General features: G+C 46.6%; 3 protein-coding genes across 8 annotated transcripts in view; 1 reads left to right on the top strand and 2 right to left on the bottom strand.

Moving 5' to 3' along the window:
- Positions 1–1,415: 1,415 nt before the first annotated feature.
- JPH4 (junctophilin 4) lies at positions 1,416–33,024 on the bottom strand. The gene is made up of 6 exons (XM_039338091.1): positions 32,575–33,024; positions 28,417–30,058; positions 25,278–26,067; positions 13,727–13,845; positions 11,627–12,228; positions 1,416–1,627 (listed from the first exon to the last, which is right to left on the bottom strand). Exons 2-6 carry the CDS (start codon positions 28,793–28,795, stop codon positions 1,547–1,549), a joined length of 1,971 nt encoding a protein of 656 aa, XP_039194025.1. The 5' UTR covers positions 28,796–30,058; positions 32,575–33,024; the 3' UTR covers positions 1,416–1,546.
- A 737-nt stretch (positions 33,025–33,761) lies between these two features.
- Positions 33,762–48,067, bottom strand: LOC120305788 (dehydrogenase/reductase SDR family member 4-like). The gene is made up of 8 exons (XM_039338089.1): positions 47,807–48,067; positions 42,814–42,991; positions 41,734–41,835; positions 40,085–40,155; positions 38,913–38,964; positions 37,533–37,667; positions 36,756–36,811; positions 33,762–34,497 (listed from the first exon to the last, which is right to left on the bottom strand). Exons 1-8 carry the CDS (start codon positions 47,938–47,940, stop codon positions 34,383–34,385), a joined length of 843 nt encoding a protein of 280 aa, XP_039194023.1. The 5' UTR covers positions 47,941–48,067; the 3' UTR covers positions 33,762–34,382.
- Positions 48,068–56,588: 8,521 nt separating this feature from the next.
- CARMIL3 (capping protein regulator and myosin 1 linker 3) overlaps positions 56,589–60,948 on the top strand; it is a 71,758-nt gene continuing 67,398 nt past the window's right edge. For 5 of the 6 annotated variants that reach the window (XR_005556093.1, XM_039338086.1, XM_039338084.1 and 2 more), the window contains exon 1: positions 56,589–56,686. Coding sequence is in view for 4 of the 6 variants with exons in the window: in XM_039338086.1 (XP_039194020.1) it covers positions 56,647–56,686 (40 nt within the window). In the remaining 2 variants the exon portion in view is untranslated. The remainder of the gene's footprint in view (positions 56,687–60,948) is intronic. The other variant, XM_039338087.1, reaches the window with a different exon arrangement.

Below are 60,948 nucleotides of genomic sequence, written 5' to 3'. Positions count from 1 at the left end.
GGAAAAGGGTGCTTTAAAAATAAATAAATCCATAAATAAAGGCGGAGAATTAAAGATGATGGAAGGAAACTAAGAGAGCGGAACCAAATTGTTGTCGGCACCAATACATTTTCTCCAATTTTCTCTAAAGACCGAAGGGTGTTTTCGATTCAGAGAAAGTGGAATGCAGAAAAAAAGCAACCCACCTTTTTGTGTGTTATCATGGGAAACCATCTCTCTGCCTGTGCAGAAGTCCTCGACTTAATGACCATGCATTTAGCGACTGACAAAAATGACCAGGTCCGCACACTAAACTATCCACCCCTAGGGTCACGTGAACAAGGCCGCTGAAAGTTACAAGGCCTCTGAAAAACGTGACTTAGGACTGAGTCCTCGCACTTACGACCATCCCGAAGGTCACGTGAAGCAAATTCGGGCGCTTCGCCACCAGCATGCATTTACGATGGTGGCAGCGTCCCGGGATCACCTGTTTACCATTTGCGACCTTCCCAGCCGGCTTCCGACATGGAATGTCAATGGGAGGGGAAAAGCCGGATTCGCTTAACAACTGCGTGATTCACTTAACGACTGCAGCAAAGATGGTCGTGAAAATTAGGCGTGGCTCCCTTATTACAAAACGCCACAGAAATGCTGATCCTGCATTCCTAAGGCCGGAGGGAAGAATCCCAAACTGACAACTTCGATTTGCAGGAATTGTGTGTGTGTGTGTGTGTGTGTGTGTGTGTAACTTGGTAACAAGCAGACCGGAGACCAAATTTGGAGGTTCTTTCTAATCCAGAGGTTTTCAAACTTGGCCCTTTGATGACTTGTGGACTTCAACTCCCAGAATTCCTCAGCCAGCCACACTGGCTGAGGAATTCTGGGAGTTGAAGTCCACAAGTCATCAAAGGGCCAGGTTTGAAGACCCCAGCTGGTGGACTTCAACTCCCAGAATTCCTCAACTAGGCACGCTGGCTGAGGAATTCTGGGAGTTGAAGTCCACAAGTCATCAAAGACCCCTGCTGTAATCCAACCATCTTAATATTTAATTCTCCGTATTTGGGGGGGGGGAATTCTCCTCCGACTTTGGCTCAATTTTTTTTTTTAAACTCCGGTGCCTTTTTTGTTGTTGTTGTTTTAATGAATTGAACCATTTGGTGGCCAACGGTTCCAACAATGAAGGGGAAAAAGAGGGCTGGATGAAAACAAACAAAAATATATGAATGAACGAAGCAGGAAAAAAAGAAGATGCTCGTTATTTTGGGGGTGTGGGGGGGGGGTGACAGGAGCATAGAGGAGGGAACTCCATGAAAATCGCCAGTAGAAAGAGAGCCCTTTATATGTAAACGATCTAGAAAGTTTATAGTTAAGAGGCAGCTGGAGTCCCAGCTGGGGTGAGTAAAGACATATGAAAAAAGACGTAGGTGGGTGGGGGGGAAGCGGTTGGGGGGGGGTGGGAGAAGAGAGCCAGAGATCAGAGTTTGTTATCAAACTTCTTTGGGGGGAGGGAAGAGGAGGAGGAGAAAATGGGGGTCATTGGGGTTCCTCCAGCCTCCATCATCCCATCTCAAGCCAGGAGGAGGGAGAACAGATAAGCCAAACTCACGTCCACTAACAGGACAGCCGCCACCACCAGCAAATGAGACCCCTGCAAGAAAAGAGAAGTAGAGAGAGAGAAAAAAATCAGAATTAGATTCCAGCCAGGAGGGGTGGAAATTAGATGGAGATGTTGCAACGGCCCACGAGGCTCGGATCATGCCGGAATAACAGAATTAGAAGGGACCTTGGAGGTCATCTAGTCCAGGGCTTTTCAACCAGTGGTACGGGTACTACCTGTGGTACATCAGCACCTGGCAGGTGGGACGCGACCATCCTAGAAAAGTGGCAGCAGGAGAGGGGAACGAGCTGAACCGGTGGCAGCACCGCACAAGCCTGAGCGAGAGACGGCTGGAGCTGCAGGGCTGTCAGGGCTCAGCGGAAGCGCCAGGATCAGTGCTTCTTCGGGGCTGTCAGGGCTCAATGGAAGCGCCAGGATCAGCGCCAGGCTCCAGCTGGAGCTTCTGCTGAGCCCTGAAGAAGCACCAATCAGTTGGAAAACAGTGCTGATCCTGGTGCTTCTGCTGAGCCCTTAAGAAGCACCAATCAGCTGGAATGTTGCAGCATCTCCAGGGTCTTGTGATTGACATTCAGATGCTTGGCAATCGATTCATATTTATGACGGTCACAGTGTCCCAGGGTCATGGGAAGGGACCAAAACCTGCTGCAACCACCCAGCAGACGGGGGGGGGAATAAAAACCAAACACCCCCCACCCCACCCCCGCTGCCAATCCTCAACAGAAATGCTCACAACAATGAAAACCTCGGACAGGAGGAAGAGCGCCGCCGGGCAGACAGGCAGGTGTCTTGCTCGGCTGTGGCTTGGGAGGGGGGCACTTTTTTCAGTGCCACTGTAACTTCGAACAGTCACTAAGCGAACTGTTGTAAGTCGAGGACTACCTGTACTTTATCGCTTTTTTCCTTTTTTTTTTTTTGGTCATCAAGTTTTTGACACCTTGCTAGGCGACTGGGGGTACTCGGATGTTGCCATATCCTAAAAGTGGTACAATGGGTGAAAAGGTAGAAAAGCCCTGTTCTAGTCCAAACCCCTGATCAGGCAGGAGACCCTATGCCCTTTCTGACAAATGGCTGTCCAGTCTCTTCTTAAAAACTTGCACTGGTTAATTGTCCTCACTGTGAGGAAGTTTCTCCTTAGTTCCAGGTTGCTTCTCTCCTTGGTTAGTTTCCATCCGTTGCTCCTTGTTCTGCCCTGGGAAAATAGGTGGAACCCCCCCCCCTTCTTTGTGGCAGCCCCTCAAATACTGGAATTCTGCTATCATGTGTCCCCCCCCAAACTCCTTTTTTTGTCTAGACTGGCCAAACCCAATTCCAGCAACCGTTTTTCGTATGTTTTGGCCTCCGGCTCCTTAATCGTCTTTCTTGCCCTTCTCCGCATGCATCAAGGATGTCCTTAGGCCAGTGGTTCTCAATTTGTGGGTCGGGACCCCATTTGGGGTCGAACGACCATTTCACGGGTCGCCAAACAACGCAGTCCGCCATTTTTCCCCCCCTTTTCCTTAGCTGTGCTCCTCCCTTTTATTCTATTGGCTTTTGAAAGCCAATAGAATAGACTCTCTTGAATAGAGTCTAAATCTATTGGCTTTCAAAAGCCAATAGGAATTGTCCAGGCTGTCTCTGCCCTGCTGAGCCCACCAAGAGTCCCATTCTGCAAACGGTGCTGCACCAGTTGAGTAGTCCTCGACTTACGACCGGTTGAGTAGTCCTCGACTTACGACCGGTTGGGGGTCGCGGCATTAAAAAGGTTGAGAACCACTGATTTAGCATCTTAAAAGACGATACAGATAGTCCTCCGTTTCCGTTTCACGACTGCTCGGAGTTACAACAGCTTTGAAAAGAGCGATTTATGACCTTTTTTTTCAAGCACAGGACCCCCCCCCGGGGTCACGTGATCAAAATTCAGGCAGTTGGCAACTGACTCGCCTAACAACCATCTCGCTTAGCCACGGGAAATTTTGGGCTCCCTTGTGGTCATGAGTCGAGGGCAACCTGAATAAGTACTTTTAACATGCCGGTCTGGGCCTCTCTTTCAACTTTTAAGAAAACCTATTTTTCTCTCCCTAGCCAAAGGCCTTTCCCGCTGCTTCCGCTTGCTTCTTCAGCAGCCATATAATAGGGAGCTGTTTTGGAAATCCTCAAATACACTTCTAGCTTTTCAGAAAGAGACAAACCCAGGCAAGGAAAGAGTCACGAAACCCATAAATTGGTCCCTTGGGGGAAGGGTCTCCTGCTTGAGGAGGGGGTTGGACTAGAAGACCTCCAAGGTCCCTTCCAGCTTTATTCTGAGTATTATAAGAAAGAAAGAAAGAAAGAAAGAAAGAAAGAAAGAAAGAAAGAAAGAAGAGAAAAAAGATAAGAAAGAAAAAGAGAAAGAAAGAAAGAAAGAAAGAAAGAAAAAGAAAGAAAAAGAAAGAAAGAAAGAAAGAAAGAAAGAAAGAAAGAAAGAAAAAAGCAGGAAGGAAGGAGGAAGGAAGGGGATGAAGAAAGAAGAGAAAAAGATAAAAGATAAGAAAGAAAGAAAGAAAGAAAGAAAGAAAGAAAGGGATGAAAGAAAAAAGAGAAAAAGAAAAAAGATAAGAAAGAAAGAAAAAGAAAGAAAGAAAAACAGGAAGGAAGGAAGAAAGAAAGAGGATGAAGAAAGAAAGAAGAGAAAAAAAGAAGAAAGAAAGAAAAAGAAAGAAAGAAGCAGGAAGGAAGGAAGCAGGAAGGAAGGAAGGAACGAAAGAAAGAGGATGAAGAAAGAAAAAAGAGAAAAAGAAAGAAAAAGAAAGAAGGAAGGAAAGAAAGAAAAAGAAAAAAGAAAGAAAGATGAAGAAAGAAAGAAGAGAAAAAGAAAGGAAGGAAGGAAGGAAAGAAAGAAAAAGAAAGAAAGAAAGAAAGAAAGAAAGAAAGAAAGAAAGAAAGAGATGAAGAAAGGAAGAAGAGAAAAAAGATAAGAAAGAAAGAAAAAGAAAGAAAGAAAGAAAAAGAAAGAAAGAAGCAGGAAGGAAGGAAGAAAGAAGGAAGGAAGGAAGCAGGAAGGAAGGAAGGAACGAAAGAAAGAGGATGAAGAAAGAAAAAAGAGAAAAAGAAAGAAAAAGAAAGAAGGAAGGAAGGAAAGAAAGAAAAAGAAAAAAGAAAGAAAGATGAAGAAAAAAAGAAGAGAAAAAGAAAGGAAGGAAGGAAGGAAAGAAAGAAAGAAAAAGAAAGAAAGAAAGAAAGAGATGAAGAAAGGAAGAAGAGAAAAAAGATAAGAAAGAAAGAAAAAGAAAGAAAGAAAGAAAAAGAAAGAAAGAAGCAGGAAGGAAAGAAGAAAGAAGGAAGGAAGGAAGCAGGAAGGAAGGAAGGAACGAAAGAAAGAGGATGAAGAAAGAAAGAAGAGAAGAAGAAAGAGAAAGAAGGAAGGAAGGAAAGAAAAAGAAAGGAAGGAAGGAAGGAAGGAAGGAAGGAAGGAAGGAAGGAAGGAAGGAAGGAAGGACCTGGAATTAAGGAGAAATTTCTTGACAGTGAGAACAAGTAACCAGTGGAACAACTTGCCACCAGAAGTTGTGGGTGCTCCAACACTGGAGCTTTTTCGGAATCAGTGTTCAAATTTCACAAGCCATGCCTGTCTTTTATGCTTTGATCATTTCCTTACTGACCTACACCTGTGTGAACGTATTTATCATTTGTTTCTTTACCCTATAAAAAGGCTTCGTCCTCAGCTTAATAAAAAAGCTCTTTTGCTTTGCCTGAATTACTGGACGGTTCACATTTTCAGGAGGCACCGGGGGAGCCTCAGCCTTGAGGGAACAAGGCTTCATGCCTGGGAAGGAAGGAAGGAAGGAAGGAAGGAAGGAAGGAAGGAAGGAAGGAAGGAAGGAGAAACAGATGAGAAAAGAAAGGGAAGGAAAGAAAGTAAAGAAGGGAAGGAAGGAAGGAGGGTGGGAAGGAGGAAGGGAGGGAGGATGGAATGAAAGGAAGGAAGGAAGAAGATAGGAGAGAAGGAAGGGAAGGAAGGAAGGAGAAAGAGATGAGAAAAGAAGGTGAAGGAAAGAAAGTAAAGAAGGGAAAGAGGGAAGGAGGAAGGGAGGAGGGAATGAAAGGAAGGAAGAGAGGGAGGGAGGGAGGGAGGGAGGGAGGGAGGAGAAAGACATGAGAAGGAAGAACAGGAAGAAAGAGAAGGGAAGGAGGGAGGGAGGGAGGAAGGGAGGAAGGAAGGACGGAAGGAAGGAAGGAAGAAGATAGGAGAGAAGGAAGGGAAGGAAGGAAGGAGAAAGAGATGAGAAAAGAAGGTGAAGGAAAGAAAGTAAAGAAGGGAAGGAGGAAGGGAGGGAGGATGGAATGAAAGGAAGGGAGGGAGGGAGGGAGGGAGGAGAAAGACATGAGAGAAGGAAGAAATGGAGGAAGGAAGGAAGGAAGGAAGGAAGGAAGGAAGGAAGGAAGGAAGGAAGGAAGGAAGGGGAGGCAGAGCTGAGCTGGAGAAGGAACGGGGAAAACAAAGTTGGAAGGGACCTTGGAGGTCTTCTAGTCCAGCCCCCCACTCAAGCCAGAGACCCCGTACCATTTCAGACAAATGGCTGTCCAATCTCTTCTTAAGGAGGAGGAGGAATAATGACAGAATAGGGACCTTGAAGGTCTTCTAGACCAACCCCCTGTAAAGCAGGAGACCCTGTACTCCAATCTCTTCTTAAAATGAGGTGGAGGAGGAGGAAGAGGAGGAAGACGAACAGAATAACAAGAGTTGGGAGGGACCTTGGAGGTCTTCTAGTAGTTCAACACCCTGCTCCAGACAAAAAGGGGGGGGAGGAGGACCTCCCCCCCAAACACACCGCCCCCTTGCAGAGCGTGCTACTCCTGTCCTTTTCAAGCGTGCAGGCTGTACTATTGTCCAACGGTGGAAAATTCTCCCTGAGCCAGCATTTTGCCTCGCTTACGTGCGGGCCCCAGCCGATGGGGCGGGCAGACGGATAAAATATGGGATACAGAGGCAAGGAGGAGGAGGGGGAGGAGGAGGAGGGGGGGACATTTCCCTCCCCCTCCCCCCTAAACACCCAGGTCTACTCAGCGCCCATGTGGCACTTGGCAGCCACAGCCCTGTGGATAATGTTGTCCTTGGCACATCCACCCAGCGAGCGTGCCTAGATTCTACATTGGCCTACATTGATCCCGATGCTCTCCTGCTGCCCCCCCCCCGAATCCCGACTGCGAGTCCCCCCCCCCTTGAGAGCAGAACTGCTGGATTATTGATGACCTGCAGTTCTGCTGCCCTCCCCCCCCCCGCAGCCCTTCCCAGCACCCCCCCCACTGCGGTTCTGTTGACCGATCAACTGGCAGGGCCGGCCTGATGCTGCAGTGAAGGAGGCGGGACCAACAAGGATGCTGTTGCTGGAGAGAGAGACACAGAGAGGATGCGGTTGCCTAGCAACGGGAGGAAGGCGGCTAGCCAATCCCCTGTGGAGGCTAGGGGTTCGGTTTCTTCTCAACCCCCCCCTCCCTCCCTCCCTCCATCCATCCATCCTGCCTGCTTCCTATTCCCAGCTGTATTCCAGCACCAGAAAGAAAGGGAGGGCGGATTAAAATATATATTTTTAAAAAATGAAAATAAAACATGGGGTGGTTTGGGGGGGGGGAAAGGGGGGAGGAAGGAGGAAGGGCAGGCATTGTGAAAAAAAACCTGGGGATTGGTGGTGGTAGTAAAGGGGTGTTTTACGGGGGGGGGGCACTGAGATACGCCACCTTTCCAGGAAGAGGGACAAACCGTGATTTGTTTGCCATCAGGCTGGGATATGCTTGCAAATCCAATTTGGGGGGGGGTCGTCTTATGAACTGGCTGGAGAGAATTGGGGGAGGTTTAGAAAAAGGGTTTGGGGGTTCTCCCCTCCCCGGTTGTGTAAACCCGTGGGAGGGGGGGTGTTAGTCCAGAATGCAGGAGGGTGGGGGGGGCGGGGTGGGGGGGCGCCCTATGGAAAAAGCAGACAATTTTATGGGGAGTTGTTGCAGATTGCAACAAATGGTGTGCATCGCACAAAAACTGGAGTGAGATGCTTCGGGCTGCGAGGATTGTGTTAGCGGAGTGGAGGGGGGGCTATATTCTCTTGGGGGGGGGCAATGATGGCTGGGGGAGGTTTTGCAAAACCTACAGCTTTTTTTCCGACCAATCCCAATTGCAGGTTCAGCCGAAAAACGGGCTGCTCATGGGAAGTCCTCAGCTTAGCGACCGCAACTGGAATGGAAAAATTAGCCGTTCACGAAGCGGGACGCCACGTGATCGCCCTCCGCGGCTTTCTCTGCCCGCTCCCATATTGATTCGGCTTGTCGGAAGCCGGCTTTGGAAGGTCATAACGGGCGAGGACTTGGCCCCAGAGGACGTGGCTGCCCCTGTTGTTAAATATGTGTGTGGCCAAGTGGGCAAATCACAATCGCACCATGGGGGGGGGTGCCTGTGTCCTGGTTGTGAGAGCGACTGTGTCACAAGCCACAAGTCGCTTTTTTCAGGGGCCCTCGTAACTTTACGAGTACAGGCTGTTCCTCGACTTACGACTGCAATTTCTGCGATGGTTGAGTGCATTTTGCCCCGTTTTACGACCTCCCCTGCCTCTGTTGTTAAGTGAATCGCGGCAGTTGCAAACTAGTAACCCGGTCGCTAAGCGAATCCGGCTTCCCCATTGACTTTGCTTGTCGGAAGGTCGCAAAAGGGGGATCACGTGACACTCCCCCCCCCCAGGGATGCTGCGACCGTCACAAGTACGAATCGGTTGCCAAGCGTCTTGAATTTTGATCACGTGATCCCCGGGGATGTTGCCAAGACCGTAACCATGAAAAACGGGCCCACATCACATTCTTTTCTGTGCCGTTTGAACAGCTGCTAAGCGAGCTGTCGTAAAACGAGGACTACGAATAGTTTGTAAGTTGAGGACAACCTGTAGTTTCCACTCATGTTTAGGGGGGGGGGGGGAAACCATGGTTGGCACAATTTTGAACTGGATTGTAAAACCAATCTGGATTATTTGGCAACTTTCCACCTCTGTAGATCCGGCAAACTCAGAAAAGGGGTTACTACGCTGAGCAGATTGAGGGCGACGTGGGGCATACAGGGAGTCCTCGACTTACGACCACAGTTGATCCCCAAATTTATGTTGCTATGTGAGAAATTTAGGAAGTGAGTTTTGCCCCCGTTTTGCTCCTTTCCTCACTACGTTTGTTAAGTGGATTGCTGCTGTTGTGAAATTACTAACACGGTTGTTAAGTGAATCCGGCTTCCTCCGTTGACTTTGCTCGTACGACGGACGCAAAAGGGAATCACGTGACACACACCCCCAGGACGCTGCAACAAGCGTCATCAATGTGAGTCAGTTATTAAGCGTCTGAATGTAAATCACGTGATGGTGAGAAGGCTGCAACGGGATGTGCGAAAAACGCTCATCGGTCCCTCTTTTCACTGTAACTCCAAACGGTCACTAAGCGAAGCACCGTAAGCTGGGGACAAACTGTGTTTTCTTATTTGTCTTAAAAATAATAATAAGGAAAAAAAAAAAACACCTTTCCAAAGTCCGAGCAAGCCTTGAATTTCCCCTGTCTGTGGAGATTCTCAATCACCCCGTTGTGATTGTCCCAAAGATGCTTTTTATTTTTCCAAAGACAACAGGGCTTTTTTAATGTTTTTTTTGTTTGAAAACGTTTCGCTTCCCCTCCAAGAAGCTTCCTCGGTTCAGTTCTAGGAGAGAAGCGAAATGTTTTCAAGGAAAAAAAAACCCAGGAAAGTCCAATGGCCATTGGGAAAAAAAAAAAAAAAGCACCTTTGGGACTTGAACATTCCAGCTTCACCCATTATTGTCCATGGAGTTGTGGCTGCCATTTTGAATGTTTTTTTTTTAATGCCCGCCCTCAACCTCCTTAATTTGCTTCAAAAATTGCCGAACCTTGGAGTGAAAGAAAGATTCAAACTCATTGAACATCTTACTGCTGTAAAGCACAATTTACACATCTCACTATACCGGGGTAGGCAACCTTGGCTCTTTTATGACTTGTGGACTTCAACTCCCAGAATTCCTGAGCCAGCATGCCTGGCTGAGGAATTCTGGGAGTTGAAGTCCACAAGCAGGGGTCTTCAAACTTGGCCCTTTTATGACTCGTGGACTTCAACTCCCAGAATTCCTGAGCCAGCCATGCTGAGGGGAAAGGGAGAGGTTTCCAAGCTGAGCCAGGCTGGCTCAGGAATTCTGGGAGTTGAAGTCCACGAGTCATGAAAGGGCCAAAATTTCCCTCATGCTGGCTTAGGAATTCTGGGAGTTGAAGTCCACAAGTCATAAAAAAGCCAAGGTTGCCTACCCCTGCCCTATACCATGGTTAGGTTTCACCCGTAATTCTAAGCCACAAACCGTGCTTTACAAGTTACAAAGAAGGCAGGTTAGGTCCTACACAAAACCCACAACTCAGCAAAACAGGTTGTGGTTTAACAAGGGATGAAGCATGACTTCTATTATATTAGAAATAATTTTGCTGTCTTTAAACAATGGATAAACCACACCACGCCACTAGCTGTGATTTGCTATTGCGGTTTACTGAATAAACGGCCATTGGCCGATTCCTCACAACACTAAGACACATGTCAGTAAACCCCTTACTGGCTGAAGCACCTTCTGTGGGCCCAGACAAAACTCCCTGTGCTTTTAACACTGATCTGACAGGCAGAAATCCAACTGGTTCAGTTTCCCACAGTATTTGGGGTTCACCTCTTAGAAGCCACCTCCAATCTCAGTTTTCACCAAAGGTATAAAACACGGAAACCATTTTATGCAAAAGCCAAGTTGGTGTGGACGGTGTTTTGCGTGTTCGCCCGAGATGGGACTTCAGTGCCCATCATCCCTGGCCAGGAGGGACGGGAGTTAGCCCAACATATTAAGACGACAGTAGATAGTCATTTACAGAATTTCCCTAAACCCAAACTTTCTTCCCATGTAGGGATGAAACTCCCAAGAATGCTTGCTACCTATCGGAACATTCAAGAGCTCACTTAGCAGAAGAACCAAGTCGGAAGGGACCTTGGAGGTCATCTAGTCCAACTGTCTGCTCAGGCAGGAGACCCTATCTCATTCCAGACAAATGGTCGTCCAAGCTCTTCTTAAAAGTGGTGGAGCACCCACAACTCCAGAAGACAAGTCGTTCCACTGGTTGATTGTTCTCACTGTTAGGAAATTTCTCCTTAATTCCAGGTTGCTTCTCTCCTTGAGTGGTTTCCATCTACTTGGATCTCTTTCCCTGTCGTGGGAATGGGACATGGGAGAGAACCTGAAAACGGGTCAAAGGTTTTGCTCTCTTGACGGGGTGTGTCCAGGAACAGGTCAAAAAAAAAAATACTCAAGAGGGTGGCCACCACCATATGGTGGCCACCACTATATATGATCAACGCAGAATCTCATGATGGTGGACCAGTGTTGACTTTGTTGGCCACTCCTGCAGCCACTTTTGCCTCCAGCATCCTTAGATCTTCTCCCTTTCCTTGGATGACATCCAGGACCACCATCTTCTGCTCTGAAGATGATGGTCTTGGACATTTAGCTCATATCTAGGGCCGTCGGGCATGGTGCTTTTTAGGGCTAAATGGGAGTCACATGCCTAAACTCGCCAATGCTGTCAGAAACCGCACTCAAGCTCAGCTCTAATGTCCATCTAAGGCAGTGGTTCTCAACCTGTGGGTCGGGACCCCATTTGGGGTCGAACGACCATTTCACGGGGGTCGCCAAACAACGCAGTCCGCCATTTTTCCCCCCCTTTTCCTTAGCTGTGCTACTCCCTTTTAGTCTATTGGCTTTTGAAAGCCAATAGAATAGACTCTCTTGAATAGAGTCTAATTCTATTGGCTTTCAAAAGCCAATAGGAATTGTCCAGGCTGTCTCTGCCCTGCTGAGCCCGCCAAAAGTCCCCTTCTGCAAACGGTGCTGCACCAGTTGAGTGGTCCTCGACTTACGACCGGTTGAGTAGTCCTCGACTTACGACCGGTTGGGGGTCGCGGCATTAAAAAGGTTGAGAACCACTGCTCTAAGGTGTCCTTAAAATGTGTTGACCTCTTACCTGTCTCCCCCTTTGGACTGCTTGTAGACTCTCTGGTCCCTTCAGCAGAAGAGAAGATCTGCACAGCTCCTTGTTCTTCAGTTCTGCATCAACCGGAATTCCCAAGGGTGCCGTATCGTCCTGGTTCTCCCCGGGATAAGTCTTAGGAGTGTTCCCTTCTTCCTCTTCTTCCTCCTCCTCTTCTCGGAGGCTGCCCGAGCTGCCGCTAGCTGGGCTGCCCAGCTGAGGGTGCTGAGGGACCCTCTCGTAATCTTCTTCCTCAGCTTCGTAGCTGCTCAGCTGCCCCTGTTCCTCCTCGCCTTCCCACAACCCTTCGGGAACGAGACCTGGTGTCCGAGACGGGAAACTACCCCGCGAACCCCACTCCTCCTCCACATCCAAGGTCTCGGGGAAGTGCTGGCGAGGACCCCCGTTCTCCAAAGGAGGCCAAGTCCGCCGAGGATCCCCCCGCCAGGGTTGCAGCGGAGTGGGAGGGTAACTCGGCGGTAAGCTCGGATCCGGGGTAACGTCTGAAGGGGTGATGCCGTTCTCGTAGACATGAGGACTGTCGTATTCGTGGAAATCGGTGTCGGTGCCTTCCGAATCTAGCCGGCCCCGCGGCTCTGGGGAAGGAGAAGGGAGTGGCAGTTACAAGAAAGAAGGGATAGGTATAAAAAGCTCTGGGTTCAAGAAAGATTGGCGGTGGAAATCGTTTGGATATCGTCCTCTCCTGCTCCCGACTGCAGGAGAAGAATACAGTGGTACCTCGGTACTTGTTGTGAATTGGTTCCGGGAGGCGCGACGAGTACCAACAAGAATGAGTACAAAAAATCAATTTCTCCCGTAAGGAACAGCGTAGTGAGTCACAACCCTGAAAAGTTGTAGCTTGTGCGCTGAGTACCAAACAAAGGATGAATGCCAGGGCAAAATGTTCACGTCAACATTTGCCGAGCACCGGATCTGCTTCAAAGCAGTTGAGTGCCAAGGTAACCCTGTAGCAAAATGTCCACTTGGGATTTTAAAGAAAAGAACAGGGTACGTAAATAGGAGCGACCCGGTTATTTACTATAACGCCCTTTTAAGTTAAATTCCACAGCAGCCTTTTTCAACTTTAGTCACTTTCAGATGGGAATTTCAGCCAGCTTTGGGAATTCTCGGCGTTGAAGTGTGCACAACGTAAAGTCACTACGGTTGAAAAAGACTGTTCTACAGCAACATTAATGTAATATACATGGCACATTATAACAGAATCACAGAGCTGGAAAGGATCTGGGTGGTCTTCTAGTCCAACCCCCTGCTCAGGCAGGAGACCCTACACCAGTGGTGGCGAACCTATGGCACGGGTACCAGAGGTGGCACTCAGAGCTCTCTCTGTGGGCACGCGCGCCGTCGGCCCAGTCCTAGGCCTTCAGCTGGGTTTTATAAAACCTTTTCGCTTTAGGCCTCCACCACCATTTGCAAAAAAAAAAGATTCAATCAATCAGTCAATTTCAACTTCTCGCGGGAAAAAAAAAGATCTTGCAAAGTTGAGATTGATTGATTGAACTTTTTAGTCCCACCCAGTCTGCCGTTACCACCGCAGCCACGCCCACCCAATGGGCCACGCCCACCCAATGGGCCACGCCCACCCAATGGGCCACACCCACCCGGCCCCCGACGATGCATAAGTGGGTTTTGGGTTGCAGTTTGGGCACTCGGTCTCTAAAAGGTTCGCCATCACTGCCCTAAACAATTTCGGACAAATGGTTGTCCAATCTCTTCCTAAAAGGAGGAGGAGGAAGAGGAGGAGGAGGAGGATTAACAGAATAAAGAGTTGGAAGGGACTATGGAGGTCTTCTAGTCCAACCCCCTGCTCAGGCAGGAAACCCTGTAACATTTCAGACAAGTTATTGATCCCAGAAATGTACCATTGGGTTGAGACTCGTGGACCCTTTGAGAAGTTAGGGGTCATGTTTCAGGAGATGGGACCATGCACCGAAAACCCACTGATTCCTTGGACCTTCACCACCACCCCTGCCACAAATGACCACCCCCACCACTCCCATGCTCCAGGGCTGAATTTTGAAGGAAGTAAGAGCGTCTTTACTTCTGGAGAGAAGACTCATCATGCAACCATCTCACCTGAATCCGCTAGAATGGGCTGTAATTCTTGAGCCAAAATCTTGGCCAACCGAGATGCTTCCAACGCCTTTTCGGCTGCCCCCAGGGCAGCGGCCGCCTTCAGACGAGCATCTGCAGCCCTGAGGTGGAGAAAAATTTGGGTCAGCGGGGCGGGGGGGAAGGTCCTTTCTAAAGACTCTCCTCCTAAGGTGGCCCTCCATGATGTTCAAAGACCTGATGGAGAAAGTGCTGGGTCAACGGGGAAAGAAGAATCTTTCTACAGACTCTCCTTCTCAGGTGGCCCTCCACGATGTTCAAAGAATCAGTGGAGAAAGTTTTGGGTCAATGGGGAAAGAAGAACTTTTCTAAAACTTCTCCACCTAAGGTGGCCCTCCCTGACGTTCAAAGAATTGATGGGGAAAGTGTTGGGTCAATGGGAAAAGAAGAATCTTTCTACAGACTCTCCTCTTAAGGTGGTCCTCCATGATGTTCAAAGAATCGATGGAGAAAGTGTTGGGTCAACGGGGAAATAAGAATCTTTCTACAGACTCTTCTCCTAAGGTGGCCCTCCATGACGTTCAAAGAATCGATGGAGAAAGTGTTGGGGTCAATGGGAAAAAAAGGTCCTCTCTGGTGACTCTCCTCTTAAGGTGGCCCTCCATGGCTTTCAAAGAATCACGCCAAGATGGCCAATACTGACCACCTTGGCTACTGTAGAAGCCTCCTAACCAATGTTGCCTCCATAATCTTTGCTCCTCAAGCTCTGAGGCTGGTCCTCAGCTTCAGATCTGGAGCTCCTGAGCCCTTTTGTTTAGTTCTCAGAACACATTATGGATTCAAGTCACAATTTCATTGCAAACAACGGGAGCCAAAGTCACTGATCAACCAAGTTTGGGATAGCTCTAACCCAGTGGTTCTCAACCTGTGGGTCGGGACCCCATTTGGGGTCGAACGACCATTTCACGGGGGTCACCAAACAACGCAGGCCGCCATTTCCCCCCCCCCCTTTTCCTTAGCTGTGCTACTCCCTTTTATTCTATTGGTTTTTGAAAGCCAATAGAATAGACTCTCTTGAATAGAGTCTAATTCTATTGGCTTTCAAAAGCCAATAGGAATTGTCCAGGCTGTCTCTGCCCTGCTGAGCCCGCCAAAAGTCCCATTCTGCAAACGGTGCTGCACCAGTTGAGTAGTCCTCGGCTTACGACTGGTTGAGTAGTCCTCGACTTACAACCGGTTGGGGGTCGCGGTATTAAAAAGGTTGAGAACCACTGCTCTAACCATTTGCACCTGTTCCAACCTTGGCCATTCATCCTGGGATAAATGGATGGAGAATACCCCCCCCCAAATAGTGGAAAATTTGGAAAAACATTTCCATGTCCCATAATTCCATTTTGCTGGTCTTGTCAACTTTGTTGTTGTTGTTATTTAATGTTTTCAACCCGATCCATCGGACGACAGAATTTCGATCAGGAATTTCCAGCAACGGAAATTCTGATGGCTTTGGGGAAAAAGCTGAGATATAGGTAGTCCTCGACTTGTAACCATTCTTTAGTGACCATTCAAGTTATAACAGCAACAAGAGTGTGTCTCACACTTACGACCGTTGCAGCAAGCCCACGGTCATGTGATCAACATCCAGGCACTTGGCAACTGGCCGGTACTTAGGACGGTTGCACTGTTTTGGGTCATGTGACTCCCAGTTGGAAGCTTCCCTGATGAGGAAAGTCAATGGGGGAAGCTGGATTCGCTTAGCAACCGCGTGATTCGCTTAACGACTGCAATGATTCACTTAACAAGTGTGGCAAAAAAAAAGGCCGTAAAAAGGGGCAAAACTCACTTAACCGCTGCTTTGCTTAGCCACAGAAATTTTGGGTCATATGTTGAGGATTATCTATATGTAATTTAATTTCAGGTAGTCCTCCATTTACAACACTTTTTTTAGTGACCGTTCAAAGTTACAAGGGCACTGAAAAAAGCGACTTGTGACCGTTTTTCACACTTAACGACCGTCGCAGCATCCCTGTGATCACGAAATCAGAATTCAGATGCTCAGCAACTGATTCGTATTTAGGACGGTTGCAGCATCGGGGGGAGGGTCACACGATCCTTTTTTGCGACCTTCTGATCAGCAAAGTCAATAGGGAAGTCGGATTTACTTAATAACCATGTTGCTAACAACTGCAGTGACTCACTTAACAACCGTGGGTAAGAAAGTTCGTAAAACGGGGTAAACTCACTTCACATAAGTCTCACTTAACAACATACATTTTGGGCTCAATGGTGGGTGTAAGTTGAGGACCTACGACCTCAACTTCACTTCACATGTCTCACTTAACAACATACATTTTGGGCTCAATGGTGGTCGTAAGTTGAGGACCTACACCTCAACTTCTATATTTTTTTTTCAATTGGACGGTTATTTTCCAAACGTCTCGGCCTCTTAAGAATTGGTAATTTGGTCTGTTTGGTCCATACAGTATGTAGGGAATGTTTGTGGAGAATAAACCTTCTTAAGAAACTTTGCATAATCTTTATTATGCAAAGTGGGACTCTCTCTCAGGACCGGAGATTAAGCCAAATAATAATAATAATAATGATTTGAGGTCACTTTTGGTGAAATGCCGGGCGTTATCTCAGCTTGTTCTACCACCTCAGTGAGACTTAAGATGGTTTATTGGTTAGTACGCTTTGTCCGTACCGCATTATGTCTGAATTAATGCATTGTTAATCGTGTTTTGAGTTTAGCGGGTCATGGGAATCCAGGCTAATTCACATGTTGAAGGAAAAATCTTCTTCATGGTTCAGTCCAAGCCGGGAATAAACAACATGGCGACTACTTTAGAAAGGTTTCTCCTCTTCAATAAACTGCAACCTTCTTTTTAAAGCAGTCGCCATGTTGTTTATTCCTGGCTAAGCATCACACAGAAGCACAGAAATGTGAAGATGGAGGGGAACAGAAAGGTCATCTAATCTGGCATTTCTCAACCTGGGCAGTTTTAAGACAGGTGGACTTCAACTCCCAGAATTCCCCAGCCAACATGGCCTCCCCATGTTGCGGCCTATAAATTTTTGAGGCAAGGGAAGACGGCTCGTTTTTTTTTTTTAAGATGGTCCCTGGGATTCACAGCGCTGACTTTTGGCAGAAGTCCTCAACCTAACGGCCACAGTTGGGGATCAGAACTTCTGTTGCTAAGCAAGGCAATTATTAAGTGGGCCACCCCAAATTTTATGACCTTTTCTACCACTGTTGCTAAGTGAATCACTGCAGCTGTTAGTAACACGGTTGTTAAGTGAATCGGGCTTCTGCCATCGACTTTGCTTGTCCGAAGGTCGCAAAAGGGGATCACATGACCCCCCCGGGACACAGCACCGTCATAAATATGAGTCAGTTGCCAAGCATCTGAATTTTGATCACGTGACCACGGGAGATGCTGGAATGGTTGTAAGTGTGGAAAAACGGCCCTAGGTGACTTTTTCAGTGACGTTGTAATTTTGAACGGTCACTAAATGAAACGGTTGTAAGTCAAGGACTAACTGTATGAGATCTCGAGAGATTGCGAATTGCAGAATTGCTCCCGGCTAGTGTTCAGGTTAGTCCTCGATTTGCAACAGTTCATTTAGTGACGGTTCAAAGTTACAACCGCAACTTAAAAAAAAGGACTTATAACCGTTTTTTCACGCTTACAATCGTTGTGGCATCCCAATGGTCATTGGATCAAAATTCAGACGCTTGGCATCTGGCTCATATTTATAACAGTCACAGTGCCCCGGACTCACGTGATCCCTTTTGCGACCACTTTGAAGGTTAATGCATCAAAATAAAAAGTCCTATTTTTTTTAATCCTTAGACAACCAATTCATCTCTCTCTCTCTTTATCTATCATCCCTTTCTCTCTCTCTCTCTCATCTCTCTAGATATATCTATCTATCATCTCTATCATCTCTCTCTATTTATCTATTTATCATCTCTCTCTCTATTTATCTATCATCTCTCTTTATCATCTTTCTCTCTGTCATCTCTCTCTATCACCTATCTATCATCTCTCTCTCTCTCTATCTACCATCTCTCTATCTATCATCTCTCTATCAATCATCTCTCTATTATCTATCATCTCTATCATCTTTATCATTCTCTCTATCATCTATCTATCTATCTATCTATCATCTCTCTATCTCTATCTATCCTCTCTCTCTATTTATCTATCATCTCTATCATCTTTCTCTCTCATATCGATCTATCTATCTCTATCTATCTATCACCTCTATTTATCTATCTATCATCTCTTTCTATCATCTTTCTGTCATCTCTCTATTATCTCTATTTATCTATATATCATCTATCTATCATATCTATCTATCTATTATCTATTTATCTATTATCTCTCTTTATCTATCATCTTTCTCATCTTTCTCTCATCTCTCTCTCTCTATCATCTCTCTATTTATCTATCTATCCTCTCTATTTATCTATCATCTCTATCATCTTTCTCTCTCTCTTATCTATCCTCTCTCTCTATTTATCTATCTAATCTCTATTTATCTATCATCTCTCTCTTTATCTATCATCTCTCTATCATCTCTCTATCTTCTCTCTATCTATCTATCTATCTATCATCTCTATCTATCATCTTTCTATCTATCATATCTATCTATCATCTTTATCTCTATCATATCTATCTATCTATCTATCTATCTATCTATCTATTATCTATATTTATCTCTCTCTCTCTCTCTCTCTCTCTCTCTCATCTCTGTCTCTGTCTCTTGCACACACATACACACCAGGAAAGACTTTGTGATCATCACATTTTGGTGCTACAAATAAGTTGCTCATTGCAGCTCTCCTTTATTTCTTCCCTTCCCCTCAAAAACATTTTAAAAATTGCCTCCTTGTTTAACAATTACCCAGGATGGGAGAAAAGCTCCTTCTGGATATATATCAAGTCTCTTTTATTTTTTATTTTTGTTAAAACAAGACTGAGTCGCTTGGGCTAGCGAAGTGGACAGCATATAATTTGAATTCATCAATAAAACCATAAAGTGCCGACCGTCCCCAACTTACAACAGTTATTTAGTGACTGTTCAAAGTTACAACGGCGTTTGAAAAAAGGCTCCCGTTTCACACACTTCTGATCATTGCGGCATCCCCGGGGGGGTGTCATGCGATCCAAATTCGGACGCTTAGCAACTGGCTCATATTTACGACGGTCGCCGTGTCCCTGAACGTTGTGGGATTCACCTTTTGTGACCTTCTGACAAGCTGGATTCATTTAACGTGACTAACTTAACACCTGCAGGGATTCGCTTCACCCCAGTAGCAGGGATGATTGTAAAAGGGTGCAAAACTCACTTAACAACGGTCTCGCTTAGCAACGGACCCCATCGTGATCGTAAGTGGAGGACTGCCTATAATAAAACTTGTTTTTTCTTAGACAAGTGTCTCAGCCTCCACCAAGTCGTTCTCTTGAACCCAATCCAGCTGCTTTAGCATCTTACAGCTTTAATTATCGGTTCTCCAGCAATGTGATTTTTTTTTTTATTTCATTACATGCTGTTCTTGCAAGGCTGTTTATTCCCTCTTTTTTTTTTTTGCAAGCTTTGAAGCACCAAGAAGGAGCGAGATGCGTGGATGATTAACCTCGGGGCATCTAACATCTTTTTCGTACTACCTACAGGTAAGTCCTCGGCTTACGACCACAACTGAGCCTCAGAATGGACGTTGCTAAGCGAGACATTTGTTAACTGAGCTTTGCTCCACTTTACTGCAGTTCTTAAGCCTGAAAGATGGTTGTTAACCGAATCCAGGTTGTCCTCGGCTTACGACTACAAATGAGCCCGACGGTTACGTCGCTAAATGAGAACTCTGTTAAGGGGAGTTTTGCCCTGTTTTACGACTTTTCATGCCACGTTTGGTTAAGGGAATCAGGGCAGCTGTTTAAATCGGTAACCCGGTTGCTAAGTGAATCTGACCTCCCCATTGATTTTGAGGGGGATCACGTGATCCCGGGACGCTGCAATCGTCGTAAGTATGAGTCAGTTGCCAAGCTCCTGAATTGTGACCGCGTGACCGTGAGAATACTGTGACAGTCGTAAGTGTGAAAATGGCCGTAAGCCACTATTTTGAATGCTGCCGTAACTTGGAACGGTCACTAAATGGACTGTTATAATTCAATGACTATTTATATAAACTATCAGGGTTTAAAGGGGGAGGTGTAAGGAAAAATGCGCCCCTTTTACAACCGGTCAAGCAAATATCTCTGAACGTTGGGCGACTCTTCTATCAGACCGATATGGAAAAAGAGCTTTCAGTTGTAAAGACATCACAAAAATAAAAGACGGATGTGTCATCACAACAGTCAGAATATATACAGTTGCTACACACTATGTTTTTGGGGTCCAGCTCAGTATTTGAGCTGCGTCCACAACATCCAGGAGTGCAGTTAAACAAGGAGTGCTCGACTTACGACCACGACTGAGCCGAAAATTTCCGTTGCTAAGTGAGACGTGTGTTCAGGGAAACTCGCTTAACATTTTGCCCCATTTTACCACTTTTCTTGCGGCAGTTGTTAAGTTCATAACAGCTGTTGAGAGAATCCGGGCTTCCCCCCATTGACTTTGGTTGTCCGAAGGTCGCAAAAGGGGATCACGTGACCCCGAGGGCACGGCACCCATCGTAAATATGAGTCGGTTGCCAAGTGCCTGAAGTTGGATCACATGATCCTTGAAGAGGTTTCACTTCTCATCCAAGAAGCTTCTTCAGTTTCTAACTGAATGGTGGAGGATGAAAGGATTTACCGTACTTTCCGGCGTATTAGATGACTCGGCATATAAGACAACCTCCGACTTTGGAGCTGATTTGCATGCCTAGAAAGTCATCTTATACACTGGAAACTACCGTAATTTCCAGCGTATAAGACAACTCGGCGTATAAGACGACCCCTGACTTCGGAGCCGATTTGAATGCTTTAGAAAGTCGTCTTATATGCCGGAAAATACGGTATATCCCTTTGCAGTCACCTCCTGTTTACAATGCGGTCCTTTCAGCAGTTTCAAAAAAATTTCCACACCTATTTGCACTATCCAGATGACCCTGAGGGCTCAGATAAATCTCCAGGTGGCCTCAACGACTCTCAGAGTGAGTATGAATGACCAGATGACTTCAAGGAATACAGCTAGTCCAAGAAGCTTCTTCAGTTCTGACCAAATGGTGGAGGACGGAAGGATTTATAATCCTTTACAGTCATCTGGTCATTAGTACTCTCCCTGAGAACTCTTGAAGCTACTGGAGGTTTATCTCTGCCCTCAGGATCACCTGAATCAGAGTGCAAATGGGTGTGGAGCCTTCTTGGAACGGCTGAAACGACCGTGTGGTAAACAGGAGGAGAGGTGTTGTTATAACACCACCAGCCCCGTTGAGAGAGGGGTTCGAAAGAGGGGTGAAAGAGGCCATCTACGTTAAGACGGAACAGGCCTCTCTCAACAGTGGGGGAGGGATACGACACCACCTCTCCTCCTGTTTACCACACGGTCTTTCCAGCAGTTTCAAAAAAAGTTCCACCCCCCCACTGGCACTCTGATTCAGGTGACCCTGAGGGCACAGATAAACCTCCAGGTGGCCTCAACGACTCTCAGAGAGAAGTACTAAGGGCCAGGTGACTGCGAAAGAATACAGGCAGTCCAAAAAGCTTCTTCAGTTCTGACCGAATGGCGGAGGACGGAAGGATTGATATGCCTTTGCGGTCATCTGGTCGTTAATTCTCCCTCTGAGAGTCGTTGAGGCCACTTGGGGGTTTATCTGTGCCCTCAGGGTCACCTGAATCAGAGTGCAAATTGAGTGTGGAGCCTTCTTGGAACTGCTGAAAGGACCGTGTGGTAAACAGGAGAGAGGTGATGGTGTATCCTTCCCCTCTGTTGAGAGAGGACTGTTTTGTCTTAATGTAGATGGCCTCTTTGACTCCTCTTTCGAACCCATTCCTCAACTGAGGGGGGGCGGTTACAACACCCCCATCTCCTGTTTAAACAGACTCCTTTCGGTAGTTCCAAGAAGGCTCCACAGCCAAATATTTGCACTTTGATTCAGGTGACCCTGAGGGCAGAGATAAACCTCCAAGTGGCCTCAACGACTCACAGAGGGAGTACTAACGACCAGGTGACTGCAAAAGAATACAGTTAGTCCAAGACGCTTCTTCAGTTCTGACCGAATGGCGGAAGATGGAAGGATTGATATGCCTTTGCATTCATCTGGTCGTTAGTACTCTCCCTAAGAGCCGTTGAAGCCACTTGGAGGTTTATCTCTGCCTTCAGGCTCATCTGAATCAAAATACAAATGGGTGTAAAACCTTTTGGGAACTGCTGAAAGGACCGTGTAGTAAACAGGAGAGAGGCGGCGTTGTAACCCCCCCCCTCAGTTGAGAGAGGGGTTCAAAAGAGGGGTCACCTACATTAAAACGGAACAGTCCTGTCTCAACAGAGGGGGAGGGATATGACACCACCTCTCTCCTGTTTACAACATGGTCCTTTCAGCAGTTTCAAATAAAGTTCCACACTCATTTTCACCCTTCAGATGACCCTGAGGGCTCAGATAAACCTCCAAGAGGCCTCAACGACTCTCAGAGGGAGTACTAACGACCAGATGACTGCAAAGGCATATCAATCCTTCCATCCTCCGCCATTCGGTCAGAACTGAAGAAGCTTCTTGGATTATCTGTATTCTTTTGCAATCATCTGGTCATTAGTACTCCCTCTGAGAGTTGTTGAGGCCACATGGAGGGCACAGATAAACTTCCAAGTGGCCTCAACGACTCTCAGAGTACTAATGACCAGATGGCTGCAAAAGAATACAGGTAGTCCTCAGCTTACAACCACAATTAAGCCCAAAATTTCTGATGCTCAGCGAGACGTTTGCTAAGCAAGTTTTGCCCCGCTTTATGACCTTTCTTGTAACGGTTATGAAGCAAATCCCCGCCACTGTTCAGTTAGCATCGTGGTTGTTAAGTGAATCTGGCTTCCCCATGAACCTGGCTTGTGAGGAGGCGGCACGAGGCGATCGCACGACCCCAGGACCCTGCGACCGTCGTAAATACGAGTCAATTGCCAAGCGTCTGAATTTTTTGTCGTGGGACCCTGGGGATGGCGCAACGGCCACAAAGCGTGAAAAACGCTTTGTTTTCCATTGCTGTTGTCGCTTTGAACGGCCACTAAACGAACCGTTGAAAGGCGGGGATTACCTGCAGAAAACCCTTCCATCCTCCACCATTCAGCCAGAACTGAGGAAGCTTCTTGGATAAGAAGCGAAACCTCTTCAAGGTTGAAAAAAAGTCCAGTTGCCATTTGAATCCCGACAGATTGCAAAACTGCCTTTGAGCCCGAAAAGAAAGAAATGAAAAAGGGATTATTGCTGCAATGGGAGGTGGGGGGGGGATAGGCTCTGCTTGGATGCAACTATCCCTCCCCAAAAGTGTGCTTGCCTCCTTGCAATTCGCCTCCCCTATACACAAATATCACCCACACAACACCTGGTTTGCCTTCACCCACGCAACCTTCATCCTAGTTTGTTTATGCACACAGCTCCTCCTCTTCACTGTCTGCTCCTCTTGTTTCCATGCCTCTCAGCTCCCCCACCCTTGTGTGTTTGTGTCTGTGCGTGTGTGTGTGTGTGTGTGAGAGAGAGAGAGAGAGAGAGAGAGAGAGAGAGAGAGAGAGAGAGAGAGGACAACATTTCTCCTGATCAGCCCCATTCCTGCCTCTTCTCCCCCTGGACAACTCCACCTCACTCCCTCCCTCCCCTCCCTGATCCATGCCCGTAGGATGCGGCAGCTGTTGCCATGGCAGCCGTTAGCCAATCGCCTCGCCTGTCCTCCTGTTGCCTAGGTGACTGGGCAGCCTACACCAAGAGCGGCCTTTTTTACACACTCACACACACATACAAAAACACAAATAGGCACATGCGTGCATACACACATACAAACACACACAGAGAGACTCATCTACAACTTTACACCAAGAAAGAGAGAGAGAAAGGGAGAGAGAGAAAAAGAGGAGAATGAAATAGAGGGAGGGAGAAAGAAAGAAAGAGAGAGAGAGAGAGAGAGAGAGAGAGAGAGAGAGAGAGAGAGAGAGAAAAGAGGAGAAAGAAATAGAGGGAGGGAAAAAGAGAGAAAGAAAGAGAGCGAGGAAGAAAGAGCGACAAAAGGAGAAAAAGAGAGAAAGAGCGGGAGAAAGAGAGAACGAGAGAACGAGAGAAAGAAAGAGAGAAACAGAGAGAAGAAAAAAGAGGAGAATGAAATAGAGGGAGGGAGAAAGAGAAAGAAAAAGAGTGAGGAAGAAAAAGAGAGAAAAGGAGAAAAAGAGAGAAAGAGAAAGGGAGAAAGAGAGAAGGAGAGAAAGAAAGAGAGAAAGAGAGAGGGAGAGAAAGAGAAAAGAGGAGAAAGAAATAGAGGGAGAGAGAAAGAGAGAGAAAGAGAGCAAGGAAGAAAGAGGGAGAAAGAGAGAGAAAATGAGAAAAAGAGAGAAAGAGCTGGAGGGAAAGAAAGAGAGAAAGAGAGAGGGAGAGAAAGAGAGAGGGGGGGCAGGAGGCCTGCTTAGGGAGCAGGAAGGAAAGGGAAAACAGCTAGAATTAAGGCTAGAAAAGGGAATATTTTAAAAAGAAAGGAACATAGAAACAAAAGGAAAAAGGGGATTTGATAGATGAGGAAAATAGAGGCAGAGCAGGAGAAGGACGAAAAGGAAAGAAAATGCAGATGGAAAAAAAGAGAAGAAGAAAAAAAGATGGACAGACAGCCTTAGAAAACTGCCTCAATTCATCTTATCTCCCTTTATTTTGAGGGCGGGAGCCAAAGTCTACACACCTAATGCACACCCGACAACAGCAGACGCAGCAACAACAAGCATTTTAATCCCTCCCCACCAGCCACAGATTATTTTTATAAGCAATTTTCCATCCAGGTGGATTTTTACGTGTTAAAGTCTGTGTGGGACTCAAAATACCAGAAAGAGAATTGCTATTCCGCCTCTTTTTAAAATGGCTCCTGCTGAGAGGGAGAAATTCTCCTCTTGACCAACTGCAATTCTGCGTCCTCTCTATAAAAATATATATTTTTTTAAAAAAAATCAGAATAAATCTAGGAACACGTTTCCCAACCAACCGATCTTAGGCCGAGGCAGAAGCTGGGAATAAAACTCACAAAAATCTTGAGGTAAAATGTTAGAAATGTTGTCCCTCACGTAAAGCTCATTTTAGTTCTAGAACCAAGGGTGACTTCAACTCCCAGAATTCCCCAGCCAGCCATGCTGGCTGGGGAATTCTGGGAGCTGAAGTCCACAAGTCTTAACGTCGCCAAGGTTGGACACCCCTGGTCCAGACCATGGAAGAAGAACATCTTCCGATGTTCACAGATTTCAGTGAGGACATCTCAGCAATTCAGTCGTTGTCCACCCACATTTTGAGGATTCTTTCAAGGCAAGTCAACCGTCTCCCATGTCAACCCTTGAGTGAAGCCATCAATGAAAAGGTTGTAGGAATGTGCTATCCTCTGTCCTCTTCCCGCCCACCACCCCCAGTTTCCCCTCTTACCTGGCAATGGCTAACTCTTGCTTCTGACGAGCCATGCTGACTGCTCTGCGGGCCACCTCGACGGCTCGGTCCACTTTCTCTTTGACTTTGCTCCGTCGAAGCGGGATGAGGTTCTTCACCTTCCCGCTCACCAACCGGTTGAGCTTGTACTTCCCTTCTTCTTTGGAACCGTCGGGGTAGGTGGTGCGCCCGTACCCGTGTCTCCGGTTCCCTAACCACTCGCCCTCGTACCGCAGACCGTTGGAGCGGCGACTCACCCCGTAGCCGCTGCGCCGGTCGGCCCGCCATTCTCCCGCATAGACCTCGGTGGAAGAACCTTCGATGGTCAGAGTTGAAGGCAGCTCAGGAGGTTCAGTCTCGGCGTAGCTGAGGGTGGTGGCCTCGCTTCCTGCCGAACTGACCCCTGCCTCGCTCTTGAGGGACCCCCGCTTGCTGCCCAGAGAGGCTTTTGACTCGGCCCTCCGCACTCGTAGCCCGCTCAGGAGCAAGGAACGCCGGAAGAACCCTCCACTTTTCTTCTTGGTGCCCTTGGGGAAGTCTGGATCTCCAGGGAACGCTAAGACAAAGCCACCCCTGGATCCTGAGGCAGGGCTGTCCCCAGGGAGTGGTGGAGGAGGCAGCGGAGGAGGAGGGAGAGGAACCACAGGGACGTTAGGATCGGCCTCACTGTGGAGAGACTCCAGAGAGGTCCGATGTGGGGAGCGCACCAGGGTGGCTTGTCGGTACGGGACACTCTGGCGCACTCCATATCCATGACGCTTGCCGGACTGCCACTGGCCTTGGTAAGTACCTACAGTGGAGGAACAGGAGGGGTCAAACAAAGTAGGTGAAGGACATTCAACATCGCTCGGACAAGAGAGGTCCAAAATAGGCTGCATTAACAGAGGGATAGAATCAAGATCACTTGCAGTGTTAATACCACTTTACAAGGCCTTGGTAAGGCCACACTTGGAATATAGCATCCAGTTTTGGTCACCACCATGTAAAAAAGATATTGAAACTCTAGAAAGAGTGCAGAGAAGAGCAACAGAGATGGTTAGGGGACTGGAGGCTGAAACATATGAAGAACGGTTTCTGGAATTGGGTATGTTTAGTTTAATAAAGAGAAGGACTTGGGTTGACATGATAGCAGTGTTCCAGTACCTCAGGGGCTGCCCCAAAGAAGAGGCAGTCAAGCTATTCTCCAAAGCACCTGAAGGGAGGACAAGAAGCAACGGATGGAAACTAACCAAGGAGAGAAGCAACCTAGAAATAAGGAGAAATTTCCTGACAGTTAGAACAATTAATTAGTGGAACAACTGGCCACCAGAAGTTGTGGGTGCTCCAACACTGGAAGTTTTTAAGAGGAGACTGGACAGCCATTTCTCTGAAATGGAATAGGGTTTCCTGCCTGAGCAGGGGGTTGGACTAGATGACCTCAAAGGTCTACTCTACTCTACTCTACTCTGCTCTGCTCTATTCTACTCTACTCCACTCTACTCTGTTTCTGTTTCTATTTCTATTCTCCATCACCACTGCCATCATCGCCATTATGTTAGGACACACAGATGGTGTTCTAGAAGAACATCGAGATGAAAAAAATGAAGCAATGGTGTGCAACGGTGTGATAGAGAAGTGGAAAGAACTACCACCACCACCATCATCATCACCACCGTTACCACAACCACCTCCTCTACCCATTATTTTGGGGCAGATGGTCTTCTAGAGGAACATCTAGTCCAGGGGTAGGCAACCTTGACTTTTTTATGTCTCGTGGACTTCAACTCCTAGAATTCCTGAGCCAGCTTGGCTCAGCTTGGAAACCTCTCCCTTTTCCTTCAGCGTGGCTGGTTCAGGGATTCTGGGAGTTGAAGTCCACGAGTCATAAAAGAGCCAAGGCGGACTATTCTTGGTTTAGATGAAAGAACGAAACAATGATGTATGAAAGCAAATGAAGAAATCTGACCACCTTTATTGCACCACATCGCCACCACAACCACCAAAACCACAATCATCACTACCACAACCACCATAACCATTGCCACCACAGCCATCACCATAACCATCGCCACCACAACCATTGCTACCACAATCACAACCATCACTACCACAATCACAACCATCGCAACCACTGCCACAACTATCACCATGATTGCCAACCATCGCCACCACAACCATCGCCACAACCATCACCACCACAACCATCGCCACAATTGCCACAATTGTTACAACCACAACTACTGCCATCACAAACACCACCACCACAACCATCGCCACAACCACAACCACAATCACAACCATCGCCACCACAGCCATCGCCACAACCATCACCACAATCACTGCCACAACCATAACCACTGCCACCACAAACACCGCCACTACAACCATTACTACCATCACAAGCACAACCGCCGCCACCACAATCAACACCACCACAACCAACTCCACAACCACTGCCACCACAACCATCATCACCATGATCACCACCTCCACCATCTTAGGACACCTAGATGGCACACTTGAGGAAGAGCGACATGAAGAGATGAAGCAACAGATTACGAAAAGTGTGTGGAGAGATGGAAAGAACTAAAGTCTTCTCTAGCTGCTCCTCAACAAACTTGTGGGGGAGAACTTCTCTCCAAGACACAAAGCACATAAGTGTTGCTCAAGTAAGGTCCACAGGTTTACCTGGGACACTACACACCCTCCTCACAACCAGTTTTCCTCGTTGCCTTGTGGCAGGGGGCTTTGTGATATCCGAAGCAGACCATCCAGATCGTTCCATATAACATCAACCTTGTGAACTCTCAAGCTTTCTCCATCCGCTATGCATTCAAGATGGACAGTGATTAATAGTTATATGTTATTTATATGTAAAAGTGTAGGTATATGCCAATGCATGTACGTAGCACATCTATATGTGTGCTATGTATTTTGAGAGCAGGCAACAGAATCTCATTTTTTCACGAGGGCCACTGTTCCCCATAGTTAAAAAAATGACAATAAAGGTGTATCTTATCAATCTTAACTAGACAGGGACACGGCGTCACAAGCCAGATGGACAGACACAATCAGATGACAAATATGAAATCGGGACCACCGGGCCACGAAGAAACAATGGACCACCCCAACCCTTTCTTGACACGTTCTCCTGGCTCACCTCCATCCGCGTAGGTCTCCATCCCGTAGCCATCCTGAAGACCTTCACGCCACATGCCTTCATAGACGACGCCCGAGTGGCTTTCCCAGATGCCCAGGTGGCCCTTCAGCCCGTGGCACCACTCCCCTTTATAACTCCACTTACTCTTCCGCTCGGTGCCCAGGCCGCTGCGCTTGCCTTGACTCCAGAACCCCTGGTAGGTGTTTCCGCTGGGCCAAGTGTAGACGCCCAGAGATTCGAAACCGCGACTCCAACGCCCGCTGTACTCCCCCTGGGCGCCAGGGCCTGTGCACACCCCGTAGCCATGTGCCCGGCCTTCTTCCCAGTCGCCGACATAGCAGCCTCCATCATCAAACTCAAATCTGCCTCCCTTGGACATTCATGTAATGTTTTCTCCCCGGTCAATCGGGCCGCAGTTACCTCCGAGTCCCCGTGCGCATCTCTGCTGCCCGTCAAAGTCGTTTCTACATGGCTGGGCTCCGCCTAGACCGGCTTCAGCCCTCCATGGCTCTTTCTGGATAGCCAGACATCGATCTGGCAGCCGTTCTCCGTCTCTGTGGCCAGAAGGCGCCGGCTTGGGTGAACTGCAATTCCAATTTGCTAATGCCGGCTTGTTTTATTTTCCTTGGACGCCAACTACGGAGCACCGAGAAGGAACCCAAAAGTCTTCTTGGCAGCCTCCAAGGTCCTCCGTGGACTGAAGCCGGAAGAAACTAGCGGCAGGGCGAGTCCGACATTTAGTGGTCACGAACATGCGGCAGGGTTGGGATTATATGAAAGTTTAGAAAAACAGGCGTGAAAGTGCAAAAATTTGTTTGGAAAAAAAAAATCAGTGTTGCTCTCAGCACAGATTGCTGCTCTTTGTAGTTTATAAGACACACACACACACACACACACACGCAAAAAGTCTTCCAAGTACAAACAAAGCAAGAGTCCAGGCGTTATCTGTTGATGGTCCTCAAGACTCTAACTGGAGGTGCACGGAATTGGAGAAGAATTGGACACCTGGAATATCAGGAGACATGGGCTTTCTGAGGTCTGTGGAGGAATCTGGTGGAGCCACAGACAATCTAAGTGCTTTGTAGAGCCCAGGGTGGGAGGTTTTTTTTTTTTGGTGAGGACCATACATGCGAGTTCCTAGAAGAACTTCATTTTGGTGCGTCTTCTCGTTCTTCAGCAGCAAGAGACAACCAATTGGTGACTACCTTCCATTTCACCAGTTCAGGACAGATGCAGGACTGCCAAAAAGGTGTAGACCTAAACTCTTTGGTTGAAAAGTCTGGGCTGATCAGTGGTAACTTATGGACAGCAGAGAACCAGAAGGTGGATCCCCAATTGCAGCTGGCCATGAAGTCATGGTGATACTCCATTCATGGTGGCTGAGGGACCTTCCAAGTCCTCAACTAAGCTTCCATGAGCTCTTCTTGGTCTTAAGAGGACATCCGTGAACGGAGGTTGTGGAACTCAGGGGCCACAAAAACTCTGCCTCAGACAGAAAAAGGGGTCCTGGGGTTTTCTTCCCTAAGGGCCCATCAGAAGCAATCTAGACTGTGCCCACAATTGGTCAACCTCTTCTGAGCGGTGGGGAGGCAGTAGAGTTGGTGAGGAGCAACACCCGGTGGTACAAAAAGTAGAGAACACCCTGCATCAAGAGACATAGGGATTAGGAACACACTCAAGTGAGCATTGCAGAGAGAGGGGGAGGCAGGAGGGAGGGAGGAAGAGAGGGAGGGAAAGAAAGAGAGGGGGGGAGGCAGGAGGGAGGGAGGAACAGAGAGAGGGAAAGAAAGAAAGAAAGAAAGAAAGAAAGAAAGAAAGAAAGAAAGAAAGAAAGAAAGAAGGAGGGTGGGAGGAAGAGAGGGGAAAAAAGGAGAAAGAAAGAAAGAAAGAAAGAAAGAAAGAAAGAAAGAAAGAAAGAAAGAAAGAAAGAGGAGGAGAGGCAGGAGGGAGGGAGGAACAGAGAGGGAAAGAAAGAAAGAGGGCAGGAGGGTGGGAGGAAGAGAGGGAAAGAAAGAGAGAAGAAAGAAAGAAAGAAAGAAAGAAAGAAAGAAAGAAAGAAAGAAAGAAAGAGGGGGGAGAGGCAGGAGGTTGGGAGGAACAGAGAGAGGGAAAGAAAGAAAGAAAGGAAGGAAGGAAGAAAGGAAGGAAGAAAGAAAGAGGGCAGGAGGTGGGAGGGAAAGAAACAAGAGAGAGAAGAAAGAAAGAAAGAAAGAAAGAAAGAAAGAAAGAAAGAAAGAAGGAGGGTGGGAGGAAGAGAGGGGAAAAAAGGAGAAAGAAAGAAAGAAAGAAAGAAAGAAAGAAAGAAAGAAAGAGGAGGAGAGGCAGGAGGGAGGGAGGAACAGAGAGGGAAAGAAAGAAAGAGGGCAGGAGGGTGGGAGGAAGAGAGGGAAAGAAAGAGAGAAGAAAGAAAGAAAGAAAGAAAGAAAGAAAGAAAGAAAGAAAGAGGGGGGAGAGGCAGGAGGTTGGGAGGAACAGAGAGAGGGAAAGAAAGAAAGAAAGGAAGGAAGGAAGGAAGAAAGGAAGGAAGAAAGAAAGAGGGCAGGAGGTGGGAGGGAAAGAAACAAGAGAGAGAAGAAAGAAAGAAAGAAAGAAAGAAAGAAAGAAAGAAAGAAAGAAAGAAAGAGAGAGAGAGAGAGGCAGGAGGGTGGGAGGAAGAGAGGGAAAGAAAGAGAGAAGAAAGAAAGAAAGAAAGAAAGAAAGAAAGAAAGAAAGAAAGAGGGCAGGAGGTGGGAGGGAAAGAAACAAGAGAGAGAAGAAAGAAAAAAAGAAAGAAAGAAAGAAAGAAAGAAAGAAAGAAAGAGAAAGGGAGGGAGGCAGGAGGATGGGAGGGAGAGGGAAAGAAAGAAGAAAGAGAAAGAAAGAAGGCAGGAGGATGGGAGGAAGAGAGGGAAAGAAAGAAAGAAAGAAAGAAAGAAAGAAAGAAAGAAAGAAAGAAAGAAAGAAAGAAAGAAAGAAAGAAAGGGGGCAGGAAGGAGGGAGGAACAGAGAGAGGAAAGAAAGTAAGAAGACAGGAGGATGGGAGAAAGAGAGGGAAAGAAAGAAGGAGAGAAGAAAGAAAGAAAAAGGAAGGAAGGAAGGAAGGAAGGAAGGAAGGAAGGAAGGAAGGAAGGAAGGAAGGAAGGAAAAACAGAATGAATTCTGGGATTGGAAGTCCACAGTTCTTAAAATTGCCAAGGCTGAGAAACCCTAAAATATCATTATGGCTAGTTAGAACTCAGATTATAATCCACGAATGTGGCAAAAGAGTGGAGAGAGAAAGAGAGAGGAAGGGAGGGAGAGAAATGAAGAAGCAAAAAACTGGAAGAAGCTAAGCATCGCCTCTCTTCTGAACAAGCCAAAACAACTCACAAAACGTTGCCTCCTCAGGAAGACAGACGCGCTCCCCCCCCCCCCCCACCTTCCTGTACACACACCCAGGCACTTTTGTAAACAAGGACCACGATCGAAGCTTCTGTCCGCCACACCGGGCAGGTTGACATCACTGGAGAAAGATCACACACTCTTGCGCGTGAGCGCACACGCGTATCTCAGGCACTCGAAACGGGTGGGCTTTAAAAAAAAAAACAACAACCCACAACAACAGGGCTCCCCCAATCCAAATACGAGCTGCAAAAAAAAAAAAAAAGCAGGAATTGATGCTCAGTCAGCAGAAGGCTACACACACATACACACACACACACACACACAAAACACAAATCGCACCCCACAAAATCTAGACAATTTGCACATGCAAAAATATTTCAGGCAGGGTGTAGACATATTGGGAGAGGCTTTTACACACCCAGGCAGTACTGGTGTCAGCTGCAGAGCCCACCCCAGACAAAACGTGCCCCCCCTCCACATTCTTGGCCAGCAAAGCTGGACAACCCTTAGCCAGCATTAAACTAACCCCCAGATCACCAATTCACCGCCTGGATCTTTTAAGCATGGATAAAAACACGGCTTAGCAAATTCAGCAGCCTTGCAAACCCCCCCCCCCCAACCCAGATCTGCACAGGAGAAGATCCGGTTGTGTTTGATGGGTGGAAAAGAAATATATACACATACATGTATATCTTAGGTTAGGTTTCATTTAATGACCGCCGCATGCAGGAAAACCCCAAAGCAACAAGCTCCTGCCTCACCCGTAGAAGATCCCAGAATAATTCCCACACTTACCCAGTGTTGAATTCCCACGAAACAGGCTGGAAGGCGAATTTTTTCAAATAATAATAATTTTTTATTTTTTAAAAAGCCACTCGCCAGAGCTGGAAACGCACAGATGCTCTTCAGAGACACACCCAAGGCGAGAGCCGATAGACCGATGGAGGGGTATCTCCGCTGGGAATACCACGGGTGGGGGCCGGGGAAAAAGACAGCCCCATGGAGAAAGCAGGAGGGTATGTGTGTGTGTGGGAAGGTGTTAGATGGGTGGGGGGAAAGAGCTTGTGAGACCTCCCCCCCCCAAAAAAAAACCTGGAAAAGGAGAAAAGGAAGCCGGCTTTGAAACGGATCAGGGAAAGAGGCAGACGAAGAGATGATGATGGAGGGATTGGGAGGAGAAAAAAGCACGGGACATGGCTGGGAAAAAAAAAGGGAGGGGGCTGGGAAAGAGAGAGGTGGCTGGAGGGAGGGAGGGAGAGAGAGAAGGATGGAGAGAGAGAGAGAGAGAAGGATGGAGAGACAGAGAAGGATGGAGAGCTGAAATGAAAAGCGAAGAAGCGAAGCTGAATCAGCACCAAAGTTCAAGCTGAGGATCTCTGCGGTGGGGGGCGGAGGGGGTGGGGGGGAAGCCCTGATCCGCCCACCCCCCCCATCCCCGATTTTTTAATTTTTTTTCCATTTTTTTTTTAAAGCAACTGGCTGGACCGTTTTTTCCATCCCCAGCACACAGCAGGGGCAAAACAAATGGGAAGGGGCTCAGGAAGGCAGCTGGCTAGGAAGGGGGGGGGAACCTGGAGGAATTGGGGGGGCACGCACCTACCGCCCCCCCCCAGAAGGCAGATCAAATCAGGAAGGAAGAAGAGGGAAAGAAAAAAAAATGAGGACGGAGATAGAAAAAGGACCGGAATTTATTCTGATGGAGGAATGGATGCCGGGCAAGGGGGGGGGAAGGAGGGGGGGGCTGTGCCAGGGAAAGTCCCTTGGGAGTGGGGGAAAATGGGGAGGGGGGAAGCAGGGTCTCCCCTGGATATACAAACCAGCCCCCCCCCCAAATGCAGGGGGGGGGGTGTTGGCATCAGATCAGAAAAAGGGAGGGAAGATAGGGCTCCTGCTTGGGTTTCTGTGTCTGGTGGAACCCCTTTAGGGGGGCTTTGGGGTTCCCTTCCCCCCCCCCCAAAGAGAGCAACAGACAATGACAAAAATGTGATTCCAAAAATGTCTTTATTTTAATTATTACACACAAGGCACTGAGGCAAAGCCAGGAATGAACACCAGCGATATTTGTAAACCCAGATTCTGGCTGTTCCCCCCCATCTCCAAGCTAATTTTTCCCCAAGAAGACCCCCACCCTGGAAAGACCCTCCCCTAATATCCCAGGAAGCATTAGGGAACCCCCCCTTCCCCCTCCAACCTCCAAGAGGAATGAAGTTAAACAAGCCAGGATCAACCTAGTCACCTTTTCCCTCAATACAGCTCGGAGCGGGCTTGTACACACGGGGTCTCCTTGCGCGCGCATGTCTGCACGGGGATTCCTAAACCTCAGCCGTGTGCAATTCTGCTCCTTGTGTTTTCCACCCGAAATCCAACAGGACACACACACATACAACACCTCTAACCTGGTTAGCAGAAGCTCCATTTTTGGTGCTTCTTAAGACTGTTGACCTCCCTCTCTCTTGAAGCTGATCCAATCACCATCCTAGCTGGGAGCTGCTGAGATTCCTAATTATCCCCCCCAATCATTCCCACAATTAATTTCCAGGGTACCCTCATGTGATTATCTATCCATCGACCTAGCTGAACTGGAAGCCACCACTATTTCCTCGTCAAAGATGAGATAGGGCGCCACCATCCACCACCACCGTCTCCCCGGTGATATAGTCGGCATCGGCGGAGCAAAGGAAAGAGACGATGCCGGAACAATCCGATGGGACTCCGAGTCTGGGGGGGGGGGGAGGAGAGAAGGGAGATCTGGTTAGTGGACCTTTAGTAGACCCCAAGATTGGATTTTTTTATCTTTATCCAGAACAGGGGTCTTCAAACTTAGCCGTTTGATGACTTGTGGACTTCAACTCCCAGAATTCCTCAGTTTATGTGTGTGTGTATGTGTGTGTGTAAATATATGTGTATGTATGTAAATATATGTGTATGTTTATATGTATGTGTGCATGTGTGTGTGTGTGTGTGTGTGTGTGTGTGTGTGTGTCTATCTATCTATCTATCTATCTATCTATCTATCTATCTATCTATCTATCTATCTATCTATCTATGTAGGTCTCTGGTTGTTCGGGTTTTCTCCCGCGTAAAATTGGAAGTGTCTTGGCGACGTTTCGACGAAGTCCTATTCGTCATCTTCAGGCTGGTGTTTTCAGCTTCGTGCTTCGAGGTGTTTTCAGCACGAAGCTGAAAATACCAGCCTGAAGATGACGAATGGGACTTTGTCGAAATGTCGCCAAGACACTTCCAATTTTACGCGGGAGAAAACCCGAATAACCAAAGACCTACATACAAACACCTGCGAAAACCTCAGAACACACACACACACACACATACACACACACACATACACACATATATTTACACACACATGCACACACCTATATACACATACACACCTATATATAAATTTCTCGTTTGTAGAAAAATATTGTAGACTTTCATATAGATAGATAGATAGATAGAGTAGATAAATAGATAAAGTAGAAAAAGTAGATAGACAAAGCAGATAAAGTAGATAGAGTAGATAGATAAAAGATAAAGTAGATAAAACAGCTATCTGTAGTAGATAAAGTAGATAAATAGACAAAGTAGATAAAGTAAATAGATAAAGTAGATAAAGTAAATAGATAAAATATCTATCTATCTATCTAGCTAGCTAGCTATCTAGCTAGATAGATAAAGTAGATAAATAGACAAAGTAGATAGGTAGATAGAGTAGATAAAGTAGATAGATAAAGTAGCTAGCTAGCTAGCTAGCTATTAGACGGATAGATATAATCCTTGACTTACAACATTTCATTTAGTGACTGTTTGAAGTTACATCATCGCTGAGATGATGACATGTGTCTTAGGACCGTTTTTCACATTTAAGTACGGTTGTGGCTTCCCCGTGATCATGTGATCAAAATTCAGATGCTTGGCACCCGACTCGTATTTATGACGGTCGCAGTGTCCCGGGGTCACACGATCCCCTTTTGAGACCTTCTGACAACAACTGTGTTACTAACTTAACAACTGCAGGGATTCACTAAACCAGTGTTTCCCAAACTTGACAATTTTAAGGCATGTGGACTTCAACTCCCCAGAATTCCACAGCTAGCATTGCTGGCTGTGGAATTCTGGGAGTTGAAGTCTGCATGCCTTAAAATTGTCAAGTTTGGGAAACACTGCACTAAACAACTGTGGCAAGGAAAGTCATACAATTGGGCAAAAATCACTTAACAAATATCTCACTTCGCAACAGAAACTTTGGGCTCATTTGTGGTTGTAGGTCAAGAACTACTTGTATATATATTGTGTGTGCGTGTGTGTGTGTATATATATATATATATATATATATATATATATATAAAATTAACTTATGTATTAATTGTAAGTATCAATATAATTAGAAATATATGTTAAATCAAATTATGTCAGCACATATATGTTAAATTATGAGGTTAACAACATGAATATAATTATAAATGTGAGTGACATGAACTTATGTTAGAAGCAGAAATATAATTATAAATTTACGTTAAACGAACATATACAATGTACTCTGAAATATGCACACAATTGTAAGCGTCAGCTAAATTAAATTGTAATTCAATTATAAATATCAGTGGAATTAGGAAAATTCTAAGGGCATGAAAAGTATCATTATAAATTCAAGTTAAATGCCATCACAACCTCATTAAAATGTAGCGGTAAAACAACTTAAAATTAAATTGTACTTTAACCCTCAGTGTCAATTGAATTGAATTATTACGTCATTGTACGCCTAAACAAAAGAATTAAAATAAAATAAATTTAAAAAATGAATAGCTAGCTGTGGCGTTTCCCCCCCCCCCTTTGCCAAAATGGGGGGAGGCTGTCAGTTGTGAGGTGTCGCATCCCCTCAAAAAAAAGAACAGCTGAAATTTGCAAGAAGTTTATAAAAATCAGATCAATGAGCCCTTTGTTTTACTGCAAAACTCTGATTTATCCCAAGTTACCTCTTTATCCGCAAGGTTTCCAGTATGACCTGTTTTGCATTTTCATCCTGCCAAAACTTTAGAGGAAAAAACAGGTGTGAGTTGATTTTCTTTCTTTTTTAAAATATATTTTATTGGGTTTTTTTTTTACATATCCCCATCAATATTTGATAAACAGGGTGTTGTCTGGGTTTGTATTTACAAATAATCAATAACAATTGATTTCTATAGTCCCATATTCCACATAGCAGCTTTCCTCGATTTTTCTCTTCTTCCAATAATATTCTCTTTTGTCAACTTTAAATTAGTACATTTTAGAAGATAAAAATTAAATAATCTACAAATAACCTCCACCTCGTTATTCAGCTTCTTTTCTAATTAATCATTCTAGAGCATCTTGTCCTAGAGCAGGGGTAGGCCATTTTGGCTCTTTTATGACTGGTGGACTTCAACTCCCAGAATTCCTGAGCCAGCCATGCTGAGGGAAAATGGGAGAGGTTTCCAAGCTGAGCCATGCTGGCTCAGGAATTCTGGGAGTTGAAGTCCACGAGTCATACAAGAGCCAAGGTTGCCTACCCCTGCTCTAAACTAATAAAGTCTACATTAATTAACATGTTTTCATATGTTCCTCTAACTGAGGGGTCTTCAAACTTGGCCCTTTTAGGACTGGTGGACCCAGAATTCCTCAGCCAGCTGTGCTGGCTGGGGAATTCTGGGAGTTGAAGTCCACCTGTCTTAAACTGGTCAAGGATGGGAAAACACTGCTCTACAATCTGTTTTCTGCCTAAAGATACTCACAACCGAGCTGAATTTCGTGCGGATCAGGCCGGGCGCCAGACAGTTGACACGGATGTTGTGTTGGGCCAGTTCGATGGCCAGGTTGCGGGTCAAGCCCAGGAGAGCTGTCTTGCTGACGTTGTAAGGCCCTAAGCTCTAGCAGAGAAGAGGCGAAGGAAGCAGAATTTAGGAGTACCTCCGAGAGGCATTTGGGCTTTTTTTTTTTTACGTCCCTCGTCCCACCTCCCCAGATCTGTCTGTCTGTCTATCTACCTATCATCCATCCATATCATCCATCCCTTTCTATTTATCTGTGTCTGTCTGTCTGTCTCTCTCTCTACCTATTTATCATCCATTTCATCCATCCTTTTCCATTTATCTGTGTCTGTCTGTCTGTCTGTCTGTCTGTCTCTCTACCTATCTACCTATTTATCATCCATCCATTTCATCCATCCCTTTCTATTTGTCTGTCAGTCGGTCTCTCTCTCTCTCCCTCCCTCCCTATTTATCATCCAACCTTTTCTATTTGTCTGTCTGTGTGTGTCTGTCTGTCTCTCCCTACCTACCTACCTACCTACCTACCTACCTACCTACCTACCTACCTACCTACCTATCATCCATCCCTTTCTCTCTCTCTCCCTATTTATCATCCATCCATATCATCCATTCCTTTCTATTTATCTGTGTGTCTGTCTCTTTCTCTCTACCTATCATCCATCCATATCATCCATCCCTTTCTATTTATCTATCTGTCTCTCTTTCTCTCTACCTATCATCCATCCATATCATCCTTCCCTTTCTATTTATCTGTCTGTCTCTTTCTACCTATCATCCATCCATATCATCCATCCCTTTCTATTTATGTGTCTCTCTGTCTATCTGCCTCCCCCTTTCTCTATCTTATCTATTTATATCTATCTTCTGTATCTATCATCTATTCATCCGTCTGCCAATTATATCTTACCTATATCTGTCAATCTATCAATCTCTATCCATCCATCTTTATCATCCATCCATCCATGTTTATCTGTCTATTTATCTATTGTGTCTGTCTTCTCTATATCTATCTTCTCTATCTCTTATCTATTCATCCGTCCGTCAACTATTATCATATCTGTCTGTCAATCTATCATCAATCTTTCTCTGTCCATCTTTATCATCCATCCCTCTCTGTCTATCTCTCTTATATATCCATCTATACATGTATCTATGTATCTGTATGTATCTATCAATCTATCTTATTTATATCTAATTCGTTTATGCCAGGGGTAGGCAACCTTGGCTCTTTTATGACTTTTATGACTCAGCTGGCTCAGGAATTCTGGGAGTTGAAGTCCACGAGTCATAAACGAGCCAAGGTTGCCTACCCCTGCTTTATGCCATCTTCAGAGCTCAACTCACTGGAAGCGGCAGATATCCAGCAACAGATGACACAATCACGATGGAGCCACTTCTGGAACAAACCAAAGAGGCAGAAACATTATTTTCCCCCCCTTTTGCTTCCCCTCTCATATTCCTTTATTCACCTGGAATTAATCACTACCATTCCTCTCCCAACCTACCTCACAGGGCTGTTGTGAACAATAATTAGGATTCTGGAATATCTCCCCAATCTACTGAAAAGAAGCTTTTAAGAACCTAAATGTGAAATGAAATAATATTCTGAAGCAAGGAAATAGCTTTCTTTCTTTCTTTTTCTTTCTTTCTTTCTTTTTTTGAGATCCTGGGGGCAGGACAACCAAGAATTTGTTGCGTTTCTCATGCATGCAGGCTTGAGTGTGAAATCTACCTCTTTTCAAAAAGGATCCCCCCCCCTTTCATAAAGGCCAGGGATTTATCAGAATTAGGGTCTTACTTTTTCTTTATAGCAACTTCAGAGAACAGAAGAGGACTTAAGACAGAGCAACTTTCAAAGGGCTGGCGAAATTCACAACGAGGACTAGAAACTCGAAATGGTTGTCACGAGAAAGAAAAGAGACACCAGGAGAGGTAGTCAAGGCTGATCAGAAAATGGACAAAGAGAAAAAGAAAGGGGGGAAAAAGCAATATTTTCCAGGCCAAATGAGACCAGATTATAAGCAAACTATATATTTGCATTGAGTGAATTTTTTTCCTCCTGCTTTAAACTGAAAGACAGAACTGTGCAGGAAGTCCTCGACTTATGACAATTGAGTCCAAACTTTCTGTTGCTAAGCGAGACAGTTGTTAAGTGAGTTGTGCTCCCTTTTTAACGACCTTTCTTGCCACAGTTAAGTGACGCGCTTGCAGTTCTTAAGTCACGTTGTTAAGCGAATCTGGTTAACCACCAGATTTTTCCCACTGACTTTGCTCGGCAGAAGGACGGAAAAGGGACACGGCAACCATCACAAACATGAGTCGGCAAGCGCCTGAATTTTGATCCCGTGACCGGGGGAGGGGAATGTTGCAAGGACCGTCAGTGTGAAAAACGGTCACAGGTCACTTTTTTCAGTGCTGTCGTAACTTCAAATGGTCACTAAATGAACGGGGACTGCCTGTATACAAATTAAGAGGAAACAAGATTAATGTCACGATTAATGTCATGGCATACTCACCCCCTCTTCTGCATGTGAGGAACCACCAGACTGGCCAGCAATGCTGTTGCCTTTATGTTGATATCCAATACCTAAAATTAAAAAAAAAAAAAAAAATACACACAGGACTCGACTTACGACCTTAATACCGTGTTTCCCTGAAAGTAAGGCCTACACCAGGGGTCTTCAAACGTGACCCTTTGATTGACTTGTGGACTTCAACTCCCAGAATTCCTTAGCCAGGCACACTGGCTGAGGAATTCTGGGAGTTGAAGTCCACATAAAATGGTCATAGTTCCCTCACGCTGGCTGAGGAATTCTGGGAGTTGAAGCCCTCGAGTCATAAAAGGGCCAAGTTTGAAGACGCCTGCTTGTGGACTTCAACTCCCAGAATTCCTCAACCAGGCATGCTGGCTAAGGAATTCTGGGAGTTGAAGCCCACAAGACATAAAAAGGCCAAGTTTGAAGACCCTGGCTTATGGACTTCAACTCCCAGAATTCCTCAACCAGGCATGCTGGTTAAGGAATTCTGGGAGTTGAAGTCCACAAGTCATAAAAGGGCCAAGTTGGAAGACCCCGTTTGTGGACATCAACTCCCAGAAATCCTCAGCCAGGCACACAAGTCATAAAAGGGCCAAGTTTGAAGACCCCTGGCCTACACCAACAATAAGCCCTAGCTTGATTTTTGGCGGTGGGCCTAATATAAGCCCTACCACAAAAATAAGCCCAAGCTAGGGCAGGGATGGATGTGTGTGGCCTGCACCCATTTACCTGGTGACCAGGCCTCTCCTCGCCGGCCCACTTCTTCTTCTAAGGCCTCTTCTTCAGCCAGGCCTGCATTTCTCAGTCACGGGCCTTTCCGGAAGGCCTCTGTAGGCACGAACCGAGTTATGGGTTCAATCCGTAGCTCAGTTCTGCAAGATCTCTGCAGCCGAGCACCAAGCCATGGATTGAATCCATAGCTCGGGCCTCGGCTGCTTAGGCCTCCTGGAAAGGCCTGACTGCAAGACCCAGGCCCAAATACAGCTGCAGAACTTCGGCCCCAGAAGAAGTGGACCAGCTGGGTGGGGCTGTCAGTGTCAGGGGTGAGGTAAGGCCTACCCCGAAAATAAGACCTGGTGCCTCTTTTGGAGGCAAATAATAATAATAAGACCCGGTCTTATTTTCGGGGTAACACTGGTACCTGCAGGAATTTCTGTCATACGTCATTACGGCCGCTAAGACGAGACGCCCAGTTGATTTTGCTAACCCACCTTTTTCTCTGTAAAGCAATCACCCCGGTCATAAACCAAAGCACATAAAGTGAACAGGGGAGTCGTAAAAGCCAGTGCAGCAATCACAAAGCGAGTCAACGCTGTCAGAATTCTGGAACCAGATTGTAACTCGTTTTCTGGGGGGAGGGGAGAATCGGTCCAAACGGTCGCTAAACGAGGACTGCTTACCAAGCGGAAAAAGCAAGGGGTTTTTTTTTGTACCCAACTGTTTTTGTACCCAACTGGGGAACATTTGGGGACATTTGGCCTTTCCATCGGATCGGCCGGGTCTGAGTGGCGATTCCTCCAACAAGGGGGGAGGGGAAGAGACACATTAAGTTTCTCCTAGGGTGCACCCTTCGGACTACAAAACCCATCTCTTTTTTTCTCCTGTGGTCCCCTTCTGCAAACTCTCACCTTGTCCCAGACTTCCTCGGAGGCGTCCAAAATATTTCCGACGAAAGGGTTCACGGCGGCATTGCTCACCAAAATATCAATTCCCCCGTAGCGCTCAACGGCCTAAGAATAAGAGCTGGGAATTAAACACCATCATTTTAAAAACTATTCTTTTCTTTGTATTCTCTTTGTTCTGTGTTCCATTCCATTCCATTCCTTTTAGTCAGTTTATTCTCTATTCTATTCCATTCCATTCCACTCCACTCCATCCCATCCTTTTTATTCTCTTTATTCTATATTCCAGTGTTTCTCAACCTTGAATTTTAAGGAATGTGGACTTCAACTCCCAGAATTCCACAGCCAGCAAGGTTGAGAAACACTGCTATATTCCATTCTCTTCCATTCCTTTTAGTCAGTTTATTCTCTATTCTGTTCTGTTCCATTCCGTTCCGTCCCATCCTTTTTATTCTCTTTATTCTGTATTCCATTCTATTCCATTCCCTTTAGCTGGTTTATTCTCTGTTCTGTTCTGTTCTGTTCTGTTCTGTTCTATTCTATTCTATTCTATTCTATTCTATTCTATTCTGTTCTATTCTATTCTATTCTATTCTACCCCACCCCACCCCACCCCATCCCATCCTTTTTATCTCTTTATTCTATATTCTATTCCTTTTAGTTGGATTCTATTCTATTCTATCCTACCCCATCCCATCCCATCTTTTTTATCTCTTTATTCTATATTCCATTCCTTTTAGTTGGATTCTATTCTATTCTATTCTATTCTATTCTATTCTATTCTATTCTATTCTATTCTATTCTATTCTATTCTATTCTATCCTATCCTATCCTATTCTGTTGTTGTTCTATTCTATTCTATTCCATCCCATCCTTTTTATCTCTTTATTCTAGATTCCATTCCTTCTATTCTATTCTATTCTATTCTAATTCTAATTCTATTCTTATTTCTAATTCTATTCTTATTTCTAATTCTATACTATTTCTAATTCAATTCTATTCTTATTTCTTATTCTTTCCTCTCCTCTCCTCTATGTGTCATGACCCAATGGGGCAAGATGCGCCACGGAACGGGGGGGCTCTTACCGCATCCACTAGGCGCCGCCGGTCTTCAGCCTTCCCCACATGGCACACCAAGCCCGACACGCTGAGATTCTCGGCCTGCAATTCGGCCACCGTTCGGTCCACGTTGGCCTGCTTGCGGCTACTCACCAGTACATGAGCCCCGTCTTGGGCCAGCCGGCGTGCGATGGCCAGGCCGATTCTGCCAAGAGAGAAAATGCAACAATGGGATTTATCCGGCAAGCGAGTCTCCTTCGTGCAATTCTCGATGACCAAAACTTCCGTTGCTAAGCAGGACGGTTACAAAGTGAGATTTGCCCCCCTTTGATGACCTGTGTTGCCACGGTCATTAAGTGAATCACTGCAATCGTTCAGTTAGTCACACGGCTGTCAAGTGAATCTGACTTTTCCCATTGACTTTGCTTGTCGGAAGGTCGCAAAAGGGGATCACCTGACTCCGGAACGTCACAATGGTCATAAATACGAGTCTGAATTTCGATCATGTGACCAGAGAGATGTCGGGACGGTCGTTAAATGCAAAAACGTATCGCGAGTCACTTCTTCAGTGCTGTTGTAACTCTGAACGGTCACTAAATGAATAGTTGTAAGTCAAGGGCCACCTGAAATAGTTTTCTGGTGTTCTAAGTTAGAAAACATGTGAAAACACTATAAAAATTTCTAAAATTGGAAGATATATCAGTATTTTAAAAAAAATCCTCAAACGTGACTCTGGCTCCCTTCTGAACGAGTCCAAATTTCAATAATTTTTGAGGTCAGGCAGAATTGCCTCACAGAGCTGAAAAACAGGTTTCTGTTTTGCCATATATTTTTTTTTACAACCAGACAAACAGATTAGAAACTGAGACTTAACGAAGCCACACCATGCGGCTAGTCCTCAATTTATAACCATCGAGACCGGAATTTTCCTCATAAGTCATTGCGGTCGTTAAGTGGGTCCCCAGAGGACCTGTTTCGATTTGACAACTGTTTTGTTTTTTTTTACAACGGTCTCTAAGTGAACCGCTCAATCGTTATGCGAACCACGTGGCCGTTGAGTGAATCCAGTCTATCATGTGGGTGCCTTTTTTTTGCCATTTTTCTGTCAGAAAAGGGTCAAAATCAGGAGCAAATTGTGGGTCACGTGACCATGGGATGCTGCGACTGGTTGTAAATGTGAGCCCGAAATCCAATTTGTGTGTGTGTGTGTGTGTGTGTGTAGCCATTGTAATTTTGAGGAGGAGTCGCAAGTAACTTTTTCTGAGTCTGCCTCAGGGATATACTGAAGGTATATATACTTTCAGGTAATCCTCACTTAACAACTGTTTGAAGTTATGACCGCCATTAAGTGAGGACTACCTGTATACGGTATACACCTTCATTTCAGCTATTCAGGTCTGAAATTAGATCCCTGAGAATCCAGATCAGCCAGATCGACAACTTCCACACCTGGCTAGTATCGAAAACTACACCGTTGTGAAATGATGTGATTTTTCAGGCATTTCAAAAACGTAGCCTGAAGTGGGATTTATTCAAAAAATATGGGAGGCTACAAAGGAAAAAAAGGACTGGAAGGTTTGAAGGCAAGTCTTGGCTGAAGGAGCCTGAAAAAGGAAGGTTTTGTTCAGAGTCTGCCATCATGTAAATAGAACATGTCTTCAATTTAATTAGGTGAAAAACAGGTTCTTCTAAATGCATACAAAATTAGAAATTCATTAAGTTGCAGGTAATGTGCATGTTTGATCCATGCTTCCAGGAAGAAACTGGAAAGAAACTCACTGCTGTGTTACGTATAAAATAACAAAGGTGGGATAAACAAAAAGAGAGAAAGAGAAAAAAAAGAAAGAAAGAAGAGAGAGAGAGAGAGAGAGAAAAGAAAGGGAAAAACGAAAGGGAAGGAGAGAAGGAAGGAAGGAAGGGAAAGAAAGAAAGAAAAGAAAGAAAGAAGAAAAGGAGGAAGGAAGAAGGAAAGGGAAGGAAGGAAGGAAAAGGAAAGAAGGAAAGGGAAGGAAGGAAGAAAGAGAGAGAGAGAAGAAAGGGAAGAACGAAAGGGAAGGAGGGAAAGAAGCAAGCAAGGAAGGAAAAAGAACGAAAGAAGGAAAGGGAAGAAGGAAAGGGAAGGAAGAAAGGAAGGAAGGAAAAGGAAAGAAGGAAAGGGAAGAAAGGAAGAGAGAGAGAGAGAGAGAAAGAAAGAAAGAAAGAAAGAAAGAAAGAAAGAAAGAAAGAAAGAAAGAAAGAAAGAAAGAAAGAAAGAAAGAAAGAAAGAAAGAATCAACTATGGGAATTTAAGACCACAGTTCTTAAAGCTGCCAAGGTTGCGAAACACTAAAATATCATGAAAGATAATAGATAATATATCCATGTTTCCTCCAAAGCAAATCTTATCATTCTGAATTTAGATTTTATACCCCAATCAATCAGAGACATTTGTGCCAAGGTCCAAAGGCTTCTTTCTGTTAAAACATCAACTATTCATTCTCAATGTTTGCCTCTTCCAAATTCCAAATTCCTGTGTGGACCTTGGCGGGTCTGCAAAGGACTCCAAAATAATTTATTTAAAAGGAGCAAATTGGGTCGATCCCTTTAATCAGTCAAAGAAAATAGTGAAGGAAGGAAGGAAGGAAGGAAGGGATGGAAGGCAAGAGGGAGGGAAGAGAAGAGATGGAGGGCGAGAGGGAGAGGAAGGAAGGAAGGAAAAGAAGGAGGGAAGGAAGGATGGATGGAAGGAGGGAGGGAGGGAGGAAGAGAAGGAAGGAAGGATAAGGAAGAAGCAGAAAAGAGGAAGGAAGGAAGGAAAAGGAAGGAAAGATGGAAGAAAGGAGGGAGAAAAGGAAGAAAGGATAAGGAAGAAGCAGAGAAGAGGAAGGAAGGAAGGAAAGAAAGATGGAAGAAAGGAGGGAGGGAGGGAGAAAAGGAAGGAAGGATAAGGAAGAAGCAGGGAAGGAAGAGGAAGGAAGGAAGGAGGGATGAAAGAAAGGAGGGAGGGAGGAGAAGGAAGGAAAGATAAGGAAGAAGCAGAGAAGGAAGAGGAAGGAAGGAAGGAAAAAAAGGAGGGAAGGAAGGATGGATGGAAGAAAGGAGGGAGGGAGGGAGAGAAGGAAAGAAGGATAAGGAAGAAGCAGAGAAGGAAGAGGAAGGAAGGAAAAGGAAGGAAGGATGGAAGAAAGGATGAAGGGAGGGAGAGAAGGAAGGATAAGGAAGAAGCAGGGAAGGAAGAGGAAGGAAGGAAGGAAAAGAAGGAAGGAGGGATGGAAGAAAGGAGGGAGGAGGGAGAGGATAAGGAAGGAGCAGGGAAGGGAGAAAGGAAGGAAAGAAGGAAGGAAAAGCAGGGAGGGAACACACACACACACACACACACACACACACACACAGAGTCACATTTTCAGCAGAGCGTAAGAATTGCCCCATTGTCTCTTTTGAAAGGGCACCCCAAGGTTTAATTTGAAATGTAAGGTCCCAGGCCCTTACGTAAATTGGAGATGCCATTAAAAGTCTAACCAGGCAAGTCAAACGGAGGCTTTCTGAGGAAACACGGCTTTAATTGGTGAAGTAAAACAGCTGGGTGGCAAACAACCTGGAAGGCTGGCAGAGTTAGGCCCAGAAGTGCCACCCCTTAGAACAGGGGGTCTTCAACCTTGGCCCTTTGATGACTTGTGGACTTCAATTCCCAGAATTCCTCAGCCAGCCTCCATTTTGTTTGTTAGATTTAAGACAGGGGTCTTCAAACTTGGCCCTTTTATGACTTGGGGACTTCAACTCCCAGAATACCTCAGCCAGCCTCCATTTTGTTTGTTAGATTTAAGACAGGGGTCTTCGACCTTGGCCCTTTGATGACTTGTGGACTTCAATTCCCAGAATTCCTCAGCCAGGAGTGCCTGCCTGAGGAATTCTGGGAGTTGAAGTCCACAAGCAGGAGGTCTTCAAACTTGGCCCTTTGATGACTTGTGGACTTCAATTCCCAGAATTCCTCAGCCAGCGTATCTGGCTGAGGAATTCTGGGAGTTGAAATCCACAAGTAGGAGGTCTTCGAACTTGGCCTTTGATGACTTGTAGACTTCGACTTCCAGAATTCCTCAGCCAGGCGTGCCTGGCTGAGGTATTCTGGGAGTTGAAGTCCACAAATCATCACAGGGCCAAGTTTGAAGACCCCTGCCGTAGAAAGTGCTAGCATTGGTTTCTAAACTTCGTTAGCCAATCAGACAACAGAGCCATTCCATCCCAAGGAAGACACCCACCATCCCTGTACACTCCCTTATATTCCCTCCTCCCGGAATTCCCACCCGTGTACATGTTTTCCCATGCTTGCATGAAATCTGTCCCTGAGGCAAGCGCTGATTACACAAGAGAGAGAGCAATCGTGGTTTGGCTCCAACAATTTTCTTTTGATCCCAGTTACACAACCCCTTCCAAAGCAAGGCCTGGGAAGCGAACACTAGGCTGAGTGCACAAGAGTGCCCCTGGGGGAGTGCAAAGTGCTTCCAACCACCCCCCCCCAGGAGTAGCTCTTCCCAAGCCGGCCATCTCTTCCATTGGGTGCCTTGGCGAAATACACAAGAGTGCCTCTGGGGGAGTGCAAAGTGCTTCCAACCCCCCCCCCCCCAGGAGTAGCTCTTCCCAAGCCGGCCATCTCTTCCATTGGGTGCTTTGGCGAAATACGCAAGAGTGCCTCTGGGGGAGTGCAAAGTGCTTCCAAAACCCCCCCCCAGGAGTAGCTCTTCCCAAGCCGGCCATCTCTTCCATTGGGTGCTTTGGCGAAATACGCAAGAGTGCCTCTGGGGGAGTGCAAAGTGCTTCCAACCCCCCCCCCCCCTCACAGGAGTAGCTCTTTTCAAGCTGGCCATCTCTTCCATTGGGCGCCTGGCCTCCTCCTCCCCCCCAGATCTGCGGGGACTACAACTCCCAGCATTCCCTAGAACAGTCGCAGGCGACACTTAGAACAGGGGGTCGCAGGCCACCCGGGGCATTCTGGGAGTTGCAGTCCCAAAGCGGTGCAAAGCTCCCCCCCTCCACCGGGGCTTACCCATCGGTCGAGGCCGTCACCAGGGCCACTTTCTCGGCCAGGGAGCGGCCGACCGTGGCGCCGCCGCTGCTGCTGCTGTTCATCGTCCTAAAGCGACTCCAAGCCTGACGGGCGGAGAGCAGCCCTCTTTGCATGGTAGGCCGGGGGCCCCCGTGCGAGCCTCCTTTGGATTCCGCGCAGTTCCGCCTGCAACGCACCGACCGAGTCCGGCTTCTGCTCCGCTTGCGCGCCTGCAGGGCGCAACTCCGGGACTGGGTGGGAGGGAGGGGGCGGGGGAGGAGGAGGGGGAGCGGGCGCCCTCTGGTGGGCCAGGCGAGGGCTGCAGCCTGGCGAAGGAGCCGGTGAGCACCGCGAGAGTTCCGGCCGCGATCTCGCCGGGGCCCTGGGAGGGGGCGGGGGGAAGGAGTGAGTCCCGCTGAGGAGGTTGCCCGTCGCTTCCCTGAAGGAGTTCCTGCTCGAACTCCGCGCCTCCCCTGGGAAGGAAGGAAGGAAGGAAGGAAGGAAGGAAGGAAGGAAGGAAAGAGAGGGAAGGAAGGAAGGGGAGGGAGGGAAGGAAGGAGAGAGAGGGAAGGAAGGAAGAAAGAAAGGAAAAAGAGGGAGGGCAAGAGGGAGGGAGGGAAGAGAAGAGAGGGAGGGCGAGAGGGAAGGGAAAGAAGGAAGGAAAAGAAAGGGATGAGTGAGAAGGAAGGAAAAGGGAGAGATGATAATGAAGGAGGGAAGGGAGGGAGGGAAGGAGAGGAGGAAGGGAAGGAAAAAGGAAAAAAGAAAGAAAGAAAGGGAAGGAAGGAGAGGAAGGAAAAGGAAGAAGGGAGAGAAAGGAGGGAGGGAGGAAGGAAATGAAAAATGGAAGGAATGAACAGAAAAAAGGAAGGAAAAAAGGAAAAGGGAGGGAGGGAGGGAGGAAAGAAAAAAGTGACATACAGCAGAGAGAAGAAAGAAAAGTGATAAAAGAAAAAATAGGAAGGAAGGAAGGAAGGAAGGAAAATGGAGGGATGGTAGTGAGAAGGAAGGAAAAGGGAGAGATGATAATGAGGGAGCGAAGGAAGGGAGGGAGGAAAGGATGAGAGAAGGAGGGAGGGAAGAAGGAAAGGAGAGGAGGAAGGAAGGGAAGGAAAAAGGAAAAAAGGAAAATGGAAAGAAAGAAAAGGAAGGAGAGGAAGGAAAAGGAAGACGGGAGAAGGAAGAAAAAGGAGGGAGAGAACAAAGGAAAAAGAAGAAGGGAGGAGAGAAGGAGGGAGGGAGGAAGGAAATGAAAAATGGAAGGAATGAACAGAAAAAAGGAAGAAAAAAGGAAAAGGGAGGGAGGGAGGGAGGGAAGAAAAAAGTGGCTTACAGCAGAGAGAAGGAAGAAAAGTGATAAAAAATGGAATGGAAGGAAGGAAAAGAGGTAGAAGGAAGGAAGAAAAGAGATAAAAGAAGAAACGAAGGGGAGGAAAACAAAAAAGGAAGGTGGGATGGAAAAGGGGGACATAGAAGGAAGGAAGAAAGATTAGAAAAATGGGGAGGGGGATTGATACGTATGCATCAATATGATAAATCTTCAGAGTCAGTTAAACCTACAATACAACGGAAATTAATTGAATAGAAGAATAAGTACAATTGGTAAGAGTCAGGGAAAGATAACATAAAGGAAGTAAGATAAACACGTAGGCAAAAATCGTTGACTCTTAAGAGTGGGAAAAGGAGGAAAAGAAGCCATAAAAATATATATATATAGCTGTCAAAGGAACTGGCTAGCCAGGAAAGACAGGTTGAATTGGAGAACAGGAAACTAAGCTGAATAAGATAAGAGGAAAGGCACACTGAACTGAAAAGCAGGAAAAGAACCTATTGTTTTAAAATGGGGACATAAATATCTACAGAGTTTACAATAACCATTTAAAGATCTAATTTTTCTTATTATAATTGTATATGTGAATATGATTGAGGTCTTTGGTGATTCGGGTTTTCTCCCGCATCAAATTGGAAGAGTCTTGGCGACGTTTCGACGAAGTCCCATTCGTCATCTTCAGGCTGGTGTTTTCGGCTTCATGCTTCTAGGAGCAATATATATATTTGCTTCCTCTACCCATCACGTTGGTGTTTTCGGCTTCGTGCTTCTAGGAACCAAAGACCTACATACAAACACCCGCGAAAACCTCAGAAAACGAATATGATTTAGTACGTAGCAGGAAATATGTAAGAAGCGGACGGAAAGAGTGTCATCTCAGAGTACCTCGGCCAGTGGGTGAAAGAGGAGGGATGTGGCGGCTGGGACAGGGATGTATAAAGAAGGAGATATTTTGGGTTAAAACTTTGGAGAGAACCAAGCTTTGATAGCTTCTCTTCCGCTTATTGCAATAAACAAAACAAAAAGACCTTCACTGTGCCTTGGCTGGTTATTGGTCAGGCGAGCTGGCCTCTGGTCACGAAGGAAAGTGGCCAGGAGCACATAACAGGGATGAAGGAAGAGAGGGATGGAATAAAAGAAGAATGAACGGAATTTTAAAAAAGGAAGGAAAAAAGGAAAGGAGGGAGGAAGGAAAAAAGTGACATGGAAGGAAGGAAGGAAGAAAAGGGATAAAAGAAAAAATGGAAGAAGGAAGGAAAAGTGGAGAAAAAGAAGGAAGAACAGCAAAAGAGCTAAAAGAAATGGAAGGAGGGAAAAGCAAAAAGGAAGGGGGGATGGAAAAGACACCTGGAAGGAAGGAAGGAAGGAAGGAAGGAAGGAAGGAAGGAAGGAAGGAGGGGGATTTCTCAAACCAGAGAATGCTGGTTTACCCCAATGATTAACCCAACTTATTTCTGGAATCTGGCTTCAGCTGCTGTATTAATAATAACAATAATAAAGTTGGAAGGGACCTTGGAGGTCATGGAGTCCAACCCCCTGCTCAGGCAGGAAACCCTACACCATTTCAGACAAATGGCTGTCCAGTCTCTTCTTAAAAACTTCCAGTGTTGGAGCATTCACTGCTTCTGGAGGCAGGTTGTTCCACTGGTTAATTATTCTAACTGTCAAGAAGTTTCTCCTTAGTTCTAGGTTGCTTCTCTCCTTGATTAGTTTCCACCGTTGCTTTCTTGTCCTGCCTTCGGGTGCTTTGGAGAATAGCTTGACTCCCTCTTCTTTGGGGTAGCCCCTGAGATACTAGAAGGCTGCTATCATGTCCCCCCTCGTCCTTCTCTCACAGTTACTACTATTGAGCAAGGTACCCCCTATACTTTACCTGTGCATTTGGTTGTTCTTGCCTAAATGTAGAACCTGACTTTTTTCACTCAATGTCAATTTACGTCAAAGTGACAGGCCAACTTAACAATCATTCGAAGCACTGAAAAAAGCAACTTCTGACCCCTTTTCACGCTTACGACCGTCGCAGCGTCCCCATTTGACATGTAATCAAAATTCAGATGCTTGGCAACTGGCAGGCACTTGTGACTGTTGCAGCGTCCCCCGTGTGTGTGTGTGTGTGTGTGTGATGTGATCCCCTTTGGCGACCATCTGACCGCAAAGTCAGTGGGAAAAGTCAGATTCGCTTAACGACCAAGTTACTAGTTTAACAACTGCTGCGATTCACTTAACCACCATTGCAAAGGGGAGCAGCGCTCACTTCACAACCGTCTCCCTTAGCGATGGAAATGTTGGGTTCAATTGTGGTCGTAAGTCGAGGACTAACTGTTTGATTTCCCGGAGCTGCTAAAAAACAGCCTCTTTTCAGAAGCCCAAAATACAGATGGGAAGGAAGTTGCTGTGCAAGAAATGAGGCATCCAAGCCCCCAAAAACAGGAAGTCCAGCCCAGAATGAGGCAAATTGAAATTACTGTGCTGTACACAACACACACACACAACCACACAAATGGAGGGGGATAAAAAGCTAGTAGTAATCCGGACTCTTTTTTACGGATCCTATTGCTATTATATTCCGCCCATTTGAAGCCTCCCCACCTAGCCCTTCTTTGCCATTTCTGACTTTTTTGAGTTTTTCACAAAAGCCACTGTCCCCTGAGCATGTGCAGAGTGGGTTTTTTTTTCTTTTCTTTCCACAATGGAGTCTACGACAGCTTGCAAATCCAGTTTTAGAAGTTGATTAAGTCTCTTCCATCCTAGGGCCTTTCACGTGAAGCCAGTTTTTTAAAAAAAAACAAAAAATCCATATTTTTAGAGGCTTCCTCCAAAATTGGCAAACTCCGTTTCGGTTTATAATTTAATTTTTTTTTTAAAAAAAAATCAATGTGGTTAAAAACGGTTGTATACTGGTTTTAGTTACCTTCTAACCCACTCAGCACCTAGGAAAGGGTGAAAAGAGAGAGACAAAGCCAGCCCTCCCCCCCCCTTCTCCAAAAGTGTCACAGAACTTTAGAATCCTGAAAGGGGACCCAGCGAGGTCATCCATCCCACCCCTTCCCTCTCTGCACACCAATCCAGATAAAAACATCTCCGGTAGTTCAATGTTTTAATCTCCAGGTGTCCAATAAACACGGGTCACGCTGTCCAACGTATTACAGGTAGTCCTCAAACGTACGACCGGAATCGAGCGCAAAGTTTTACGTTGCTAAATGAGAACTTTGCGAAGTGGGTTTTGCCCCATTTTTATGACGTTTCTTGCCCCGGTTCTTAAGCGAATCGCCGCAGAGTTTAAATTAGTAACCTGGTTGTTAAGTGAATCTGGCTCCCCCCCCCATTAGCTTTGCTTGTCAGAAGGTCACCAAAGGGGAAATCCCTCGACCGTCATAAGTCTGAGTCAGCTGTCGAGCCTTCGAATGTAAATCACCTGACCCTGGGGATTCTGCAACGGTCGTAAAGGGTGAAAATTTGGTCCAAAGTCCCTTTTTTTCAATGCCGTCGTAACTCGGAACGGTCACCAAGCGAGGACAGCCTATATTGTTAGGAAGTATTTTTAACCTCCAACTTTCTAACGCTCGTTTGCACCGTTTCCCGAGGCTGACTTTTGCTTTATTTTTATTTTTTTCATAAATATATATAAAAAAGAGGGAAATTTGTCCTCAACTAAAGACGTTGGAACAATTTTGGGAGGCAAAATTGTGGAAGTGATTGTGGAGCCTTTTTTTTCTGAAGCTGCTTCCTTTTTTTCTGTTTTTTTTTTTTTAAATCGGTTCTTCTTAACTTTTTCAAAATCACCCAAAGTCTGTTCAGTGTCTGCCAGAACTGGCCAAAAAAAAAAAAAGGATTTAAAAAAAAAAGCAACAACCAGCAATATTAGGCTAAATCTGCCATTCCCCCTGGTGTTTTTTTTTTTCTCTTTACAGGCAGTCCTCGAACTTACGACCATTCGCTTAGTGACTGTTCAAAGTTACAAGGGCAGTGCAAAAAGGGACTTAGGACCGTTTTTCACACATACGACCGTTGCAGCATCCCCCCCCATGCTTGCGTGATTAATAAATCAGACACTTGTCAACAGACTCGTATTTATGACAGGGTTGCCGAGTCCTTAAGTCACGTGATCCCCTTTTGTGACTTTTGGACAAGCAAAGTCCAAGGGGGAAAGGCAGATTCACTTAACAACCGGGTTACTAACTTTAAGACTTTTGTCTTTGACAGCCGTTTGTCTGAAATGGTGTAGGGTTTCCTGCCTGAATAGGGGGTTAGACTAGATGACCTCCAAAGCCCCTTCCAATTTTATTATTATTGTTGTTGTTGTCATTGTCAAGATAAGATAAGCTTTATTGTCATTTTTTTTTACTGTGGGCACAACGGCACACATCAAAAAAATGAAATTTAGTTGCCCGCTCTCAAAGTGAAACACGTACATGACACACACCTAAACATACTATACACAACATATTTACAGACCCACACCCCTACATATACATAACAAATAAATATTAAATACTGTCCATCTTGAATATATAACGGAAGGAGGAAGCTTGAGAGTTCATTATTATTAATATTTCAGTGGTTCACTTAATAACTGTGTCAAGAAAGGTCATAAAACGTGCAAACCTCTTACCAATGGAAATTATTATTATTATTAATCATCGCACAGTGAGCCAGCTGTACAGACTGGATTTGGCATTTTTGTCTACCTTATAATTATTATTATTATTATTATTATTATTATTATTATTATTATTCATTGCACAGTGAGCCAGCTGTACAGACTGGATTTGGCATTTTTGTCTACCATATTATTATTATTATTATTATTATTATTATTATTAATCATCGCACAGTGAGCCAGCTGTACAGACTGGATTTGGCATTTTTGTCTACCTTATTATTATTATTATTATTATTATTAATCATCGCACAGTGAGCCAGCTATTCAGACTGGATTTGGCATTTTTGTCTACCATATTATTATTATTATTAATCATCGCACAGTGAACCAGCTGTACAGACTGGATTTGGCATTTTTGTGTACCATATCATTATTATTATTATTATTATTATTAATCAAACAGTGAGCCAGCTGTTCAGACTGGATTTGGCATTTTTGTCTACCATATTATTATTATTATTAATCATCACACAGTGAGCCAGCTGTACAGACTGGATTTGGCATTTTTGTGTACCATATCATTATTATTATTATTATTAATCAAACAGTGAGCCAGCTGTTCAGACTGGATTTGGCATTTTTGTCTACCATATTATTATTATTATTAATCATCACACAGTGAGCCAGCTGTACAGACTGGATCTGGCATTTTTGCCTACCATATTATTATTATTATTAATCATCACACAGTGAGCCAGCTGTACAGACTGGATCTGGCATTTTTGCCTACCATATTATTATTATTATTATTATTATTATTATTATTATTATTATTATTATTATTAATAATCAAACAGTGAGCCAGCTGTTCAGACTGGATTTGGCATTTTTGTCTACCATATTATTATTATTATTAATCATCGCACAGTGAGCCAGCTGTTCAGACTGGATCTGGCATTTTTGTCTACCATATTATTATTATTATATTATTAATCATCGCACAGTGAGCCAGCTGTTCAGACTGGATTTGGCATTTTTGTCTACCATATTATTATATTTATATTTATTATTTATATTTATTTTAAATGATTACATTACATTACATTACATTATTAATTGAAATTAAAAAAAATCAAGGGCAACGACGTTGCACCCTCCGTCTTAGTGCAATTCAGTTTATCTCCGGGCTGATGAATCCGCCTCGCTCCCGTTCCAAGCTGCCCACCAGGCCTGGCTAGTTTTAACGCGCTGGTCTTGGGGAAACTCACCTGTTGACCCGACAAACTGAGATTTCCAGGCAGTTAAGGCATCTTGGGCTGTAATTTGTCTGGGGGGAGATCAGATGAGCGAGAGGACTAGAGCCATCGCTCGCGTTTTTGGGTGGATTCTGGCCTCCGAGATCCAATTTGGGGGAGAGAAGGCAAGGAGAATGAGACGGGGCCCCAAATTAACGCCTGTGTCTCTTGGGGGGGGCAGGGGAGAAAGGAGGAAGCCCCCCCTTGCAATCTCTGCCCCTGTTCAAACTACGACTTGATTCCCCCCCCCAGGAAAGTGGCAGGAGCGGGGGGGGGGTCAGCCGGGGGTCTTGGAGCGCCCCTTCCTTTTGGGGGGGGGACAAAACGGGTCCCTCAAATCAAAGCCTGTGTTTCCTTGGAGGGGGTGGGCAGGGGAAAAGGGGGGGATTTGCAACCCACGACTTGACGCCCCCTCCCCAAGGAAAGTGGCGGGGGGGGTCAGCCGGGGGTCCCGGAGCACCCCTTCCCCTTGGGGAGGGGGACAAAACAGGTCCCCAAATCAAAGCCTGTGTCTCTTGGGGGGGCAGGGGAAAGGGGGGGGATTTGCAATCTCTGTCCCCGTTCAAACCACGACTTGACACCCCCAGGAAAGTGGCAGGAGCGAGGAGGGGGTCAGCCGGGGGTCTCGGAGCGCCCCTTCTTTTTTGGGGGGGGGACAAAACGGGTCCCCCAAACCAAAGCCTGTGTTTCCTTGGAGGGGGTGGGCAGGGGAAAAGGGGAGGGATTTGCAACCCACGACTTGACGCCCCCTCCCCAAGGAAAGTGGTGGGGGGGTCAGCCGGGGGTCTCGGAGCGCCCCTTCACCTTGGGGGGGGGGAGGGACAAAACAGGTCCCCAAATCAAAGCCTGTGTCTCTTGTGGAGGGGTGGGCTCCTCCAAATGGGGGGGGGATTTGCAAGCCACGACGCCCCCTCCCCAAGGAAAGTGGCGTGGGGAGTCAGCCGGAGGTCTCGGAGCGCCCCTTCACCTGGGGGGGGGGGACAAAACAGGTCCCCAAATCAAAGCCTGTGTCTCTTGTGGAGGGGTGGGCTCCTCCAAATGGGGGGGGGATTTGCAAGCCACGACGCCCCCTCCCCAAGGAAAGTGGCGTGGGGAGTCAGCCGGAGGTCTCGGAGCGCCCCTTCACCTTGGGGGGGGGACAAAACAGGTCCCCAAATCAAAGCCTGTGTCTCTTGTGGAGGGGTGGGCTCCTCCAAAGGGGGGGGGGATTTGCAAGCCACGACTTGACGCCCCTTCCCCAAGGAAAGTGGCAGGAGCGAGGGGGGGGGGTAGAGAAATCAGCCGGGGGTCTCCCGGCGCCCCTTCCCCTTGTGGGGGCAGCGCTGTGCGCAAGGAGGGGGGGTGGTCTCTCCCAAAGGCGTTTCCATGGGGGGGGGGTGCTTCAAGAGAAGCCCCTGGAAAGGAGAGATTTGAGGGAGGGGGGAGGTCTGGGTGGGGAGGGGAGGGGGCGGCGGGAGGGGCTGGGGAGGGAGGGAGGGAGGGGGGGTCGTCTGCTCGCATCCACCCAGCAGCCGGTGCCCGGGGAGGGAGGGGGAGAGAAGGCGAATGCGCAGCCTCCGTGGCTCCCACCGCCGCCCCAGCCGGGCATGTGCCGGCTCCTGCAGCAGCTGAGATGGCCCACGCCGGGTGGGAGGTTGCTCGCGAGCTGCAAGGTAGGGACCCCCCCCCGGGGAGGGGGGGGATGGAAAGGGAAGAGAGGTGGGGGGGGCGGGAGAAGGGCACCCCCTCACCCGCAGCATCCCATCCCCTGGTCCCATGCAAGGTGCGGGAAGACCCCCCCTCGGGACCCGCTTGGGCAAAGGAAGACCCCCCCCCAAAGAAAAGACCCTTCCCCTCCGCTTCCCTCCTTCCCTCCTCCACCAGCCGGAATGAGGGTGGGGGGGGATGCTGGTCCTTCTTTCCCTCCCTCCCTCCTTCCTGCTTGAAGCCCCCTTCGGATGGTGGGGAAGGGTCCCTGGGTGCCTCCCCCTCCTCCCCCCCCCCACGGCCTGCCTTTTCCCGTCCGGGGAGCCCCACTGCTGCCCCCTCCTCCCCACGCGGTCTGAATCCCCCCCCTTATTTCCCCCTCCCCATCACCCCACTGCCTGGCTTCCCTCCTGCCCCATCCCAGCCCTCCCCTCTTTGCCCACTAGGGGGGGCTTTCCCCCCCCCCACAAAGTCTCAATTCCCCTATCCACTTTTGGGTCTGGGTTCTCCCCCATCCCCACCCACCCCACCTGTCAGTCCCGGGGCCCCTTCGCCCCCTTGCCTGTCGCAGGAATACAGCCCTCCCCCCAACCTCCCATCTCCCATCCCAAACCCTGGCCTTGAATTCCTGAGAATCATAAGGACTAGCCCCATTTCGGCAGTCTCTGGTTCTCATCCGCCTGGGTCCTGTTTTCATCCGGGAGGGGAGGGTGCAAGGGCCTTTTTCTCACAAATTTACGCCTCTTTGCCCCCCTCCCCACCATCAAGAGACCCTCTGCTCCTTCATTCCAATGGGAAGCAGGCTGGGCACGATTCTGGCTCTGCCCCCCCCCCCAATTAATCACCATAAAAGAATCGTTTGCTACAAGATGGGTGGCAGATCAATCCAATAAATAAAATACATCCGTGCCCAAATCTTCTTGCATTCCTCTCCCCTTCCCAAAAAAGAAAACCATCAAAAAGATCCCTCCACTTCCCCCCCCCCAGGAATAAATTCCCAATTTATTTACCTTTTTCACTGTCCTCGGTGCTTAATGCTTCCCTCCCTGATAATACACCCAAGCTGGGCATCCAGACGTTAATCGCATTCACACAGCCCGGTGTATCGTCACCAGCTAGCCAACCATGTTTCGGACAAACCATGTTTCGGACCAAACATGTTTCAGACAAACCATGTTTCGTCCTCGGGGAGCTTTAGGACTTCAGCCTGTAGTGGAAATAACTCAGATCTTGCGGGCGCGGACCCCGGAGAAGGGTGCCTGGGTGCCGGGGAGGGCTGAGGTTAGGGTTAGGGACCCTCTTGGGGGGGAGGCCGGTATGGTGAGGATATTCCTGGGTTTTCTCAAATAAGGATTTGTTCCTTCCTGCTTTGGCCGTGGATGATGGTGGGGGACGGAGATTGGGTGCCTGTGTTTCAAAATACCCTTTTTGTAAATAGAAATGTCTGTGACAAAATATATTGAGAAACACCGATTTAGGACTTCCAAGGATTCTCTCCCACCCCCACCCCCCCCACCACAATATTGCCATATCCTAAAAGGGGTACAATCGGTCAAAAGGTTGAAAAGCCATGGACTAGAGTACCTCCAAAGCCCCTTCCAGCTTGGTTATTTTACTGTTGCTTTCTGTTATTTGTTTTTGTGTTAGACAACACACACACACATACACACACACACACACAAGCATGCAAAGGAGAAGCACTTCCCTTCGCAGAGGCGGGGCTGGATCATTTGGGGTGTCGGTGGAGGAGAGGAAGTGGCATAGCCCTGCTTACCCCATCCTGCAACGTGTTACGGGCAGGGCAGCCAGGAGGATATGGCAAAATTAAAGCTGATAAACGGGTAGCTGCCTTGATCCCACCTATCTACGGCCTCTCCATGTTGCAGGCAGTCCTTGACTTACGACCACAATTGGGAGGAAATTTCCCTCCCCTCCTTCCTTCCTTTTCCTTTCTTCCCTCCCTCCTTTCCCTTCTTTCCTTTTCCTTCCCTCTTTCCTTCCTTCCTGTTCCTCCTTTCTTCCTTCCTTCCTTCCTTTCTTTCTTTTTCTTTCTTTCCTTCTCTCCTGTTCCTTCCTTCCCTCCCTCCCCTTCCTTATTTCCCTCCCTCCCCTTCCTTCTTTCCTTCCTTCCTTCCCTCCTTCCCTCTCTCCCCTACCTTCCCTTCCTCCCCTTCTTTTCTTCCTTCCCTCCTTCCCTCTCTCCCCTTCTTTCCTTCCTTCCTCCCCTTTTCCTTCCTTCCTTCTCTCCTGTTCCTTCCTTCCCTCCCTCCCCTTCCTTTCCTCCCTCCCCTTCCTTCCTTCCTTCCTTCCTTTCTTTCTTTTTCTTTCTTTCCTTCTCTCCTGTTCCTTCCTTCCCTCCCTCCCCTTCCTTTCCTCCCTCCCCTTCCTTCCCTCCCTCCCCTTCCTTCTTTCCCTCCCTCCCCTTCCTTCTTTCCTTCCTTCCCTCCCTCCCTCCCCTTCCTTCTTTCCTTCCTTCCCTTCTTCTCTCTCCCCTTCTTTCCTTCCTTCCTCCCCTTTTCCTTCCTTCCTTCCTTCCTTCCTTCCCTCCCTCCCTCCCTTCTTCCTTCCTTCCCTCCCTCTCTTTCCTTCCTTCCTTCCTTCCTCCCTCCCTCCCTCCCTCCCTCCCTTCCTTCCTTCCTTCCTTCCTTCCTTCCTTCCTTCCTTCCTTCCTTCGCCATTCGATCCTGATTCCTTCTCTCTGAGTGATCGTGCCTCCAACATCTTCTATTTTCACTCAGATGTCACTCATTCATTTTAATCTTCTTTTCGTGGGGGAGGGACTTCACAAAATATGCGTCATAATGGTCCCCTCGTCCCCTCGGCGGTCCAATATAATTTTACATTCCTTCTGCCCTGCCTGTCTGTCAAGTTCAGAGAGAGAATCAAGTTTGCAGAAAGGTGTTAGGCCTGTGTTTTCCTATCTTTGCAACTTGACGATAGGTGGACTTCAACTCCCAGAATTCCCCAGCCAGTCATGCCAGCCAGGGAATTCTGGGGGTTGAAGTTCTCCCTTCTTCTAGTTGCGAAGATAGGAAACCACTTTCCTAATCCTTTAAATGTTCCTTTTTCATAACAGACTTCTTTTGACCAGATGCTCCAACCCTGGAAGTTTTTAAGAAGAGGCTGGACAGCCATTTGTCTGAAATGGTATAGGGTTTCCTGCCTGAGCAGGGGGTTGGACTAAATGACCTCCAAGGTCCCTTCCAGCTTTATTATTATTATTATTATTATTATTATTATGGATCATCGCACAGTTAGCCAGATGTTCAGACTGGATTTGGCATTTTGTCTACCTATCGAGTCCTTACCCAGAACCTGGGATAGGCAGATGTGGATGTTTGATGGTATTACAGATATCGTCTCAGGATGGAAGCAGTTCCTAGTAAGGCCGCCTTTTGCAATTGACTAATGGCCAATCTGTCAATGCCAATGGTGTCCAAGTGGTGCTCCAGTTGTTTTGGGATTACACCCAAGGCGCCTATTAACTTTTGGTGCCACCCTTGCTTGCCTTTGCCACAGTCTTTCTATTTCTATTTGTAGGTCTTTGTATTTTGTTATCTTCTCCAGTTCTTCCTCATCTATTCTGCTGTCTCCAGGCACTGCCACGTCCACTATCCAGACTTTTTTGTCTTTCTTATCGACAATTGTTAAGTCCGGAGTGTTATGTGGCAGGTGCTTGTCTGTTTGAATTCTGAAGTCCCAGAGCAGTTTAATTTTATCATTTTCTATGACTTTCTCTATTTTATAGTCCCACTAGTTCTTGCTTACAGGCAAATGATATTTCTTGCAGATCTTCCAATGTGCCATTGTTGCTACTTTATTATTATATTATTTGGGATCATCGCACGGTCAGCCAGATGTTCAGACTGGATTTGGCATTTTGTCTACCTATTGAGTCCTTCTGAAGGACCTGGGATAGGCAGATGTAGATGTTTTATGGTATTACAGATATCGTCGCAAGATGGAAGCAGTTCCTAGTAAGGCCACCTTTTGCAATTGACTAATAGCGAATTTGTCAATGCCAATGGTGTTCAAGTGGTGCTCTGGTTGTTTTGGGATTGCACCCAAGGAGCCTATGACTATTGGTACTACCCTTGCTTGCTTTTGCCACAATCTTTCTATTTCTATTTGTAGATCTTTTTATTTTGTTATCTTCTCCAGTTCTTTTTCGTCTATTCTGCTGTCTCCAGGCACTGCCACGTCCACGTCCACTATATTATTATTATTA

The sequence above is a fragment of the Crotalus tigris genome, unplaced genomic scaffold (genome assembly GCF_016545835.1).
Source record: "Crotalus tigris isolate CLP2741 ecotype Arizona unplaced genomic scaffold, ASM1654583v1 scf7180000017690.20705106771:4171800, whole genome shotgun sequence".
Taxonomy (NCBI): domain Eukaryota; kingdom Metazoa; phylum Chordata; class Lepidosauria; order Squamata; family Viperidae; genus Crotalus; species Crotalus tigris.
This window is presented reverse-complemented; position numbering and strand designations above follow the sequence as displayed.

What these genes read in the sequence shown, in the direction of transcription:
- JPH4 (XM_039338091.1), bottom strand. Translation starts at nt 28,795, where the DNA reads ATGTCCAAGGGAGGCAGATTTGAGTTTGATGATGGAGGCTGCTATGTC. An exon ending in GGAGACCTACGCGGATGGAG is followed by an intron (nt 26,068 to 28,416) that starts GTGAGCCAGGAG and finishes CCTCCACTGTAG; the next exon opens with GTACTTACCAAGGCCAGTGG. An exon ending in CAGTCCAAAGGGGGAGACAG is followed by an intron (nt 1,628 to 11,626) that starts GTAAGAGGTCAA and finishes CTTTTCTTGCAG; the next exon opens with GGGTCTCATTTGCTGGTGGT.
- LOC120305788 (XM_039338089.1), bottom strand. Translation starts at nt 47,940, where the DNA reads ATGCAAAGAGGGCTGCTCTCCGCCCGTCAGGCTTGGAGTCGCTTTAGG. An exon ending in CCGAGGAAGTCTGGGACAAG is followed by an intron (nt 40,156 to 41,733) that starts GTGAGAGTTTGC and finishes TTTTAATTTTAG; the next exon opens with GTATTGGATATCAACATAAA. An exon ending in CCTCACATGCAGAAGAGGGG is followed by an intron (nt 38,965 to 40,084) that starts GTGAGTATGCCA and finishes GGTTTGTTCCAG; the next exon opens with AAGTGGCTCCATCGTGATTG.